At 36.3% G+C, this 72,089-nt stretch overlaps 1 long non-coding RNA gene across 2 annotated transcripts; it reads right to left on the reverse strand.

Annotated features, from left to right (window-relative positions):
• Positions 1–11,169: 11,169 nt before the first annotated feature.
• Positions 11,170–57,335, reverse strand: LOC111932570 (uncharacterized). 2 transcript variants are annotated; one of them, XR_015284561.1, is made up of 6 exons: positions 52,117–52,347; positions 51,482–51,563; positions 31,676–31,839; positions 20,589–20,694; positions 18,706–19,288; positions 11,170–11,560 (listed from the first exon to the last, which is right to left on the reverse strand). It is a non-coding gene; the product is annotated as an uncharacterized LOC111932570 (long non-coding RNA). The 2 variants fall into 2 exon arrangements; XR_015284560.1 differs by lacking the exons at positions 11,170–11,560; positions 18,706–19,288; positions 20,589–20,694; positions 31,676–31,839 and having other exon boundaries at positions 49,645–51,563; positions 52,117–57,335.
• Between the last annotated feature and the right edge of the window lie 14,754 nt (positions 57,336–72,089).

Below are 72,089 nucleotides of genomic sequence, written 5' to 3' on the forward strand. Positions count from 1 at the left end.
TTATTTTTCATTTTATGGCGTTATTTCTTTTTTCAGAGAGGAAGCCTAAGCAGTCCACAAAAAATCTGTCTACAAATGTGTGCCTAAGCTACTGTAGGCCCATAGCTCAAAATACAGATAGATTGCCTGATAGACTACAGATGATGCTGGGATGATCCATATGTGTCTCACGCCATATGTCAGCTTCTCTTCTTAGTGTGTGCTAGGGCATGGATCTGTGAGACATTAAGTCCTCAGAAAACTTTTATCGGATTATGGTGTAATGGCCATGCTACCCTGCCTTCACAGATGAAAGAGGAAAAGATAAAACACAAGCTTTAAATTATTTTGTTTCTCCACCGACTACAAAGAAAGCTCAAGGATACCTAGACCAGATATGGTTATCTACAATCAATCAGGTGAAATCTATTCTGGATGCCTAAATTAGCAGCCCTGGCTTCATTGGCCACCTATAGAGACAGCTATGGCAAGGTATTTATTTCATATAGGACAATAAAAAGCAAATTCAGACCAGGGTGTTCTGTACCATTTAATTCTCCATTCACTTTGCAGAAAGACTCATAAACTTCAGTCTACATCTCGCAAATCCAAATTGGGTCATAAAGGCAGACTTGCCTTCTTCACCCTCCCAGAAAATCAGAGAGTAACAGCTAAGTTAATCTGACATTGATTTAGAACAACTTTTATGAGTATAAGGACTATAAAAATTCATGGACTATCCCCAATGCTAGATCAAACCTTCATTTGTTTATCCAAATCCTAAAAACATGCAGAGATCGAGATTCCTCAACTTGGGTGGGAAATCTGGTCTCATGTTGCACTGCAGTTGTAGTCAGTATGAGAGCTATTAATGATCTCAAACTGATTTACAGTATTTGAAAATGAGAGGTCTGAGGTATGAATTACTCACATAAATAGGGAAAAAAAAGTCATTAGGTCAGTTGAGGCAATAATAACTACATGGTATTTTTAGAACACCTCTGCTTTGATGAAACAAGGTGATAGTAATTATGCAGATAAAAAATATATTTATTTACAATATGCATGCTCCATAAAGCATTGAAATATACTTCAAATTCTAATGCTAGTGCAAGATATTATTCCATGTATTTCTATTCCATTTCCAAGTATTTGAACATTTGTTGTTGTTCTTGAGAAACTAATTACTCAGTTTAATAAGTCTCAACAACAGGACAGTTTCTGACCTTCAAATTATTTTTTCTTTTATTATTTAGGCCGTGCTTCTGAAGCTCTGTAGTTCATATTAATTGTATCTTTTGTTTCTCTTTCACAGATTTCTCATAATTTTGAATGCCACAAGAGGTCAAATTCCAGGTTGATAAGCCTGATTAAATTGATTACACTAGATTTTTCTTAACAGTAACTGGGAGTAAAATTTTTTCTATTGTTTCACGACAGGGGGAAATGTATTTATTTTTTAGTTTATTTTTTCAATAAAAGAGCATTTGGTATTTGGAAGAACCCATAAGCAAATAGCTAAATGCTTAGGCATTTTGCCTCTAACTTATACACTTAAACACATTTGTCTTGGGTGTACTAAAACCAAAAACCATTTCCCATGCATGCCATCGTAGGAAATAAAATGTAGAATAGTTTTATAGCTGTGTGGACTAAGGATGTATCGTAAGTCAGAAGCAGCAGCTGCTCGCTTTGCTAGCCAAACCATTTAAACAGCATTTGCTCATCAGTTTAATTGTTCTTAGCATGTTCCAAACACAGTGACAGAAAACAATAAGTGTATTGGCTGACAAAATCCTGGGTTTAGATCTAATCACAGTCTTCTGCCAAATTTAAATGTTTATATCAAGTTCTGGTTTTGGCTTTTCTACTCAAGAACAGAATACAGTTCACAGAATACAGTTCAAAACAAAATACTTACAAGGGTATTATTGAAATTGAGAAAGTTATATATATGGTTATCTTTCAAGGACTAAAGGGTTTTGTAGGTTTCTTTGACTTTCTAACTGCAAAGACTAATTTTTATTAAATGGTCATTTTTATAGAGATCAGTCTAGTGGAAATAGTAGAGTTTCATAACATCTTCTGTGTCCATTTTGGTTAATGATCCAAAAATGTTCTTAAGCATTAATGGCCCTCTCACTGTAGTCAACAACAAATAGACTCATCATGGATGTTAATTGTAATAAGATTCACTGAGTAAAGCTTCTGGGACTAAAGACTTCTCTCAAAAAGGGAGAACAAAGAATGAGGAAAGCCTCAGGTTTTGAGTGGAAATATTCCCTGTAGTTGGTGTGACTCCCATCTCTAATCACAAGCAAGCAGTAGTATACCAAGAAAAATATCAACAGCAGAAAAAAATGGAAAATAATCACATGATAAAGTGAAAGAGGATCACAAGATGTTAAGAGTCAAACCCCTGGCAGGACACATGCCCTGTTGTATAAAGCAGCTTTAAGGACCCTCACTACAGACATTTTTCCCTCTTCCATCTCCTGAGAGCATCAAAAAGTAACCTGAACGCAAAGAACAGCTTAAATTATTTGGGTTGTATTATCTGTTTAATTGGTCTCTTGCAAAAACTGTATGTAATGTTTATAATATTGAAAAATATTGTTTATTTTAAAATAAAAAACAGAATATAAGGCATATTTAATTATTATTTAAGACACCATGATCTTTGTGATTAGAACTTTGAACTGTTTTTTCGTCCTGAATTCTTAGTCTTGGTATTTACTGCTTTATGAAATTTTATATTCACTGAAGAGAGGTTACATGCAGCACAACTTCGAGCAAAGACATTTGCCTATCTTTTTTGTTAAGCCTCAAATGTAGTGATCAAGAAAGACCTGTGCATATCTCATCTGATCCCCAGTAAAATATATCATTTCAAACAGTAATTCCTAGTTTCAGTAGAGTTGCAATTGAACTGTGTCTTCTCTTTAGAAAAAGTCATAGCCCCTACAATTACATTTAGTAGTTGCCAAATACAAAAATATACTTTTTCACTTAAGAAAAAAAAAAAAAAAAAAGGGTGCAGATAGTTTATTTTAATTTATCAGCTTTGTCACTGAAAGAATTAAAATCAGGACTCTGAAATTTGGAAGCAATAGCTCTTTCGTTAAATCCCTTAGGAAATTATGAGAAACTTACTCCAATTTCACAGGAGTATACAATTTTTAAAATGCATGCAATACCCTCATTCTAGCTCTATTTCCCCAAGGCAACACATAAAGCAAAGCAGTAAAGTGCTCCTTCTGCAGACTAAGAGTACATGTAGCTGGAGAGCATAACAGTTCAAGGGAAATCTGTTTCTTAACAGTTTTGGAAATATAAAACCTAAATGCAATTTTTGTGTTGGCATCAAATTGTAGAGATAATTCTCAGCTAATAAACAAGAAGTAGAAAAACACAGCTGAAAATGCTGTGTGAATCATGCCTCCCTCACCAGTACAATTGCCCAACATTAGAGGTCCTACAAGAGATTCAGCTTATTAGGCATAAACACCTATTCATCTTCATTAAAGACATGTTGAGAGGAATTAAACTGCAGCTGAAGGTCATCATTCTGTTTATTTGTTTGTAAGCAGTTCTTAGATATTACCATCAACTTCTGCAGCTCAAGGAGTTGTCACGTTATCACAGAGAGTTCACGGACCAGTCCTTAGAACCTATGGTGTTAACAATTTGTCATAAATTGTGACTAAAAAATGCACTGCAGGCTAAGTATTCTATACATAACAGTGAGCAGATGCCAGTAAAAATGGGCTAAATAAAGATCTGAATGCACAAATACCTGCATTTACTCTGTTGAGTTGTACTTCAGTGGGAACATGGAGTAAGTACTTCTTCTCTATAAATAAAATGCTTTTGGAATCAGACTATTAGTTTTGTAGTTAATGGGCATTACTTCTAAAAGGCACCTAATAAAAGTAGCACTGCTCAGACATATGCCACTAAATTAGCTTAGTTAACTGGCTCACCCTCTTCAATTACATTGAAAGAAATCTATACTTCTAGAGAGAAAATATAGTTGCTGATTAAAATCCCATTCCACAAAGCATTGCAGCAAGTGATTAGTCTGAAACACCTGCTTAATTTCCACTGAAGTTAAGGAAACTTTTGTATGCATTCTAGGGCTTTCCTGCACAGCTGAGAAGTGATATAATCAAAATATGTACCATATACCAGATAAAAAAAACCATGTTATATATAAAAGGTCTGATTTACAAGACCTTTACTTACTCCTTCTTACATGTGCTTCAGTTTAGTAACAGAAGGCTGAAGGGGGAAAAAACTTAGTTACAGGTGTCCAGTACAAGAAAAATATAGATGTTTTTCTAAGATACAGTGTTGTTATAATGTATACTTTGTTAAAGTTCACAAACAGTCGTTATGCACTACAGTTATACACAAAACTTTGATTTTCACTCCCTTATACAGTGCTAAGACAGATTAAACATTCTTCACTGTCATTCCTGTCATTAATTTACTATTAATTTGTTCTGTAGGGGCCATTTTCTAAGATTAACAAGCAATATCAAAGTATTTTAAAAGTGGCTAAACTGTGACTGGTATTCCAGTCATTAGAAATCATTATCAAGAAAGAATTATAAAGAATCATCTATTTCAGGGCATAAATCCACATTCCATGGATGGATGGATGGATAGATAAAACCGCCAGAATACAATAAAGTTACCCACATATGTTCTGATCCACATGCAAATCTATATGAACTAAACTTTAATAAAAGTTTGGAAACCAATCACATAACTTCAATGTCAGTGACTTCAAAGAATGAGAGTCATCCTTTCCTCAGTAACTCTTATGTACTTTTCCTCTCTATTTTATTTTTCTTGTTTTGTGGCATGAGTTCCGGGTATGAGCAAAGATAATAGTTCTATGTACGTTTTCCCAGACCATGCAACTTTAATTAGAAGCTTTTAAGAGCTGCTATCAAGAAAAGGAAAAAGAAACTGACCATCTTAATGTACAGAGCATGAAGTCATTTAACATGAAATAGATAAGACATAGAGAAAAAATTTTAAGCTATTTCTGCTTCAGGCTTCTCAGTGGGGAGGGAATACAGAGCTAAAAAGTTAGGTGGCTTTATTTATAAACCCATTAAAATCACAAAAATAACTCTCCAAGTGTCTCATAAGCTATCTCATAAAATTATTACTCTGAAGATCTGGTTTAGTTTGCTTTCAATGAAGAGATTTTCATCTCATTGAAACCAGTGTAACATGACATAGTAGGAACCCACATCTTAATAAAATTGTGATTTTTGATACTTGAGTAATGTGTGAAAATATAGAAATATTAAATAGAATATCCCATACATAGGATACATAGAAAGATATATTTTCTTTATAAAATAAAGGGTCACAGACAACAACAGAATAAACTAAACACACATTAGGAAAGAGAAAATCCATAAAGAACATGTTTATTCCATGATCATGTCATCATCATATAAAAGCTGACTCTCTGGATTCTAGTGTTTCTCCAGAAGTATTTATGAGAACAGATTTAGGAAACTCAGTATTACACTGAATGGAGTACAACTCTTCATATGTATGCTATTATTTCCTAAGAAAACAGTAAGAAATAGCATAGAATTCATGAAGCCTTGCAAAAGAGAGACAAAAATAAAGCAGGTTGGTGTAAAAATAAGGCAAATCAGGGAATCTAGAAAAAAATCTAGGTAAATGTAATCTTTGAGGGAGTTGATTTTCACTGCTGCTTTGTTCAGAAGACATTTTAACCCTCTCCTCAGATTTAAGAGAAAAAAATCCTTTATCTTCCATCATATTTTCTGACTTGTGTGTTCTGAACCTACTGTTTTAGCTACTCCCTTTTAGAAGCTAGCTACCCTCTTAACTGGCCTTGAATAGAAACTAGAGGACAGATGTCTCTGTCCTATTTCTGTGTGCCCAACATCAAAAAATCATTATCAAATTTATCTCTTTTAAAGTATCATATCTTTCTCTCACTATCTTTCTACTGTCAGGCCTAGACATCCTGTCCTGGAAGCAGATTTAAGTGTGGTATTGAGTAAGCTAAATACAGATGGCAAATAACCTCCCTGCAATCATCTGGAATTCTATGAGTACGTTGAAACAAATGAGAAAGAGAGAGCAGGAAGCAAGTTCACAAATTGAGCCCCTGGCAGTCCACTTGCTGTATCTGTTTAGACTGCTCCAGTTAGCACACTCTACAACAATGCCTGAACAGAGGTCTGAAAGATTATTTTGGGCACTACCCCAAAAACCAGAACTGATCTGCACAATTTGGCTACTTTCACTCTAAATAGTCCATTACCTCCTGGGGCTTTTTCCCCCCAAGGATTTTGGCTTTTCTCTCATGTAACTTCCAGGGTTTATCATGCTGTGAAAACACTCCTCTGCCTGGCTGAAGTTCAGACACCAAATTGTTTCAGACACATTCAGCTGAAAAATCACAGAAACTGGTAACCATACAATAGAGCCAAGGAGTTACAGCATAAGGCCCAGGGGGTTGAGTGTGATGCAGCGTGGATGAAGCTGCTGTGCTTAGGATAGCCAGCCCTTGGCACAATAAGTGCCAAATGGTCTCCAACAGGTGCCTTTAGAGAGGAACAAACATAATCACCCCACAGTTTTCTTTAGTTACCAGTATAGTCATAGTCCATGTCTCCAGATAGAAATGCATTTTTAGTTTATGAAATCTATCGAATGAACCAGCAACAGATTTCTAAGAATTAATGGAAAAGTGAGCAGCTTTTAAGCTTTTTTTTTTTTTTAAGGCTGAAGACAATTAACAACCCAGAAACATGAAAAGCAGGAGATTCAGATGCCATTGCTATGCCAATTCCAGTAAGCTGAATGTGCCTGGGACAGTTCTGTGTCACAGATGCAAAGCAGTATGAAATGATCTTTGACCTGTTCCAGCATGTTTTACCTCACTAGACAGGATGGTGGCATGCAAACTGCTATCTCAGAAAGTTCTGTGGCATGTGTCAACCCATCATAGATGTTGAGAAAATTAGCACAGGACCAGTCTGAGTGGGTTATTGAGACCTGGGTTCCAAAGAGATCAAGAATCACCTCCTCCAAAGTCAAGAATGGTTCAAGAATGGTTCACCTCAGAGAGCAGAAGCTAAAGCTAGAGTGCACAAGGAGATGCTGACAAAACTAATGTGGAAATACAAGGAGAATACATACAAGGGAGGGAAGAAGGGACCTTGGAGAAAGGTAGTGACACTTTGGAAGCATGCCAGATTGCAGATAAGAAAGAAAAACCCACCTGGACTTTATCAGGCAAGGATTGTGAAGGGCAACAAAAAAGGCCTCTACGGATATATCAAAAACAAAAGAAAAAAAGTAGGTTAGGACATAGGGTGGTGAAAGATGTGGAAATAGATGAGGTAGTCAATGCTATCCTTATACCAGTCTTTAGTGTTATTCACCAGCCTTTGTGAGACTCAGCCCCCTGCAACGGAAAAAATCCTTGATGGAGTAGGATCAGACATGTGGCATGTTTGAAAAATCGGACATGAAAAAGTCCATTATTACAGAGGAAAGAAACATTATTACAAAGGAAATTTCTGCTCCTTTAAGAGCATTTAGTCAAGGACATTTTCACTGTAAACAAAAGGGATAAGAAAAGGAGGAAGACATAAACAACAACAAACAGGGACACACTCCTAAGTGAAAAATGACTGGGAAGACAGTGATAACAACTAAACCTAGTCAGTCATAATAATTGATGAGGACATGTGGGAGTGTTTGAATGTTTATTCCAGTAAGGTTAGCTCGTTGATGATCTTGCCAATTGGAAAACAAAGTGAAAATAAAGAAAGCAGAAACAAAATACACCAAACACAAATGTGGCAAAACATATATAGAGACAAGGAAAAGAAGCAAACCTCCCAGTCACACTAACTGATGACCTATCTGGAAATTACAGACCCTACTTCCAGAAAGATCAACCTGAATATTGCAACTGATAAGACTGTAAACCAGGGGAGACCCAGGCTGGACAGGTTGTGAGCATCAGCTGAGGCACATGTTGTGATATGTAGGGAAAAGAGGATCAGAAAGGAACTAAAGGGAGGTCAACAAAAAGTACTATGAAAGGTGCTGTGTGTGTGAAATGAGCCTTATGCTCAGTGTGTTCGGTTTTACTAAATCCTTTCTTTACAATCTCTCAGTGTAATCTGTGGTTTTCAAGGCTGATCTCATAACCTTCAAACTGAATGATATATGGATAGTGAGGTACACTGACAAACAGCTCTTGTGCTGCAACCAACAGATCACGATCATCACTGTGAAGTCCCCAAGAGGCAAGTACTGTATTCCAAGGGTTGACACTGATTCCAATAACACAGTGCACTCTCAGCAAATTTGCTGATCATATAAAACTGGGAGGGGTGTTTGGCAACCATAGGGTTGTACTGGAGAACAGGGTGGAAGAACTAATGCTGTTAAACAAAGGCAAAGCCAAAGTATGGAACCTGGGGATGAATAACCCTGCACCAACATCTGGTGACCAACTGCAAAGTAGCTCTGCAGAAATGGTCCTGGCAGTCAAGGTGGACGAACCGTCAATGACACAGTGGTGTACCTTGCAGTGAAGAAGGCCAACAGCATTCCAGGCTGCCTTAGGAGAAATTTTCTCAGCAGGTTGAGACAGGTAATGCATCCTCTCTGCTCAGCACTGATGAGATGAATCTGGAGTGCTATGACCAGTTCTAGAGTCCTTAGAACAAGAGAGATACAGAATTAATGGGACAAATTCAGCAAATAGACACAAAAAGGGGACACAAAGATTCTCTAATGGGCTGGAGTATCGGACATAGAAGACAGGCTGAGGGAGCTACGGTTGCTCAGTTTCAAAAAAGGCACATTCAAGAGGTTCTTATCAAAGTGTACAAACATCTGATGGGGGCAGGGGGTAAAGAAGACAGAGACTCTTCCTCAAGGTATGAAGTGATAAGAGAAGAGGAAATGGATACAAATTAAAAGACAAGCAATTCCACTTGAATATAACCTATTTTTGTTGTTTTTTCTGACAGTGGTCAAACACTGGAACACATTGCCCAGAGAAGTTGTGTGTCACAGTATATTGGGAACAGCGAGAAGCACAACACGGACTCTCTTGTGAGTTGAACAGGAGAGCAAGGTTTATCACCCCAAATCTTCTTTTATAGACAGATACGTGAAAGTACAGAAAAGTAAAACTCTTATTGGTTAGTGAACTAACACATCACCATCATTGGTCAGTGGGGTTCACCACACCTCGGCCTTCTCTTTCAAGAAAACAAGGAACAGACAAACAGCACCTACAAGGCTGTCTTCTATCTCTGAGGATTGTTTTAATTCCTCCTTATGATTTCCCAGGCCCCTTTCTCAGGTGAGTCTCACAAAGTTATGTGGCCTGCTTTTCCACAGGCACTGTGCTCCCTGCTTGCTGCTTGCATTTAGCATTCATAGTTGTGGAGTCTCCATAGGATGTTAAAAGTATGACTGGCCAAGTAACAAGCTTACTTGGGCTGGCCTTGCTCTGAGAAGGGGATAGGACTAGATGACCTCAAGAGGTGCCTTTCAAGCTCATCTGTTCCACAATTCTGTGACTCTTTGCAAACATTTCTTGAGTTACTAGAATGGATAAAGCCAATATGACTGACTATTCATAGCAGCAACATAAAAAGTCATTCCACTTTTCCAAATAGTTAAAAAACTAGACAGGTTTTTTTAAATATTAAATTACTCATTAATGAAGATTAATCACTCTGTTGTGATTTTTTGTGAATGAAACTGTTAATGGAAGAAGACAGTCATTACCAAAAATAATTAATTCAGCATGTGTAGTTCATTATTTCTTTTTTAATCTTAATCTAGCAAATAAGAAAGAAAACATGAAATCAACACCAAGTGATCCCATCCTAATAGTCTTTATATTTTACAGCTTTTCTTGCTTTTAAATTGGCTGCAGATTTCTCATATATATTTTTCAATATGTACTCTGAATCATTCTGAAAGTTATTCCTGTTCCACTTAGTTTATGCAAACAATACATAGCATGTTTTAAGAATAATAACTTATAGCCTTCTGCTCAGGAAATAGAATAAGAAAAAAGGAAAGGGAAAGAAAAAGGCGTTTATACTTTGAAGGGTAGAATATAGATTTAAATTGTTTGTGAAATGTTCTAAAAATCAGCTGAAAACTTTAGTTTCCAATATGGGCAATGATATTGAATTTAGTATCAAAGAGAAGATGAGAGTAGAAAATTAAAAGATTCACTTCTGAAATGACAGTAAAATCAAGCAACTTAATGCAGTCAGGGATGAAACATTGTCTCCTGAAGAAAACTGCAAATGAAATTGCAGTTGTAATGGCAACATTTTTCAATAAATGCATCAAGTTACAGATATTTCTAGGTAATCAAGGAACAGCAGACACAGCTCATAAAATGATGGACAGTTACTGGACAGTAACAAAGCAGGCCTTAAAGGTACGCAAAGCTTTAGAAGGTATTTGGAAGGGAAGAATAATTAGAGACATGAAGGAAAATGCTAAATGGGGTAGATGATACAAGGCATAGATTGTGAGCTATAAATCCTTCTTTGGCACATACTTTTCAAGTAGTGAAATGTAGTAGATGAAACATGTCTGGATTTCAGTGAAGCAGATGACATGTTGCCACAGGAGAAATTACTCATTGAACTTGAGAAGACAGCAATTCACAGGTAGAATTGAAAGTTGAAAAATTAGGGTTACTACAGCAAAAAAATAAATTTATTTAGTATTTTAATATTAATATAATATTAATATTATAGATAGTATATCTATAGTATCTATAGGGAGGGGAGGGGAGGGGAGGGGAGGGGAGGGGAGGGGAGGGGAGGGGAGGGGAGGGGAGGGGAGGGGAGGGGAGGGGAGGGGAGGGGAGGGGAGGGGAGGGGAGGGGAGGGGAGGGGAGGGGAAGAAACCAAAACAAGATAAAACTTTAGAAATGCATATTAAAGCGAGAAGAAAAAATCAACAGATGGGGGAAAAGCAGTGCAAACAAAAATGTCAAATACGATCTAAAAAGTGTTCATGTGAGGACAGATATGAAATAAGACACTCATTAACCTTTGTGTAAAATACCCCACACAGTTTTGTTCATCTGTGCTTAAGAAAGATTAGCTCAGATTTCATGTCTGTAAAAGAATTTTTATTAAGAAGACTTTGGGAATAGTAATACATCTTACTACTATATGATTAGAAGACAAAAGAGCATGGCTTGCTTATTACAGAAAAAATGAAGAAAAGGAGGTATTGCTCTGTAAGTCTGTTAGAGAAAATATCAGCTAAGGATTCATGTAGGATGTTCAGAAAGCCAAGAATACATTTATCTCAGTGTTGAAAAAATTGAAAAAAATCTCTCACATACTGGAATTGGAATTCAAAACCAGTTTTCAAATTAAAAGCAGACTTTCAGCTTCTTTTAAGCAATCATATAAACTCTGTGAACCGCATTGGATTAAATGGTTGCCTGTGAAGAACTCCACTGGATTCAAAAATGCTGGAGGTAACTTCGAACTCTACGTTCCTGTAAGAGATAAAAGAAACTTTCAAGCTGAGCATCATAAGCCATTATATACCTGATAATATCATCAGCAGCTCTTTCTTCAGCCCTTTTCAACACCATCAAATCTTCACAGACTAGAAGCAAGATTAAAACTTTCTAAATATCAGGTAAAGAATAAAGTGTTTACTGCACCAGTTTTACAGTCATGCACACTGACAGACTTTAAGGCCATGTCGACATCTTACACAATAAAGATAACTCTGCTAATTGTGTGGGTAGGAAGAAACAGTCTAATATGGACTTTCTGAACTGTAATTGGCTCAACTGGAAAAGGTAAAAAAAGCAGCTGGTATCCATCCATCAGAGAGGGTTTTTTTTGTTTTGTTTTTTGTTTTTTTGGTTTTTTGTTTTTTCTTAATTTGGAGCATGAAAATCTATTCATTGTTGTAGTGTCTTATGGACCATAACCATTTCCAGTAACAGAATCCACATAACTGAAATCTCCACTGTTGCTTGTGAAAGATTAATGTCAGTAAGCAAATTCTATACTTTTAAGTAGCTTAGCATCTTAGCTATTCACTAAGTGGAAGGCAGTGTGACTGCTATAAATTGAGGACAAATAAATTTGTAAACACTGGCTAGGACATATTCATCTAGCACTTTCTCAGATTGGGGCATCTCTTGGAATCCTTTGAAACTAGGGCATGGATTGTGAGAAGTCACTGAAACCCCACCTCTTTCTGTGATTAAAGGTAAAAAATAGACAGTGCAACTTTGGTGTCACCAGCTCAGTGGGAGGGGGTTTATACCTTTTAACTAGACACTCTTCAATTTTCAAGAAGGTTAGAAACTCCTGTGGCTGAGGTCATGAAGCAACTGCCTTCCATAACCACAATGACAATTATAACCACTAAATTTTGGAGAAAATTATGTTTCAAATTTTTAGTCAAATTTGACTACTGAAGGAAGATCCCTGTTAGCATTTTGAAGGAAAAGCTGACAAAAGAGCTTAAGGAATGTTCAAAGGATAGAGGGATATGTTTGAAGTCTGTTACTTTCACATTCTGTGTCATTTTACAATGATCATGCTGATTCTAAGAACAGGATTAATGAGAAGAGTTTTTAGAAGACTATATTCATAATAGCAACGTTTTATAGCCATTGCAGTACAGTTAATATTTTGAGTGACTGATTCTTATGAGAGATATCTGAAGCATATCAAATGAGTCATGACATACAACTGTCTCTCTGTAAATTTAGAGGGCACACTTTAAGTGCACAAACATAGCATCACAAAGTAATTTGGATTGGAAGGAGCTTGTGTGGGATATCTGTCTCAACACAGTTCAGATTGCTCAGTTTGAATGGAATTTGGAATATCTCCACTGGTGGAGACTCCATAACTGCTCTGGACAGCTATTTCCAGTGTTTGATTGTCCTCATGCTGAACACTGTTTTCCTAATACAGAATCAGAACTTCCCTCAGTAAATTGTACTTGGGTCTTTCGTCTATCACTGTGCACATCCCAAAAGAATCTGGCTATATATTCTTCACATCTTTCCATAAGGTAGTTGAAGGCAGCAGTAAGATATCCTCTGTCTTCCAGAATAAGCCCAGTCCTCACAGTCACTACCTCTGCACTATGCTCTCCAACTCCCAATCATCTTGGTGGCCTTTCATTGGATTTACTCCAATACATCAGTGTTTTTTCTTTAGGATGTTGAAGGTGTATGCAGAACAGACATATGGGAGAAGGTATCTACAGGGGCAGGCCTGTGTCTGAGTGTAAAATCCTAAGTATCAAAAACTGATACATGACCTAAATAAGCAAGTGAATTGCACCACAAAAGTTAAAAATAATTAATTTCTATGCTGGAAACTTGTTTCTCAAGAAGCTAGTTAATTTGATAATTTCCTGGGCTTTTAGTGGTATGCTTTTTCCAGATTACATTCTGCACACCATTTCACCAAGTCAGGCAAGTCTAACTTCTCAAAAGTCCACATTTCTTTTTTAACAATGTAGTCCATTGCTGTGGTCCATAAATCTTCTGTATGAAAGCCAAGCACAAAATATTCAAAGGAACACATTTCATTTGTTCACAGCATAAAGTATTCTTCATTCAACATAGTCTAATTAACTTCTCATCCAGATATCCAAATTCTCTAATATGAAAAGTCTGTCACTAGAAGAAAGGTCTAAGCTGATTTCCTAAGGAGGTTATTGACTTTTTCTTAAAGATAAGCTATCAGCTGGGTAGTAAAGTCCACTATCTTATAACCTGAATTGTTTCAGTGATGATATAGATTGTTTTCACTTAAAGTAATAAAAACAATAAAAAGAAACAAGAAACAGAAAAAAATGGAAGTGCACGAGTGAGATGCATCTTCAAGTAACACTTTTGCTCATAATTTAGTAATCTTAAGGCCAATACCAAGGTTTTTCACTCAGATAATACTGCCATGGACTTCAAATTCAAATTCAATTTCTTACTTAGATCTCTCTTCAATCTCTTTGAATACTCTCTGTTTGCTCATTCACAGTGTTGGCACAAGTAGCTCCACCAAATAAGTCCTTTGGATAAAAGACCTTGTAGCAATGCAGCATACCCTTCTTTAATAAATGGGGTTCTATAGAAGCTAAATGTGTTATAAAGAAAGTTTTTATATGTGATATAATCATAAATCAGGAATGTGCTTTACCGATTACTCTTGCATTTTGTAATCATGTTTGTTGCAAAGCTTTTTTCCAAACTTACAGACGTAGCTATATGGTTTTCTCTCTGGCAATTTAGAGAAATTCTGAACTGTAATTATTTTCCTTAATAAATGTGTTTTAACATATTGTTACAGATTCTAGAAGCATCTAACAAGATGTCCTGAAAAACAGTGCTGAAGCAGCTATTATGGTTATAAAAACTTTTGAGTCAATAGTGATTGAGTCCAAATTAAAGTAATAAAGTAATAAAACTCTGCATCTGAAAAGAATCTTATCTGATTCCTAAGGTATCTGCAAATGTATCAAATTTTAAGATATGGTTATTACAGTAATTTACACTTCTCTGGGCAAAAATGTGCTGGGAATTGATGAGACAGTCTACCACTATTTCTCTCTTCTTATTTAATTTTAAAAGTGTCAATGATTTTTAAGTTTTCCTTCTCTTTTGAATTGCTCTTCAGCAAAAACTGACCAAGGGCTAAAGGTAAAAGGTACTTAAATCAGGAAAGCAAATGAATCTGCTGTGTCTGTTAAATTTCTTTCCTCGTTCTCAATTATTTAACCAAAATGTGCAGTAAACAAAATCATGCATCTGGGGATAGGATTATCTGGTATAAAGTAAAAGAATGACAGGATTTGCAGACTTTCTAAATTAAATTGTGTGATTCATGGATTTTCTAAGGGTCTGAATTACTTTCAAATGAGGCAGACACTTTATGCTTTCTAATCCTTCTTAGGAAATAAACAAGAAAAATACGCTGATGTAACTTTTTCTAACATTACAGTCACACAAGTGCTTTTCAAAAACATGCACCAATCACTTTATTTCTTATTTTTTTAATTGCAGACTTTTAAATAGATTTGGGAGTTTTTGGTTTTGGGTTTTGTTTGGGTTGGTTTTTTTTTCACTCAGTCAAAAATTTCTGAAAGGATTTAAAATAACCTCCCTTCTTCTGTCTGGTACTAGACCTTGAAGACTACTTGGAACAATCCTCAGCTATTCATACTTAAGGGTTCTCAGACACAAAAATAAATGTCATTATTTGAGTGCTTATTTGGTGAGGATGATCTTACAGGAACGGGAAGGAGGCACTGAAGTTAATCCTTATGATTTTATTAATTGAAATATTATTTATTTATAGGAGATTAATTTATTTTTATTTCTTAACTTTTGTTTTAATATATGAGAAATGAACCTTAACTGCAAAACTGTGCACAAACAGGCTTGAAGTATTTAATTTGAAGCATGGATATTTTTCAAGTATGGGAATTTTTCAAGAGTAAAGGAGACAGGGAGGTTGTATGGTTGTGTGAGCAAAATCCTGTCCCTTACATTCAGTCTGTACCTGTGAATGCTGTGAGACCAGCAGCCAGGCTCTAAAAGACTGGTGCTCTAGTCACACAATCACATCAGTCAGATCAGCTCAGAACTGAGTTATATTAACAAGGATACTTTCCTGTGTTTTCTTTCACCTATTGTCAAAATGTCCTTCCAGCAGAGTAAAGCACTGTCAGGATGATCTGAGGTGAAGAAAAACAGAAATAGAATGTTTGCATTCTAACTCTGAGAAAAGTAAATTGTTAGTAGCTGCAGGGAATTAGGTATTTTCTTTCCAAACAGCATATATTTTCTATTATACAAACATACAGTGGGAGTAGGGGGAGAAAAAACACTAAAATAAAACACAGTGTCTATTACAAGGAGTGGAAGAAAAAGGTAACACATAAGTGCACATGTTATATAAGATCAGAGTCACCATATAAGAACTCAGAATTTCTCTCTTTCCTCTTCCTTTTATTCCCAGTTTTTCCATCCCAGTACATCTATACACATCAGGGTCAGGGTCTTTCAAGTTTTTCATCAAACTCTACACAACTTGATCAGAGACAGGGTTTTATGTAAGATTTATATGGACAGAAAGATAGTGAACTAACATATGACAATAATCCAGACTGCTTCATTGTATTGACTATATAAAGCAGGGTATAATTGCTGAAACCCCAGAAAGAAATTAAGCATTATGAAAAAATATAAAACCAATTATTGAACAGAAGGGTTTACCTTCACCAAATGCAAGGAAAATATTATTCTCCTTTGAAGAAACAAATGCATTATCCTTTACATAAATAAATGTCTGCAATATATTTCAGGCCTGAGTTTTTGTTCATGATATGCTTCAATATTATATGCTTCATATGCTACCACAGTTACAGACATGCTGGTTTTATTTTTCTTCCTTTGACCTTCCAATGAGATACTGACAAGAAGAAAATAATTTTTCCTATTTACCCGATTTTAGCTGAGAAATAGACCCATTTAAGAAGGTAACTTGCTGTGACTGTGATGCATCATCAACTTACTGTAACCTTAGGCATGCTTCTTGTGTCCTTAAGCTCACCTTCCTTAAACTGAGAGAATGGGGACAGAATAAAATGTCTTTAGGAGACCAGAGTTGCAGAAAATAACTGCAAAGGATTAACACTTTTCATTTCTTTAGACAAATGCATAGATCTGAAAATCCCACTGCTCTTTGTTCTGCGTCTTTGAACAGAAGAGTATGAATTATTTTTCTGTCTTCTTATTTCAGTTTAAAACTGTTAACACACTGTTAACATGTTTTTATTGTTTTTAAGTCATAAGATGTCAAGCATTCCTGTTTTCCTGAGGATCAGCAGCCAAAGATTATTTTTCTACAAAATGGAATACCATTTCATAAAAGTTTTAAAAATAAATTAACTTTATACATAGACTCTATAATAAAGCAAAGAGAGCAAATAGCTTTGATGATAAGATTATTTGTTGGTTCTAAGAAAACCCTTTGTTTAGTCTTAGAAGAAAGAAAATTCTTTGGTTTTTTAACAGGTTTATCAAATTTCACAGAAGTGTTTTCATGTGTTTATTTTAAAAATTTATTTTAAAAAAATTGTTTTCCCGTCTTCTATTTCTCTACAAGTAAATCTAAATGTAAAGGAAGAAGATTTAAATACAATGAAGCTGTATTTAGAGTTAACCGTAAAGAAAGAGCCTAGGTATCCTATATGCCTTCTTTGTGACAGAGGGTGGAGAAAAACATGAGAGGCAGAAGTAAAACTGCTACCACTTTAGCTTCCATTCAAACCAACACTGTTTACAGGACCTTCTATCATTACCATTTTAGCTTTCATATTTTTATCTGCTTGTTGACAATTAATAGGTGAGTTTGTGCGTTGGCCCTCGAGGTTTCATTTCCCTGGAAATGGTAATAAAAAAAGACTCCAGCAGGCATTGAAAAAAAAATATTTACATGTCCTTTTTTCAATCAAAATTTCATATGCAGCAAAAGTGGAATCAATTACAGCTATGTAGAAAAGAAAGAAAATTGACATTTAGTCCCAGGGACTTCCAGAAAATAATTCATGAAACATTTATTACATCTTTCTCATTCTAGTAACTGTAGAAAGTTAGCAACAGAGCTTTAGAGAGTAACTGTGTGTCCATGTCTTCAACACAAAATGCTACAATCAGACCTTGGCGTCACAGTAAAACTACAGGGTTTCAGGAAGCAGGGGTGAACATGCAATCTATAACGTTTTTTGGATATATTCATAGACTTTATTTAATCTGACTCATCTAGGAATTCTATTCATGTATAAGGGTGATAAGCATAAGGGTTCTTCATAGCAAAGGAAGGGAACTAAGGATCTTCAGATGATAAAAAGTAACACCCTACTTCCCCAATACCAATTCTTTCTCCTAGTCACCAAACTAGACCTGAAAACTTTGCATTCCTTTCTCAATTTTGAAAAGCATAGCTTTTCAGCTTTCAGTCACAGTCCAAGTACTTTTTCAGTCCAAAGTTTTCCTTTTGAACTAGTAACTTAAACAACCATGATTAGTTTCTAAGATAGAAAACTGAAAATTATTTTACTTAAGGTCCATCTTCAGCCACTGCTGAGGTAACCTGCACTAACTGCCACTCCAGGTCTCCTCAGCTTGCAGAAAATCAAGAAAAAACACCTAAGAGTTTTTTAACTCTGTAAGAGTTAGCTCTGTACACAGCTGAGAATATGCTGTACATATCTGTGCTTCGTTCACCCTGTCATGCATAAACACATATCACTAGCTTGACATTTACTCAAATTGTACCTCCTGAGGAAAACAAAAATTGAGAAATATGAAGAGCTACATATATCCTGTCTGTGAGGATCTTACCAGTGTCAAACCCCTTTAGTTCCTGAAGACTAATTAGACAATATCCACTGCTTTTTATGGATGTTCAGTTTGCTCATGTATTTCCTGACCTGGACAAAAGAATACCCACCCTAGTCTCCAGTCTTGATAGTAAAGACTTTGGCAAAGGCAGCATTCAAATATTCAGCCTTTTCCATGCCCTGGAGCTGTGTAACCAGGTTCCCCATGACATTTTCCATAGACATTTTATTTTTCTTTTATGTCTTCCGTGTACTTACAGAAGTCCTGCCTTTGGCATCCCTGGACAGAAGCTATTCCATTTGGGCTTCAGCTTTCCTAACTTTAAGCCTGGATGTTCATTCCATGTTTCTATATTTCTCCCAGGTTATTCATCCTTGCTTCCAGTCTCTGTGTTTCTATTTTGTGTTTGAGTTTGGCAGGAACCATTTTTTCTTGATGTCTTATTCATTATGAATGAGCTCTCTTTACCTTGTAGGAGGTGATCTTTGAATATTAACCAGCTTTCTTGAGTCTCTACTTCATTCCAGGACCTCATCACATGGAATCTTTCAATGTATGAAAGGTATGCTTTCAGAAAGATGCAGCCTTTTCATTGCTAGTAAAAGTAGCCTCTATTCTTTTTCTATTTCTGTGTTTTCCTCGGGTATTAGTATTTACTTGACCAAGGGAAAATTATCACAAAAATGTTCTTCTAGCTTCTGTAAAAGAAAAAAAATATCTCTCTTTGCTGTGTTCTTCTGAGACAACATCTTTGACTGAGTTCAAATACCACAGAAACTGGAATCCATTAGACTCCAGAGCATTGCCAAAAAATATATGTTGGACTACTGTAGCAGCCACCTGTGAATAGAGTTGAGCAGCTGTCAAAAAAGAGAGTTGCTCCTAAAAGGCAATCTTATGTCAGAGACACAAATCTAGAAGTCTGAAGAAAACTGGGGAATTACCAAAAACAAAATTCTCTTACAAATGTGTTATGAAACACTTTTTCAAGCTCAGGTGAGAAACAGTGAAAATACATTTAATCAGTGTAATTGACTACAAATTAAAGGAAAGGCTGCCAGTGTAGAGCAAGCAGCTGCAGTGAATCCATGAAAAGAAAGTCAAATGATGACTTACAGGTTACTGCGTGATTCATAAAAGTTATTTATAACACCCGTTTTTCATTAAAGCAAAACACCAGAAAAAGATAGCCTTAACTAACCTTATAATAAATTCAGGTAAAAATGGCTGTGCCAAAAAAACCCACCAGGTTTATTGAGCACATTGGCCCAATTTTTAAAGGGTGTGGTGATGTAGGATTTTAATCACTGTGCTCTATGCTTTAATAAAATTAGCAAATAAGACATATATTTACAGTAGTTCAGCAATTTTGAAAGTTAAAGTCTGTAAGCCATAACTGAATACTGTTAATATATTGTCAATAGTAACAATATAAGTCTATCTTTCAAAATTAACTGGCAGGTAATTTAGTGACATTTACCAACAGTGGTTACCTAAATTTAAGTCAGTTAAAAATTTTCTCTCACACAGAAGAGACAATATACCCTGCATCACAAATTGTAATTCATATTCCTTGAAACTATCCAAAAACTGTTATCTAAAACACTTTGTTGAACCCTAGGATTAGTTTTATTATCCCAGTTATGTATTATTCTTTATTAAGCATAAACAGTAAATACAAAAGGGAAAGCCAAGAGGAAAAATCTTACTTCATGATAACAATTGTGTTCTTTTCATTTTAAGGTAAAATCAGAGAGAAAATTAGCCATTCTCTCTGATACTTATTAATAGATATATTACATGTATTACTAGAACCTACCTGATCAGATAGAAAAAGAATCTTATTGTTTTGTGCTGTTTTTATGGTTGTTTGTTTCCATGTACACTTAAGAGGGAAGGTTAAATTCAAAAGAGGTTTTCTTTATGTAAAATTGTACACGACTGCTTTTGAGGCTTTTGATACGCTTTTCTCTTGAGACACTTGTGGGAGCCTAGGCTCTGTAACCAGAAGCTGAAAAGAGGTCCCACCAGAGGCCAGAATATACTAGGACACGGTGAGAAGGCTGACCCAAAGTCAGTGAACTCAGTGTGACTTAAACTAAGAGCTCCCCTGAATGGATCACTGAGGAGAAAGCCTCACCTGAAATCTTGGCTCTTGCTTACCACATTTCTTCCCCAGGACATTTTCTCACTTTGCCTTTTCCAGGTCTGCCCACATCACAGGTTGAGGTGATGGATCCTTGTGACTGTACTTTCACAAGAAGAAAGGAATATAAGGAATATAATATCATATCATATCATATCATATCATATCATATCATAATAGAAAGGAATATAATATTATTTATGCTGCCTTTAAGGAATCATAGAATAGTTTAGGTTGGAAGCGACCTTAAAGATAATCCAGTTTCAACCCCAAGCCCAAATTATCTTTTTTACTTGAGGCTGTCAAACTCTTATACCGCAACCTTGTCCATAAGCAGTAAGGAACTCAAGCCACAGTGGGCCATGAAGAGACCAGAAGGAAGAATTATCCCACTAGTACCAACAGAGTGAGGAGGATATCCTACCTGGAAAAGAAATTTTGAAATGCATTCAGTTAAGAAATCTCAGTAACACACATCATAACATTCTGAAACACAGAGATTAAAGACACCAGGGCTCGGCTAAGAAGATATTTCTGCCACACTTCCAGCATGTCATGAGCAGAGGATGAAGGACTTGCTGCAGACTTTGGGCTGACAGCATTTACAGTACAGGTAATTGATATGTTGGAGTGGAAACCTGCAACATTAATGAATGCATCCTAAACAAACATTTTTTTTCCTTCGTGGGGTTGCTCTTTCCAGTGCAAAGGGCTTCTACTCTGAGAATAGCAAGAGCAGCAGTCTCAGTCTGTCCAGCAATAGCTTCTTCCCATTGTCTAGGAGAGCTTTTAACTTTCTGTGTACTTGTTCCTTGAGAGGAAAAGAGGCATATCCCTGCAGCTCTGAGTAACTGCACTGACTTTCTGAAGGACCTTTATGCCTGATGCTTCTTGGTTGTTTCTTCATTTTCACCTGGTCAAGCAAAAATGTTTTCCTTCTTCTCTCATGGTAAAAATAAGTCAGAATTCTCACTGATTATTTTCACAATAAAATATATTCCAGTTAATGTGAATACACTCAGACAGGGAGGGATAATATACTTGGACAAGATACCAATTTAATCTAATGGTAATGATTATTGTTTAATTGGGATAAGTTAGTGTAAATTCCACCCAACAGTCAGCTGGTGCCAAAGAATTGCATAGTGCTCAATTAAGTGTTTAATCAAAACAGATTCCCTATATTATGTCAATTAATAAAAATTAGGTATAGCCGATTAATAATAAAATAATAACCAGAAAAGTATAGAATTTATGGCACAAAGTTTTCCAAAGTACTGAATGAATGAATACTGTATAATTTGTAAGGCAGAAGTTACCATCACAAATTATAGGAAGAGAAACACAGATCAAATAAGAATCTGCTGATATACACTGAAGTGATGACAGTGTAAAGATGGAAATGCACAAGAGTTTTGTTTACCAGATACAAGTATCCTTTACACAACATGGGCTCTGCAAAGGAACGTGCTGTGAATGGTTTGGGTTACAAGGAACCCTTAAAGGCCCTCTCATTCAACTCCTCTGCAATGTACAGGGACACCTTCCACTGCTTCAGACTTCTCAGGACCCTGCCCAACATGACCTGGAATGTTCCCAGGGATGAATCATCTACCACCTCTCCGGGCAACCTGTTCCGCTGTTTCTCCACCTTCACTATAAAAAAATTTCTTCCTTATATTTAGTCTGAATATACCCTCTTTTAGTTTCTACCTCTTGTCCAATCACACATTCCCTGTCTATCTCATAAGCCCCCTTTAAGTATTGAAAGGTCACAGTAAGGTCTCCCTGAAGTCTTCTCTTCTTCAGGCTGAAGAGCTCCCACTCTCTCATCCTTTCCCAGAGGAGAGAACAGAGACTTCACAGCCTCACCATGCACCCATAAGAGGTCAGGAGAAAGAGGAGGGTATAAGTACAGTTAACTGTTTTGTATATAACTGTTATATACTGTATAAATTATCTGTTCTTGTTGGTTTCACTGCTTTTAAAAATTGTCTTATACAAGAGCTACCTAGATGCAAGTGTATTCACATTTAGGGGAATGAAGCCAAACCTATGTCCATTAATGCCTCTTTTCCTTGGTCACAGGCCCTGACTGGAATGGCACAGAACACATAAGAAGCAGCTGTGGTGCTTCAGAAAGAACTTTTTAGTTCCCTCCTGCCATCAAAAATGGAGATGTGGGGGGGAAGAAAGAGATGAATGAACATATCAATGTTTTCAGGAAAATGAGACTTGCTGCTTCTGCTACTTCAGTCATAACGAGGCTGGCCTTACAGGATTTCAGTTATAAGAAAACCCCTGTCAATACAAACACAGTTCTTAGATTGCTCCGCTATTCAGCTTTTCCACACAGCAATTTTACTTTTGCTGTGCCTAAAGACAATTTAGTCTAGGCAGTTGGCTAAACTGGAGAAGTTGAAAATGGGATTTACTCTCCTTCCACATCAATGCAGGCTGGCCTGAGGCTGTTTTCAAAGGTATTATGCACATTTCCTCTGTGTGGTAATCTTGTTAGCTTTCAGATAATGAGAATCACACTCTACACTGCACCTTTCTCCAACATAATACAGTTGTATGACAGGACATAATAAGTGATTTCTGTGATGAGGACCTCTGATGCGAGACAATTGGCCCAAGTATCATGTAGTTTTAACAAGCTACTGCAAGGTATTCAGAAACAACATTTCAGCTAAAACATCTATCTTCATTTTTATCTCGGACCATTATCAATGCTGCTGCAGGTATAAATTCATCCTGCTCTACAGACATTTATACTAGTTTCTTCATTGCAGTGGCTTTGCTCCATCAAAGCTTTAATAGCATACTTTATATTTTTTCTCCTCTCTTTGTCTCTTTTTTCTTGAAGAGATTTCTTGTTATCAAATTGATGTAAAAATACTTGTCATCAAATTTTTCAAAGAACTACATACTATCTAAAATTCATCCTGACACAGAATCATCTTATACTTCTGGATTTGAGATGGATGGTGGGAGGGGGTAGAAAGGAAAGGAAAACAAAATGAAAGAAAACAACCAAACAAAAAAATCCAAGTGAGCCACTAACTAGTGAAATGTAATGAGTGAAATTCAGATTTCTGAAGATTCACCAAAAATGACACTACATCTAATATTTCTGTATGCATTGATTTTCTGGGTTTTGTTTTAGTTTTAGATTTAAACAGTGAACTCCACTGCAGCTAATACATAATAAATCAATGTCATCTATAATGACATATGTATGCTGGCAAACAGGAATACAGCCAAGCAAGCTCTTTTACTCCTACCCTTTTTAGTAAAACACTCTATGTAATTCTTTTGCAGAAGTGAGGTGTATTTTTTATTTTCAGAGATTGCTAGCTCTTCAATTTGTGATTATTTTAACAAGATCGATTGATTGTAAGGAAATTTAAGCATTACTTTCTGAAGGACTCTTGTAAAACCCTTCTACTGATACAAAAATGAGCTCATGTTAATGGTTTTATTAGTCATTTCTGTCAAATCAAATACCTTCTGCTATGGAACAACAATGCCCTTTAAAGACTTAGAAATACTTTACTGCTTTCAGTTTTCATTACTGCAGTGAATTTTCCAACAGAATTAATTCAAAACTTGATCTAAATGCATTTCACTAACTAGTTAGATTATGAACTTATTGATTTGCATAGCAATCCTAAAGCTTGTTCTTCAGCCTTTTTACAGAAAATAAAAATAAGCAAAGAAAACCAATCTCAACAACATTTTGTCCTTGACAAAAGTCATACTTGGAACTATGGAGAGATTATGATCCTATGGCAAGGGTTATAGGTCAGAGTAAAATTCTATTAAAAACCCCTTCAATATATAGTGTTGAGGAGTGTTCATCATCATAGTTTCTGAGAAATGTCTTTGTTAAATGACAAACAATTCCAGTGTATTTGTTCTTTTATACTCTTCTTGTGCTGAAGAATTGTATGCAGTTTTAGAGCTCTTAAATCCTGTAAACCATACCTTGCTATATGCTTGTTATGGATAGTGAATCTAAAAGGGTGTTTAAAGTAGGAGGTGTGCAGTATTGGCCCTCCACACCATCATAAAGTGGTTTGGATTGGAAGAGACCATAAAAATCATCTAGTTCCAAGCCCCCTGCCACACCTTCCACTAGACCAGATTTCTCAAAGCCCCATCTAATCTGGTCTTGACCACCTAGACAGATGAGACATCAAGCACATCTGCCAAATCCCAGGAATGAAACAGGAACAATCTGATCTTCAGTCTTACACTTTCCCAACTGCTCTTGTTCAGGTCTTAAAATGCTTCTCATCATCCTGAGGTGCAGCCTCTGGACAGACAAGGAAAATTGCTTTTTTTTAGAAAATCACAACTGCAATGAGTCTTTTGAGCAGAGAATTTTTTTATCATTTAGTTACTTCTGTGCACTGCTTTCAGTTTCTAGTAAGCCTCCTGTTAAGGAAGGAGATTCAGCCTGATGCTTGAGAGAGGACAAGAGGATAGGAAGACTTTTCTGATATAATAGCCATTGTTGTTAAGGAGGTGTACTGTAGTCCTCCCTAAGTGCTAAGAGTTTCATGGCAATATATACTATACAGTTATATAGCTTGAAAAGTGACAAACCACCAATAACTGAGACTAACTATGATAGGACAGAGTCCTCTAGCCAGCCAGAAATGACAGGAGCCATTGCTTACAGATACAGTTATGTCAGTGGAGACTCTAGCTTTGCTTATCTGTTAGAAAAGTAGACTGGTTGAGAATGTGCACCTTCTAAGTAAGAGTGCTGCACCAGAGGTAAAAACTTAAGTTTTTTCTTTGTCCTACAATAGAACTTTTGCATTGCTCAGACTTGAATTCTGAAAATCTGTTTTTTATCTTTGAACTGCCTATGGCCTGTCTGCAGTGTAATAAATCAATGTGATGCCGGGTAGGGTAGGAAGAAACTGTCTAGTACTTGTAAGTCTAGATGCAAGTTATAGGCACTGGTAAACCAGGAAATTGACTAGAATCTTTCCAGGTTCTCATGACTACTTTGTCGTTGACAGAAATAATGCTAAAATTTATATAAAGTATATAATATATATAAATATATATAAATATATAAAATATATAATAAAAATTTTATTTAGCTAAAAAATGCTAAAAATGCTTTGACAGAAATCAGATAAAGTGAAGCTGAATGCATAAATCTATCATGCAACATCACAGTCTGACTTTTTCTGCTTCTCCCTTCTAGGAGAAGAATCAACATGTAGTAACTGCTACCCTGGCCTGGAAATGGTAGTGTAGATGCTAAATATAGGTGAAAAGAGAACTGACCTTCATGGCACTCAAAGAAAAGGGTTCAAATGTCTAAGAGTAGGTTTCTTCTCACTTTAGGGAAGAAGCACTTTAGATGCTACTGTGTTGCATCTAATACATTTACTTCAGATTATGCAAATTGATTAAGTGCTCTTGTAGCTCATTTGGCATGGTCAATGTCAGATTATGTACAGTGCATCCCAATAAAGTTTTTTATTGTATGGTTCTGACAAGAGCCTTGCTCCTGGTGGCCACTATAAATTTTAAGAGCACTGCATAATAGAATAAGCAAACCTATTGCAGCTGATGACCCAACTTCAAAATAAATTCACATTTCTACCTGTTTTTCTTCTCTGCATCTATTATCACTCTTTCAATTCTCATCCTCATTTTTCTTTTAAAAAGAAACACAAGGCTTTTGCAGTTTCTTGACACTACCTCCATTTGTCCCCAAACAGCTGGATTTACAGAATACATTTGAACAAACTAAAGCTGTATACTTAAGCAACCTCCAATGAATTTCTAGTTTGCATATTGTGATGATAAATTAAGAGCTTATCTCTTGTCCTCCAATATCCGGGATAAGGTTAGTTAAATGTTTAAATTTTACTGTGATTACCTCAAAGCATATTTTTGTTTACCTTTGGAGTGTTTATGGAATGAAATAGCCTCACTTGTTTTATGGTTTGGTTTAGTTCCAGTTTTTTTTCCAGACAAAAGAGGTTTGGCTTTTTTTTTCTTGTGGCTTTTATTTTGAGGTTTTTGGGGGTTTTTGGTTTGGTGGTTTTGGGTTTTTTTTCTTTCTTTTGGTATTTGAACACATTGAACAGTTTATGGGTCTAGGTTACCTCTATTCTATGGAGGGAATAGTCTTTTCTGGAGGGATTCTTGCCATCCAAACTGCACAGCAGTAGAATGCTACAACAGCAAGTAACTCTTTTTAGTGAGTTTGCACTTGCCAAAACATGCCATCAGGTCTGCATCCCATTCAGAATTTACCTGCTAACCTCTTCAAGAGAAGGAAAAGACAGCTGTACCTTCTCCCAGGCTCCACTTCTTTTTAACAGCACAACTAAGATGCTTGCTTATTTCACTGTCCTCAGCAGACCAAGGAAAGTCCATCAGCAAGGTTCCTGTCCAGGCTAATTCTCTTTCTTTTTCCAGGAGAACACAAGCAGGCAGTAAGTCTATTATTAGGACTTGCTTTCCACAACACAGGGAATCCAAATTTTCTAGAGACATGATTCAGAGCAGTGTCCACAATATATGGTATGACCTCTGACTCTCTGGTAATTCACCAGTGAATTGTGTACAATTTCTCCGCATCCCCTCTTCAACTGGAGACTGTGGGACCTAAAACCAGACACAATATTTCATCTTCAGCCTCACCAATGTAAATGCCAGAGAGGTGATACCTTTGCTAGCTATTCTACATGGTGCCCTCCTTTTTGAAATGAGTGTGATGTTGGTTCACATTTGACTTGCCATCCAACATACTCCTCCAGTACTTTTCAGGCTGCTGAGAGCCCTTTCCTAGCCTCCATTAGTGTGTAAGGTTGTTACACCTGAAAGACAGATCTCTTCTCCTTTCCTCATTGGAATTTGTGAAGCCTCTAGTGGTTCAAGATTATCAATCTCACTCTGAACAGCAACTCTACCAATCCCACTGCCAGTCACTCTCCCTGTATTAGTCTGATCCAAAAACTCACCAAGGATGCATGTTGTGTCCTCATCCACAAATGTGGAGGAAGATACTAAAAAGTACAGGCCCCAGTAGGATACTCCATTGTCATCTAACATCTGGGTCTTATGTCTTATCTTACCCTTTAAGCTCAGGGGTCTATCTAAATTCTGCTCCACCTAACAGACCATATTGCCTTAGCTTCCAAATAAGGAAACTGAGATTTAGTGTTAAAAAAACTTATTAATATTTCACAGAATATTGTGTATAAGCCTCTCCAGCCACAACCTACTCTAGACTACATTTGGTTCAGCACAAATTATTGTACTATAGAGAGACCAGTGTATACAGTTATAAACCAATAGCTGGACAAAAACATCAGGCATCACTCAATTCTTCCCAAGAATCTAGGAGTCATCTTCTGAAACAAATCGCTAAACAACAGTTTACTAAAGATAGAGTTTCCACTATGGTGAGAGCATCCATGCAAGCACTGCATTTTCATAGAACTGCAGAAAACTTGAGCCTGGAGGGCACCTCTGCATATCATGAAATTCAAACTTCCCTCTCAAAGAAAGGATGGTTGTCAAACATTAGAACAGACTGACCAGGGAAGTGGTGTAGTCACCATTCCTGGTGAAGAAATGGATGGACATGGCCCTTAAGTCTATGGTTTTGTCTGGTCAAAGGTTGAACTCAATGATCTTGGAGGTCTTTTCTACCTTTAATCGTTTTATGATTCTGTGAAATTGCTCGAAGTTTTGTCCAGCTGGGTTTTGAGTATCTGAAAGGATGGAGACTGCACACTCTTCATTCAGTATTCAAACACCTCCAGAGTTTAAAAAAAAAAATTAGAGTTTTGGGGAATTTTAGGCTTAAATGTAATTTCCTGTATTTTAATTTATGCCAATTGCCTGCTGTGTTTTCACTAGGCATTGGTGAGGACAGCCTACCTCCACTTACTTTAGTCCGCACCTCAGGAGATATTTATACACACTGATATGACCCTCCTGATCATTTTCTTCTCTGGGATGAACAGTCCAGTCTCTCTGTCAGCTTCTCTCTTAGGAAAGATGTTCCAAAACTTGGTTCTCCAATGAGGCTGTACTCCAGCAAGTCCATGTCTCTTCTGTACTGGTGATTGCAGAACTGGACCCAGCACTCCAGATTTGTCTCATCGGTATATTGTAGTTGATAGTTTGAAATGTATCTTCCCATCTTTTAGTTGTGATTTCCCCCCTCCCCAACTTCTCTTTCTCCTAATTGTTTACCTGGCGTCAGGTTACCATGGTTACTGAAGTTTCTCTCCTCAGCCCCACGGCGAGAGGCCGGATAGAGTAAAGAGAGGACCCCGCTGGCATTTCCAGCTGCTTGAAGTTTCTTTAGCCCAGGAAACCCTTGTTTCCAACACAGAAGTTTGTAACTCTGTTTTTCCTGTCCCAGAATGCCTCTGAGCTATGGAAGCTGGGAGGGCATGCTTACCTTCCCTTTCTTTCCCCCCTGTGCTGCCAGGAAACCAAGCCCCCCCTCTCTCCCCCTCTGCCCCTCTGTGGAGAATACTCCTACACCTTTGTGGGCATTTGAAGAAGTTGGTGTCTGATATTTCTTATCTTGGTGTGTGTAACCTTGATTTGTAGAAAGTTTGTAAGATGTACTAACTGAGAAAAATAATTGGTTCTCTCTCTGATGTTCCCTCCCTCCGAGAAACCCTGTTAAAAGAGACCCTCAGACCCCAAATCCTTTGTCTCTCGTCCTTTGGATTCCCCTTCACAGAAATAAACTGTGGAATGCAAACCAGAGAGAGAGTCCCCCCCTGATTTCTTTACTCGCTCTATAGACTTGAATTCTTGAAGAAAATCAGTGAATCTCACAAACATATGCTGGCTCAAAACTCGAGTGAAGAGAAACCTCATCACTGAGCTAGCCGGGTCACACTCGAGAAGATCAAGTCATCAGTACTGAACAGAGAGGAAGAATCCAATCCCTCAACATGCTGTAACACTCTTCTTACACAGGAAGCTGTTGGACTAATTTACCACAAGATCACATTCTGTGTTGTGTTCATTTTTTTGTCCATCAAGGCCTTCCGTTTTTTTTCTGACAGGAGAAGAAAAAGGAGTTAAAGCTCTAATTTTTCAAGGTAATAAAACAGCAATATTTTCAGAAAGTGTTTTCTTTGGAATCTTTTATTTTTGAATGGTAAAATGTAACATCAAACACTTGATTATCTTCAACTACTTAGGCCACACTGATGGAGTATATTGCCTCTGTTTACTCCTAAACTCTGTCCAAACAATCTAAAAACCTCTTTTCAACAGCAAACTTCTTTCCCTCCCACTCTTGCAAGAAAAAGCACTGGTTTTATTTTGCTATGTCTGCAAAATACCTGTACCCATCTTCACTGGCCTACTGTAAGCCTCACTATTGCTTTCTTCCCTCACTTTTAGCAAATAATCCTCCTTTTCCTTATGAAACTCTGTCCACTTCCTTCTGGCCTCAGTCAAACACTAAGTTGTGAAATAGCTGCAGTTCAACAGAACCACTATGAAATCTTCACACTGATGCAGGCATGCTTTGCTGAGCCTCCAAAGTACAGCTCTTTTTAAGTTAATACATGGCTGGTGGAGAATTCATTTCAGGGAGCTTGACACCCCCTCAGAGGATAAGGAACGGTTGCCTACATATGTTCATAGTTGCAGCCTCAGGGCAAATAAAGTACCAAGAGATCCCATAATCTAAGTAAAATATGTCATTTCAGATCATGCCCTGGAAGCTGTAGAAAAGACCACACAGACCATCTCCAGAATTCCAAGCTACCTCATGAACAGCCTTGGTGTGCAGACAAAATGAAATCAGCATCTGCTTGGAAATGGAATGTTATGAACATTTGGCCAAGATTTATTTCCTCTCCTCAGCCCAAAGATAAATTTTTGTTTCTCATGGGGATGCTTGCATTGGATTATTTTTCTTGCAAGCTAAAATCTTGGTCCAGGACAACTGCATGGAAAATAGCTCTGGGCAGAAAAGTATCTACTGGCACAGAAGTTACTTTAAGTCTAGGAAAAATAACAAGACTCTAAGGCTATCTTAAGTATTGGCAGTAACTGTAAGCTATAATCAGCAGGATAAAAAGGAGAAGAGGAGAAAGGAAGGCTAGTAAGTTCAGTAAATATTTAAGTAATCTTGTTGAAGATTGACTACCTGCACAGTTCCATGTTTAACTCCTTAATGTACAGTTAAGAAACATATGTTGAAATCTAGGTGTAGTATTTAATATTCTTCTACTGTTTTCTGATTCAAGATGAAAAATTCACCCAGAATTTGCAGCTGCCTTCTTCAGCAGTGCTGGCCCAGGACCCATGTGCTGTTCCCCAGTCCAGTGCCTGGAGACCTTGGGTCAAGCTGAAGGAGATAGATGCTGCTTTCCCATTTTTAGGGTCAGACAGAAGTAAAGTTGAGCACATGTTCCAGACAAACACACTGAGCAGGGGACACACACAGGACACTGACACAACTTCAGACAAAGTGCTGCTCCTGCATCCTTCACATTCAGGACTCAGACCAGACACAGACACAAAGAGACATGTGGTCAGAAGCAGGGCTCAGATGGACAAACTCAGCAACAGGCCCCATTTTACATGTCAGCCCCTTTTCTATCCCTTTCTTCCTATTTCTTTCTTCTTCCTCCATGCTCTCCTTTCCTCTGCACATGGCCTCATCAGTTGGCATTGTCTCATTGAACCCCTTCCAATGTTCTGGACATTTGTATTTGCATCACTAGCCACTGCAAAATCCTGAATTGCCTTGCAGTTTTTTGATATTCCATTAATTAGTGCGACAGACAAGTTTGTTTCTGGTTGTTCTGTGGTCTTTGTTAGTGCTAATTAATAATGTTTTATAACTGTGTTTCTTTCCCTTTTTTCCTTATCTTCCCAAGTGAGAAAATAAACATCCTCGCATTCCACATATCCTTTTTAATCAGTGTATCTGACCAGGGTTGTTCTTACCAAGACCTCCCTTATCCCATGTTTGTCTCTGTATGATCTTGTCCATGCCTTCTCTGATCAGATAGCATTAAAGGAGCAGACATTCTCCTCCCACATACCTTTACAGGCTTCTTTCCATCCTTGATGAATGAAGAATGACACCTGTAGATGGTTCTTCTGTTCCTCAAGTAGAAGTCTCAGAAACTGGTTGCTGGCCTTTGGGGATATGTGTCTCTTTCCATTACCTTTTAAAGGATGAGGATGACTGGATCATATGCAACACCTAAAGGGAATCCCTCCCCCAGGAAAGGAAAGTTAATTGGGAAAAGCTACAGAAAATGGCAAATTATAAGAAAAGTGACTCATTTAAGAAAAAATACAGTCTACTATGTATTGGAGTAGATGTTGCCTTATATATTATTATTGGATATAAAAACAAGTAAAGAGCAAGGTATTTGTAAAATACTGAAATCCCTGTCATATTGAACCTTAGTTACTTTTTGTGATGTACTGCAAAAAAGGTTCTGTTTTCATGCTTTTGTGAAGTGCATTGCAAAATGTTATTGTATTTTTATTGCATGACTTGTGTTTGAGGATTTTATTAGTATGCTGTCTGGCTCGTTACATCAACACATATTTTTGTTTTCATAATTTCAGACTTCATGACTATTTCTTTGATTGCTTAGTTGGAAGGATTAAAATCATAAAATTCATTACTTCAAGGATTTCTATTTATGGAGATTCGTATAGTCTAGAAACTAAAGGTGTTTGGGGGTTTTCATTCTTGTGTTTATTCTTCTGATCTGTGAGCTTAGGGATGATTAATGAGCTACAAACATAAAATGTCCTTTAAAAGTAATATTTTGCAAACAATATTAAGACACTTTAAAAAACCCCCCCAACACAAAAACTCACATAGAACCAAGCTGTAAATAAATATTATAGCAAATAAAAGTGTCAGTTCCTCATAAAAACACTTTTAGTACATGTACTTGAAATGTGCAAAATCCTCATATTAATGGTGGGTGAGTCATTATGGTTCAAATAATATATGCATCCAGAAATTGATATAGAGTTACAGAAGTTCTATGACCTGTTTTATATTCAGATAGTTCAAGCAAATCATAAAAGTATCTTTTGGACTTACAGACAAAATGGAGATGCCAACATGTAGTGAGGTTGAAATCTCCTAACAGCTACTCTCCAGAGTTTTCATATATTTCCTGATTTATATCATCTTATTTCTACTCAGAAAATTTTACAAGTGTGCTCTAAGTCTTTGAGCTGCTGCTTAGTTTTACTGTATTTGTACTGCTAGGCAAGAAAAGAGACTTTATACTGACACAGAACTTCATTTCAGTGACACATCTCTATTGACTTGAGTTTAATATCTACAGATGTAGCATGATTTGAATAAATTTCCACCAAAATTTACTGGATTTATTTTTAAGTCTCATCTGTTAGTTAGCCTGCCTTTATTTCCCTTTTCTTTATCCAAGTCTTTGGTATAAGTACAATTGTGTCACAAACAATAGTATTTATGATCAGATTGCTTGCTCTTTGGGATGCCACCAGATAGATCCTGTAGCCAGTGTAGCTGCAGACTAAATAGAACAAATATTTGATTGTCTAAAATAGTAAACTGTGGATATTAGACCTCTAATTATTTAATGAGAAACCCCTAAATGATAAAATTTAAAATGTTAAAATGTCTTTTCCCTGCTTCATTTTATGGATATTGCATGGATGACATAAAACTTCAGTCAGAGCGTGACTCTACAGTTCGGTGTGTTTCAGTGTTTTATCTGGCTTGTCACTTTTTTTTGTCTCTGCTTGAGAACAGTAGCCATAGGACTTCCACATGAATATATATAAACCATAACATTGATTTTACCAGGAGCTTCACTAATTTTTTTTTTATAATATTGGCACAGGATTATACCTGGGGAAAGTATGCAAAGACCTGGACTTGAATGTGGGCCCTTCAATATTACAGCACGAGTTGAAGCAGGAAATCTCACATTCTCTAATGAATCTGATCAGAAACCTAAACTAAGGTTATAGACTTTGTGTTTTACTGCTGAAAGCATCTGCACTGAAGGAGCTTGTTAATGATAAAATCTTTATGTATTTTGTGTAATGCATTACTGTAAACCACTAAAATTTAGAGGGCAAATACAGAGGGAAAGAGGAAAGAAAGGAATAAACCCACTTCCTTTTTATTAATATTTTTACTTTCGGTGACGAATGCCACTATTGAGGCCAACAAAAAAATCAACCATATTCTTTGGATTTTAAATGAAGCACTTAAGATAACTCTAGCAGCCATCAGGATCATATTCTGATGTCAGATGGCTTAATTCATAATCAGTTGGCTGTATTATAGATTTCATCATGCCTCTGCAAAATATTACATTTCACAGAAGGTACTCTGTTCTATCAGAGCTATTATTTTGCTCTGATGGTCTCATTATTCCTGCCAACAGGCAAAGTTTAGAAGTTTAGTCCACACTGAAGTGTAAATTATGAAAGTTTCCTTACCTGGCAACAAATAGAATCCATTTGTGCTCAAATCAATTTGTAGCAGTACAGAAAAAGAAATTAATTTCTAGATAAAATGAAGACTTGCCTCAGTCATTTACATTTATATCAAGACTAATAAACCTTGAAAGTGGCCAGGTATTTTTTTATTGATTCCTGTAAAAAGAATTACTATTTTCAATTGTTTATCAAAAAATGTGGTTTTTTATATATGTACATAAAGATAGATACATTAAAGTGCACACAAATACAAGTGGTGCAAGATGTTATGACGTACATGGGGAGATTTACATGCGTGTATTTTCTTTTCTATGAACTACATATTCAGTACATATATGGTACATTATTTTATATATTATCAAAACAGATATATTTTCAGCCATAGACAAAAGAAAAGTTTTTTTTAAAGTACTAACATCAAGATGGAATATTTTAAGCCAGGAGCTGTAACCTTCTAAATTAACAATGAGGGTACCTGCCATCTGCCTGACTATACGCAAATAGTGTCCAGAATTTAGAATTTCTGGCAAGGTACCAACATTTAAAGTTTGGAATCTCTGCTGAAAACAGCGGTGAACATCTGGGGATGAGAACTATTCATGTATGTCCTCCAGCATGCACGGGTGCAACTGAGAATAAGCGGGTTGCCAGTCTCATAAGATAGCTGTTACATCCAAGTCAAAGCAAAATTATAAACCAGCCTGCTTTGCAAGACACCATGGCACAATTAGTATTCAGCGAGCCTTCTACCCAAGACATCAACTTTTCAGACAGCAGAGGTTAAACAGAAAAACTTATCTCAGTCTTCCAGGCTCATGTATCTTCTATAAACTGATTTACCTAGTGATAGCTGTAATTAAATAAATGAAATTCCCATATCCCAGATGCTCTACATAACATGCTTAAATTATTGTTGAGCCTCTTCATTCTTAACTCCTTAGAATATCTCAATTTCCAGTGTTCTGGTCATCATATTCTGCTCTTTTTGAACACCGTAAAATGAGGAATTATCCAGACTGGACATGTTCAGATGAAAGACTGTTTCTGCAGATGAAAAGTGTAAATCCTAAAAGTTTAATGCATCTATAGCTTCTACATTTGCAAAATCTAATTTAGGATATTGAAAAAGTTATAAAACTAAATCCATAACTGAACTAAAATTAAAAAAAACACAAACAAACAGCTCCTTCCAAATCATAGCATAACTTATCAGAAAACACGTCAAAAAAAGTCTAATATATGCCTCAAACTTGTAGTTCTGTTTGATAAATATAACTTAAAGTTCAGATCTAATGAAATTGTGTATAATTCTGCTTCTTTCTACTCACTGGTCTAGCAATACTGCTCTAAGGTTTTGTTCAATATGCTTATTAAATGAGCAGCTGTCAAGGAAGAAGAAAATACATATTATGATTCAGCCTACTGGTTTTCTTTCCACCAGATTGCATTACTTTAGAAGACAAGGCACATTGTTGACAATCACAAACCTGTCCTCATCATTTAATTGATGGGAGGCATCACAGTCAGGAAAAGATGCAATGAAAACTCTTCTTTAAATTCATTTAAATGAATGGATGCATTTCCATCAATGTGATCCAGACCTTTCAAGAGCCAGGATGAGTGCAGGCATTTCAGAAGACCTTGTCAGTCCTTCCTCATCTTTACGGTGACTGTCTGGTTGTGTTGCCTTTGAAGTTAATAAGAGAGAACAGATACTTTTCCAACAATGTGATGAATCCAAAACCAAATGGCCATGACTTTTCTTCTTAGTAGGGTAGAAATAAAGATAGCCACAGGAGTTTCCAAAAATACTTCTCTCCAAATTTGTTCCCAACAGGACAAGAGGAGAATACAGACAAAAAGGCAACACTGGCTTCTCTTTAAATTATAGGCTACTTATCTTTCATTTTGCCTATGCAAACTCTTTACATATAGTGGATGCTTTTAGGGAAAATCAAACACTATATTTTATGCTTAAAAGCTTTATGCACTGTCTAAATTGTTATTTCATTTGCCTCTTAAGCACCATTAAAAACACACTTCAAAATATCCTCCTTTTGAGCTGCAAGAAATGAAATTTTCAAATAGCACTGCTTAATTGACATCTGCAGTTATTTGCCTCCATTAATTATTTATTTAAATGGTTTTGGTGAATGTTTGCACATGTAGCTTTCAAATCTATTTTAATTGACAATAAATTAAGTTCATTTTTTCTGGATCAAGTGTGTTTTGCCCATGAATGTAGTCAGTGTGAGTGATGTCCATGTCTTTATATTGACCCATGAGCTTTTAATCTTATTTTCTCCCCCTGCCTTGTTGAGGAGGCAGAGAGAGAGAACAGATGAGTTCTGGCAGGTAGCTAAGGTCACTACACCACAGAACTCAACAGCATTAAACATTTAAAGTTTCAAAACTGAAAAATATACAAAATTCCACAGTGGTCAAAGAAAAAAAAAGAAATATCTTTCAAGCTAAACTGAGGAAACTATCAAAGTTTCCATCATTATGGTATTTTATTATTTTCTTGTAGAATGACAGCAATAAGGCAAATGATAGTAGTCATGTAGTCAAATGTCAGTAGTCAAATGGTAGTCAAATTTGTTGGGGAAAAAATAACTATATCCAGCCTATAAAAAAAATCATAAAATCACTGCAAACTGTGTGAAATTGTATTTCTTACATGCTTCAGAAGAGAAAGGCTGAATTGTAGGAGTGTTAATTAGAATGTGCTATATATATATACATATATATGATTTAGGGAACTATCAAATGCAAACTAGCATATTCTGAAAGAAAGTTTCATATTTTTTCATATTATCTCCTATTATTCATATTATTATTTATTCTGTCTCCATTGTGAACAATCTTCTATGCAGTATTCTTTCCATACATTCCTTTTTCTTGTATCCCTTCACTCAGAACTAGCATTTGTATGAATCAAAACCCAAAGATGCTGTCTTCAGAAAACAATTTACTCCTTAATACAAAAGAATGTATGAGTATTTAAAAAAAAGCTAACACCACACATAAGCAAAAAGGCAATATTAGGTGTGTAGATGGATCTGAAAGTAAATGAACTGTTAGATTATTTACTGCTATATAGGCCAGGTACATCCAAAACTTGAATATCCTCTGCATGTTTTAGCAAATAATCCCCAACTAAGTGAAAATAAATTCCTTCCTTAAAATTAGTCCATCGTGTGTTAATTAAATCCAACAGGGGAGAAAAAAAAGAAAATAACAACTCTGCACTTTTTGCTGCCTTCTCAGAAGAATATTTCATGAAATGCTATTCAGTCTTTTCCTGTAAGGCACTGCTCTATAAATATGAATAATATTCAGAAAACTGTTAGTAATTAAATAAAATTTTAGATTTAATACCAGTTTATGTGGTGATGGTTGTATCTTTAATTCCAGCCTTCTTACTTAGGTTTGAGCCTACTGCTCACTGAACAGAAGACTGGCATTGCTTGGGGAGATGCAAAAATTAAACTACCCAAAAGCTCTAAAGTGGCTGTGTAAACACATAAAATTAATAAGACTTTGATCCATACTACAAAAATTTATATTGATTATTAATACTTTTGATGTGGCTGATGTTTGTCTCATCTTAATCAAATCAAAAGATCTAGAATACTTATTTCAACCTAACCAAGTTCACTTGCATCAGTAGTTTGATCCTTATTACACAGCTATATATGTTACACAATTTTAGAAATATGAATATTAAACAGTATCATGAGAATATCTTAAATGTGATGACCAAAATGAAAAAATAAATAAATATATCATCAAAAGTTTCATATCTGAACTCTTGCCTCTTTTTCCTAAGACAACCATCAGTGCTACTTCAAGAATATAAGTAGTAATAATAACATCTCATTCAAGGTCTGTGTCTAGCTTTAAAATTAAGTCACTAAAGACAAATATTTTTATATTCTCACCAAAGGAGAAAAAGCCACACCCGAAAAACTACACTTCATCAATATTTTCTTTTACCAGCCATACACCAGGGACTACCCAAAGCATGATTGAAACAACAAGCTGGCCTCTTAGACTTTGCAAAGTTTGATTGAAGTGTGAAAGTGAGCAAGAATAGAAAAGTCATTCATCCACCTCCCTACCTACTTCAGAAGACAGTAATATAATAGCCCAGAAATAAATCAAACATCCCAGCAGACAATGAGCTTCAAGAATTATTGACCATTCCTGAAAAACATGCCGAAGAAGTTGGATTGTAACAACCTCACATGCATGTTCCTGAACACAAATATTCCTTCCTATCAGCAGAGGTAAGAAAATAGACACCTGCTCTCAGCATCTAGTAAATGTTTGGTTGAGTACCAAAAGGTCTGTCTGAAATGTACAAATCCTGTTTAATCAATTTCAGCATTAATGGTCCACAAATAGTGGGAAAACTCCAAAACAGAATGTTGGGATGTTGATGATTCAATATCTCTTAAATATTTAGCAATGAGCAAATTTATATTGTCTACATTTCTCCCGGGATTAAAGGTTTTATTTATGTACTGCAATAAAGCTCAGAATGTCCCTGAGTCCTGCTGGAAGGAGAACACCACCACAGGATATAGCTGCAGACTTAACTGGGCTGGTGTCCAAGGTGTCCATTATACCTGCAGTTTAGATAACAACATCTGGACAGATAGTTACCTAAATTTCACTGTCTAAAACACTAAACTGAATCCAGCCCTCTGGATTCATGTTAGCTGCCTAAACATAGGTGCCCAGTGCCATTGGATACATTTCTGATGCACCAAGCCATAGAAATATTTCCATACCAATGGCACACAGGATGCAGGAACTACTGGTAACCCACACTCTTACAGAATGGGTGGAATGCCTTACATCTAAGGGAGCGCTGCACATTCCCATTCAGGAACTGAGTTCTACAGCTTTTCTATATAAGATGAAGTGTCCCAGCTCTCAGATATTCCCTGACTTAACCTGCTCAATCATTTTCTAAAGGATAGTGTAGCACTTCTCTTTTTTACAAGGCTTTTTTTAGCAAACAAGTATGACACACACATCTCTTCTACAGTCCTGAGCTATATTTACCCAGACAAGAATTATCCTTTCCCCTTCCTTTCCCAGTGCCAACTCCATTGTTGACAACAGTGCCAGCCTGTGTAATAAAAGGTAGGTGCTCTGTCTTTCTGCTACCCATCTGGGAAGACCAGTCTGTAGACTGTACAACACACCAAGGTAAAACAATGTTATCAGGCTTGCATAGTCAGCCTATCAATGCTCTCCATTTTCTGCTGAGTTGAGACACACTCAGCAGAAACCCTCCTGGGGGCTAGGGTGAAATCTTCATTTAATCTCCACTGCAAGTGCATGACCCAGAGTAGGGGTGGGCATGAGGAAAACCATAGAGTCTGCTCCAAATGTTCTGCCTTCTTTGCAAATAGAACCCTGCCAAAGGCAAATGTTCAAAGGTCTGTGAGAGTTAATCATAGTGCCCATGATCTCCCCATAGTGACGTGTCTTGAATGTATTAAATAATTACAAAGACAAGGGTATTAAACCAGCAAATCCACTTGAGGATTTTTTGATGAAATATCATCTTCCTGCTTAACATTGGTGAAAGGGTTAATAGAATACAAAATAGAGAATAAAACAGCGTTATGTCCATGTATCAATCTGGCATGCTCTTGTTTCACGAATAAGATGTACATTCCTGATGCTGCCCCATCTCATGCAAGGTAGATTAGATTTTTTAAGGTGTCAAAAAGTGCATTAAGTAAAATCAGAGGACTTGAACAGTTTCTGTACAAAGAAATGTTAGTGAGGTTTAAATACCTTGAAGAGAAACACTTTCATCAATGATACAGCAAAAGTGATGAAGAAGCTACTCTACTGAATTTTCATAGTATGAAGATCAGGGGGATCACTGCTGAAATTTCAGACAGAAGCTTTAAATCCAAAATGTCATGCTTCTTACCTGAGTTGTTATGATATAAATTGCAGAAGTTTTGCTACAAAAACTGTGGATTTTGAAAGTTAATGTGAGATTTCAAAGTAGGAATAGACTAGAATATGCATGAAGGAAGGTGATGGGCATAACCTCTAGTTGAGGAATTCTCTGGATAAAAGACTGCCAGCATCTATAAAATTGCCTTATTCATGTGCTCCCTCCTAAATATCTAACAATCATTGTCAGATGCAGGATTTAAGGCTAGAGGAATCTAACAGAGCAATTCTTATATACTTGTATAAATATAGTGAAAGTTAGTGAAAGGAAAATGTGGCAAAACACTAACAAAGAAAATAGTATTTTTATGTATTTTTATCTTTTTTTTTACTGTTATTTTTCTCAAAAGAAGGAAAATCAAAAGCTTTCTTCAATAAGCACTCAGGTGTGTCTCTTAGGTAAAAATATTGAAACTTCTAAGCCTTAGCAAAAAAATAATAAAGATTTGTGCCATTGAAAGAGGTCTTTCATAGCAGAGCTTGAGGGTACCTCACTAAATTTTAAATCATGAATTTTAGGCAAGATTATTTCCTAGCACACTTACCTCCATAAAAGAAAACACTGGTTTGTTTTACCCATAATCTGAAGAAGGGAGTAGAATTTCATCTGTAGTTTAGCCCTCTCATGAATCAAGTGACTTTTTTTTGGTTGACTAGTTTTTGTTGTTGTTTTTGCTTGTGCTTTGAATTTATCACCAAGTTCAGGCTATTATTCCATTGGCTGGATAAACTTCCACCACGACAAATGAGATGAGGTAGTTTACCTTTTGGATATAGGCCAATCTATTGAGATTTTTTTATACATAAATAAGCTAACATCCAACTCCTGCTAATCACACAGGTCCAAGATTCTGTACTGAATTCTGCATGTATTGAGATATTTTCCCTAAACAGTAGCCATCAACACAGCTAAAGATTACAAATTCAGTACTTTAGAGAATATAAAACATGTTTAAAAGCATGAATTTAAAAAAAGATAAACAAATTTTTAAAAAGTAATTACTGTAGAATGAAAAGAGGATTTCTAATAGCCAGCTTGCCTATAGGAATAAAATATGCATCAGCATCCAAGTATTTCTTAGTGAATTATTTAATCAACTAATTGAAGAGTCATGACAAAGACAGATATTTGATCCTATAGTTCATGGTTCATAATTTCTTGCTCTCCCCCTGGTGTCCCTCGCACAATACTTCATGCATAGTGCCATGGTTCTTCAAGATATTGCTCAGGGCATTACAAAATTTGTATATCAAGTCTAGACTTCTGGCATGAGTTAAAATTGACTTCTGTAGTTGCTACAAGAATGAATGAAAGCAAATAACTAACTGCAGTCAAACATACCAATGCAGGCAATATGCTACTTAATTAGCTTTGGAAAAATCCTATCTGCTTATTAAGATGAACAAATCACTCTGCAATTGGGATGAAAGGACAACATTGAGAATACCAAATAGGATTTTAAGGTTTGTGTGTCATTTGTATTTGTGGATTTACATATATCTTTATTAAAAGGCAAATGGTATTTCCAAGGTGTTCAAAGGTATTTCTAGTTATAAAAAAGAGAACTACTGAGGAAAAAAAAAATCCAAGCAGAAAACAAAACCATAGCTTCATACAGAAATAAAAACATGGGGGAAAAAGAAAGGGCAAAAGTGAATAAAATGTGAAAATCAGCAAAATAACAATATGAATTGAATGTACCACAGAGCTTTATCTGTGACCCATGTAATTCTACTATCTCTTGAAGGTAGAGACTCCCATCTCAGAGTGTAATAACTCAGCTGTTGGTCATGCCTCATATAAATAATGTAGATGTCATGGCTGTATACACAGAGCTGTGTGCCCCAGGCTCCTCTTAAAGTAAATGTGAAGTCATATCTGAAGCTTATATCTTCAAATCGTGGTGTCTAAAATAAGTCAAATGATTCAAACCAGAAAGAATGTGGGATATTTATCTTGTGTCTTTCAAGATGAAGTTCCAGTATTGTATTGCAGAAATTTTTACAACTGCTCTGGGCCCTTCTTCCAGGACCTTACCATCCTTGCAGTAAAGAATTTATTCCATTTTATGTCTTGATTGTTGTTTTATTTAAATCAGCTGAAGACATGTACACACACCCAGTCCAAAAAGCATCAGAAATGTAGAGTTCCATCTCTCTCTTCCCTCACACTAGATTTTAATGGATTAGTTGAGGAAATCAGTATCAGCATGGACAGAAATAATTTGCTGTATACTCAGTGTTAGTTAACATATCATATTGCTGAATCATGGTTCAACAACAGGAAATTGGTTTGGGTTTGCATAAAAACGTTGTAAAAAACAGCAGAAGGAACAGAGAAGAGGGTTTTGTAATCATTCAAGGTTTGGAAACACTTGATTCAAATGACACAAGACTTTTGTATTATCATCTAATTCTTGCGAATGGCAGATGAATAAGCCCATGATGTTAGAAAGAGGAAGAAAGATTACACCTCTTCATTTTTAGAGAAAATTAAAATGCCTCCACAGCAACAAAAGCTATACTTGGTTTAGTTATTTGTATCTTCTGCAGAGAAAAATACAAAATCAGCATAATACAGGTGGAACCCAAGGCAAAAAAAAAGATTCTTTGTTTGGAACACAGAAAGAAAATTATAAATAATGCTTTACATTTTGTCCCTTTCTCCTTGGCCTTTTCTTCTGTCATGTTTGGGACACAGTTAAAATTTGGGTGTTTTTATTTTTCCAAATTTTTTCCAAAGTTCAAATGTATTTTTTGTTCTGATGTTCCACCATATCTTGAAAATTATTTTTCTAGTATTTGCCCCAGACGTGAATACCTTTAATAGTACTTTAGAAGCTAATTCTCCACAATTCCTAAAGTGGAAATACCTTGCCAAATAAGATATACATTAATTATAAAATGAGCAGCTGTCAAGGAAGAAAGAAATACATATTATGATTCAGCCTACTGGTTTTCTTTCCACCAGATTGCATTACTTTTGAAGACAAGGCACATTGTTGACAATCACAAACCTGTCCTCATCATTTAATTGATGGGAGGCATCACAATCAGGAAAAGATGCAATGAAAACTCTTCCTTAAATTCATTTAAATGAGTGGATGTATTTCCACTGATGTGTTTTGGCTTGGGTTGGCTTTGTAGCTGCCTGTAAACAATCCAGACCTTTCAAGAGCCAGGATGAGTGCAGGCATTTCAGAAGTTCTTGTCAGTCCTTCCTCATCTTTACAGTAACAGTCTGGTTGTGTTGCTTTTGAAGTTAATAAGAGAGAACAGATACTTTTCTAACAATGTGATGAATCCAAAACCAAATGGCCATGACTTTTCTTCTTAGTAGGTTAGAAATAAAGATAGCCACAGGAGTTTCCAAAAATACTTCTCCAAATTTGTTGCCAGCAGAAGAGAAGGAAAATACAGACAAAAAAAATGTGAGTATACTATTGTTTTTAGTTAAAGAATTAAGCAAAATTAATTATAAAGCAATTTTTAAAAATACACAGTTTTTTTACATTCTTTCAAAACATTTGTTATTTTATTCTGGCTCAGCCCTTCTCTGGAACCCTTTTAGAACTTACATATGCTCTGCCCCTCTCTGCTTTATTTTGCCCCTGGGATAAATAGCTTTCCTTCATCCTTAGCTGCTGAAGAAGACTAAAGCAGATCAAACAACTTACTTGCTTTCTTTTTTTTATAACTTTCTAGCCTCTCTGCCTGGTGAATCCCTGATCAGCCCTACAAGCTGTTCTCTGATCCTTTCCAAATGACTTTATTGCCAAGGTGACAAAACAATTCTCCTCTGTGGGATTTAACTTATTGTCAGAGCAATTACGTTTAAGTGATACATTTTAAGCCAGTAATACTTCTGTTAGCCCTGGATCAGAACCCTTTATGAATTTTAGTTAAGGTTCAGGCTAAACTACTGAAGGAAAGCAATGATTGTCTTTGCAGTAAAAATAAAGTTTGCAATTTGTCAGGCAGTAGCAGAACACAGTCTCAAAAATGAAATCTGCTCACTGTGCAGATAATGTCCTCAAACTGTTGGACTAAATGAGTAAAAGCATATTATTAAGGTGAGAGGTTTATTTTCAGTCATTGTTTCAGCATAAGGTCTTGGGCAAATACCATGTTGGAGAAGAAAATGAAGGGAAGATTATGGCTACCAGCTGAGAAGGGAGCAATGCAAGAAACACAGGATTGATTCTTTCTGATGGAAACAGTTCTTGTTTCACTAGACACTCACTCCTTTTGCTAAAAAAAGAATGATTCTATAGCAACTACAGATTGAAGAAACAGGTAAAATCTTATAAAGTGCTGCTAAAAATCTCAGAGACATGACATGATGTAAGTATCATTAATATTCACTATTCATTTTGGTCCAGGGGATAATGAATAAAATCCCAGGGCTTGGGGGGGCCTCTACTTCTCCCATTAACAGAGTGCACAGGGAGCACTTTGGGAGAGAAGCCCAGGGAACTTCAGGGACAGAAAAAGTTTCCATAATATCTTTCTATAAGGAAGCATGGGCTGCATTCTCAGCCATTATTCAGTTGCAGTATGAAAATATCCTGGAGGGCACTCATTGAATTTGGGCCATGTATATTGTGCAGAAGTTATACTCCCTGAATTTTCTTTCTTTCTTTTTCCTCATTTTTTTTATTTCCTTTTTTTTTTCCTTTTTTTTTTTTTTTTTTAATTCCTTCAAACCTCCTGTTTGTCTCCTAGAAAAATCAGAAGCTCCAGTTTCATGTTTTAGTAACAAACATAGTTAGGCTTCAGTTCTACCCATTTGTTGTGATTTGATCCTAGCTTACAAGTAAACCACACAGAACCACTTGCTCACTTATGCATCCAGGGGATGGGTCAGAGAATGGGAAGGGTAAAAGTGGAAAACTCATGCATTGAGACAAAATCAGTTCAAAATGAGTTCTGTGCACACAAGCAGAACAAAACAAAGAATTCATTCCCCATTTCCCATTGGCAGGAGAGTGTTTGGCCATCTCCAGGAAAACAGGGCTCAATCATGTAGAATTGTGATTTGGAAAGAAAAATGCCATCACTCTGAGTGTTCCCCCATTTCCTCCTTCTTCCCACAGCTTTATGGATGCTAGCTTTGGAGCAGGCTGCAGGCCCATGGCCTCTCAGTCCTGCCTGAGAAGCTAGCCTGAGAAAAATCATAGGAGGATTTCAAAACAATCCTTAGAGACAGAAAACAACTGCCAGGTGCTGTTTGTCTGTCCTCTTGTTTTCCTTGCAGGAGGGAGTCAGGGGGATGGTGAGCCCCCCTGACCAATGATGGTGATGTAGCACTTTGCTAACCAATAAGAGTTTCCCTTCTGTACTTTCCACGTATCTGTCTATAAGACAGGCCTGAAGTAATAAACCAGAGAATTCTCGTGTTGTGACTCCCTTGAGAGTCCATGTCGTTCTTTATAGCCGTTCCCAATCGGAACGACACAGCTTTATATCAGCTGACATGATGCCATATGGAACACCTCTGTGGTCAGTCATGGGCAGCTGCCCCAGCTGTGTTCCCTCCAGCTTCCTTACAATGGAGCAAGAGGCAGAAAAGGGTTGACTCTGTAAGAACTGTTCAGCAGCAGGAAAAATGTCCCTGAATTATCAACACTGTTTTCAGCATAAATCCAAATCATAGCCCTACACCAGGTAGCATGAAGAAAATTAACACTACCCTAGCCAAAAACAACACACTTTTGAACACTCAGCAGTTTTTTGTCCCTCCCAAAAAATATTTTTTGTCTTTCCTGTGAGGGAGTAATTTCACACTTCAGTGAAAATGTGCCTTCAATCTCTGATTTTTATTTGTTTATAGACTATGATTCATTTTCCCCTGTCTCGTTTCTTTGGGTTTTTTCCCCACTATCTAGCTGTAGCATACATCAGTCTTCTTCCCACTCAGATTTTTGGAGATGAAAGTCTCTTATGTACTTATGTGGTATCTAAAAAGAAAGTCTTACTCATAGCTGAGTCCATTGGCACTTCTGTGACTCAAATAATCATTATAATACATGTAAAGGCAAAAGAGAAATTTAGACAATCTTTCTTTACCTCAAAAACAAAATAAGGCCATAAGTGCTGCCATCATTCTTCCCCACGTGTGCATGGGGAAGTTTCATTAGGTCATGTCCTAAGGCATAAATTGGTATAAAAGGGAAATGTTACATCTATGGGTTTATGTTACATTATCTGCCCAAGTAAACCTTTCATTGCTTCTGAGAGTGCTAAAAGAATTGTAAAACTCTGTTTGCTACCATGCTGTTTGAGAGTTCTCTTATGGCTGCTTTTCTATTCTATTTCCATTTGCTGTCTTAACAAAACCACAATTTTGATATGTGGAAAAAAGGAAATAAAAAAAACTATGTAAGATTAAATTTGTATCTTTATAGGAACTAGAAGTCTCTTGTTCATTTAATTGAAGATTATTTCACAGACCATCTAATGAATACAGTAAATTCATTTTTCTGTGATGAGTGATACGTATTCATTTTTGAAATGCAACCTAGGCCCTTTTCCCTTTCCATTTCAAGGACATTTTAGACATCTGTAGGACTCAACCTTTTATCGTAATTTCATGCTGGGAAGGTACAAAAGATTGTCTGAACCAATAAAAGACTATTCAGGATAATAGACAAAACTTTAATAACTCAATGATAAATCTTATTTTAAAAGACAGATGATTTGACCTGAGTGTGTTAACTCCTTAGCATGATGTGTGATTTAGTTAATATGCTCCATAGGAGCTAGTGATCTCCTCCCCACGCAACAATCTTCTTTTATAAACCTTCAGTAAGATATACTTGAAAGGACTGCAAATTTATCAGCACTCTGTAAAGACTTCTGGAAAAGAATTGCACTGTCTTGCTGTCCAGCTACTTCCCAAATGGAAGATATCTAAAATGGATGAGCAGTACTTTGTAAATTAAACATGATGTGAGTGTAGTAGTGCAGAACCCACAAAAGCTTACCAGCCTGATTTCTTTCTCAAAACTAAACAGTGATATATTAGATCCCACAGATTAAATACTAATAGTTCAAAGCACCTTTCATTTCAGAAAAAAATATTCTACAGTTGTCAGAATGTATGATTTTACATCTCCATCTGAATCAGGTCAATGATGTTACACTCAGAGCCATGAAAGTTTTCTAGAAGAATCACTGGTCTCCTCAGAAGAACCTGTTCTTGTGTTAAGGTGTTAAATAGTCACATGCATTTTCTAGATGGTCAAGAATCTATTAATAATAAGAGTCTATTAATTTACTGAAATAGCAAATGACTCAGGCATACAGCAGTACAAGATGAGAGAACACAATAAATGTATACCATTGCCATCTATGTGCTAAGGTAGTGATTTATAGTGCTGCAGAAAGAAGAGTAAATTTACTACCATTCTGTATACTGACTGCTTTTGGCATCTCCACAGAGCTGCAGTAGCTGGCATCAGTCTGAAAAGCAGGAGCAAAGTTAATTCTGTGTGTATCCACATGCCCAGAGGAAGGGCTGATTGTGTGATTTTCAGGAGAAGTAAATACCTATCTGTTCTGATTGCATAAACTACACTTTCCTCCTAAAAGCCAAAGACAGCTGAGTTTAAGTTTTATCAGAGCTTTCAAATGATGCATTTAGTGGGGCTGTGGGGTTTTATTTCCTCTGGAAGCAATTTATTTGCAATCAAAACAAAATATCCTTTATAAATGAGAGTGATTACAAACCCCAAAGGTTTGCCTCTATTCTATTAGATGATACAGAGAAGAAGACGAGATTTTAAAAAGTTATGACATCAATATGTTTATGATCTATTATTTTATCTAATGCAATCTAAGGTTTGCACAGTATTCAGGAAGTAATCAAAGGAGATAAATGGGGATGCAATGGATAAGAAAATAAGATGACAAAGCCAACAGAGCTTTGCAGAAAAATGCAAGGCACTAGCCAATGCCTAGAAAAGCAATGAGTAGCAGAAGAAATTTCATCAATGACTAATGAAGGTTAATCACCCAAGTCACCTTTTAATGCTTTCTTTTTGTGATTTTAAAGCAAATCCAATGCTTTTGAGGGATACTGCTGTCACATTGAGAAAAATTAATGAACTGTAAATAGTGACTGAGCACATACCAAACTTTTCCACTTCAAATTTAATTGCATTTCCTTTATATTTTATGCATTATTGTGATGATTTATATGTCAAAGATTTAAGCACATTTAGTGTAGTCAGTTTCTCTGCTACCAAAATTCTGCTTTAATTACATTTCTGTTCATCTTTCACACATTCACCTTCAATTCCTCTATGCATATTTTTAATGTGTGATGACAGTAACTTCTAAAAGATGTAGAGAGTTAAAAGTTCATTAGCAGGAGTAATCTCAGTAAAACCAGGACCCAACATTTACAGCAGAACTTTGAAGAACTTCCACAGAGTCACAGCATCTTCATAGGCTTCACAGGAGTCCTTGGTGTTTCTTGCAGTGAAGAGTTTTGTAGGGCACTACATAGAAATGCCTTCACTTGCCCATCAAACATCTTACAGGGGAAAATACAGACAATTAAATTTGAGTTGTGAAGGACCCTGGGCTGAAGCAACCAAAACCCCAAGAACATGATGTCATGGGGTCACTGAACATCAATTTAACAATATTTCAAATAATATGTTTAGGAAAGTTTTAGTGTCTATTAGGGTGACTAGGCACTCCTCTAACATAGTCAAGCAAATAGATGCATTTATTTTTCTTTATTACTTTCCATTCTAAAAGGGTGTTACAACTTCAGCCAATTTTAGGAAGACTTCATATTAATAACTATAAAAAAATACTTTTAAAATTATTTTGTTAAACTACAAAAAGTTATTCAATAGTTTTTTTCTTTTAAATAACTGAACATTTCTATTAGAGTTCAACTGTAGGCATGATCAAATATAATATTTTTTGGAATTTTATCTTCCAACCAATAGTATTTCCTTGAAAATAGATTTCAAGAGAAAAGAAATATGATCTGAATGCTATATGAAAAATAATTATCAACCAACTACTAACTTATAAATCAGGTTCCTTAATATCCTTATACTGAATATCTATATTTTTGTCATTTTGCCACAGGTTGTACTATACTTAATTATCTCTGTAAAGAAGACAGATGGTCTGTGTTTTATGAGCTCTCAGCCTTCTTCCTCCTTGATTGACCATGCATGCCAATATTCACAAATTACAAAACTTATACTCTCATTTTCTTTAATTAGCCTCAAGCAAAAATATATCATGGATTTGGATCCTTTCTTCTTCTTTCTTTTTTTCTTTTTTTTTTTTTTTTTCTCTTCTCATACAACATCAAATTGCTTTTAAAAAATTTTGAGATCTCAAGCAGACTTCAATTTTTATAAGAAGTCCCTGGAAATTCTTTCCGGCTGCTATGTCTATAGTATCAATATTATAAGAGGCAATACTTTTGTTGCCAATGCACTTCACTTACTGCTCTTTTACTGCAATAATTACTGATATTTACTGTAGTCAAAAAAACAATCAGTGCTCAAGGAACTTCTAGTAGTTCCCTTTAGAAAATACTCTTTAATACATATTCTTTTTTAATACTTCCATGACTATCAAAATAGATTTTCCATTGGACATGCTCCATCACATTGCACTGAATGCAAGGTCCTGCATCATGAAAACACAGATAAGTGTAAGCAACTCTAACTTCAATGTGATTTAAATATGTGCCTGAAGCTACAGAGATTAAAAGATTTCAGTGTAACATACTTTAAGATAAATGACTGCTGTCTAATCAAGTCCTGTGTGAGTTATCCCCTTTAAGTCTTAAAAATCTGTACCTTAACTTTTAATACTGTATGGCTTTTGTTTTCTGCTTTCCTGTGAGAGGTGCAGCTGTTTGATATGTGGGTCCAGGAGGAATGGTAAACAGACAGCAAAGATCTGAGATATGAATACTGGGGAGTTTTTTGCTGTATCATACATAGCAAAATAATAGCTGCCATGTTCATTCTTTTATAATAATTAGGACTAAATTAACAAGCAATAATGGTATGGTTGTTGTGAATAATGGCAGGATTTTAAATGAAGGACCTTTAGGTTTTTAATTTGTCAATTTAACTTTCACACAAAACAAACAATTTGCAAAAAGAAACCTATTGCATTTTTACATTGTTTGAACAAGTTACTCTATATTTCCAGTACACCATCCATGATTACCCCATTTGCCTTTGTACAGTATTGTTTATTCTTTTAGTACAAGTAAACTGCTTTTCCTTCTTCACTGAGTGTGATCTACCCTCTTGACTATGTGTCCATTCTTCCTCACATACAGTGAAGGCTATGCCTACCCATGGCTCTTTCTCGGGCTTCTGCTGTTCTTGGCCTCTGTTTCTGCTCTGTCTTCAGGCTGTGGCAGTGCTTGGGAAATTTGTGTTATATAAATGAGAACTAAATCCTTTCACAGGTAGAGAAGATTCTTTCTCTTCATGCTAACAGCTTCTGAAAGTAATTTTTCTCCCACTGGTCTGAATTACTTTCTATTTGTTAATGTAAGACAGAGGAATGCCAACACACCTGAAACACTTTCTCATTATCTCCAGTCTTTTCATACATGTAGTAACCACACTGAATTAACCTGACTCAAATCTTACATGTCTCCCCAATACCTTCATGAAGCTGAGATAGCCTTTATACTCACCCTCAATCTATTCTGCTATTTCTTGGATAAACAGAAAATAAAAACCATAATTGAGAATACTTTGGCAATAGGAAACCCATTATGTTTGCTCCACTGAAATCCTAACTATTCCAAGTGATTTTTAATCTCCAATTCTTTGTCATGATAATGCATTGTGATTCCATAGGAGTCATTTGCTTTATTTTGTGAGTATGTGCTCGGGGAGTCTATAATCCACACATCATTGACACAGTAAACTCTAATTCATTCTGTAATTTGAGCTACTGTTATCTGTTTGGTCAATAGTTGCTGTATTTGAAAAAAAAAGTCAAGATATAATCCCCTTAATTTATATATACGTATATGCATAGCAGGTATGTATATTTGAAATTGTTTTAAATAATGACTAGCATTTTTTTTTTCTTTAAGCCAAATTTTATTCAAACAATTCAATACTAATTCCAAATTACAGACTACTTCTATCTGCAGATTATTTTAAGGATTGACTAACCCAAGAACTTGTATAAAACAACCAAAGTAATATGTTCATTGGAGTCAATATAATTAGCAGTGATACATGGAAATGACTGATATCATGAGGACATGTTTTGTGGCATGTAAACTGAAAGTAGCCTCTGCTCAAGTCTAACATGATTTCAAAAACACCTAGTGACAAACACTTTCCCAGTATCAAAAAAGAAATATAATCTTTTACCTTATTTAACTCTTCATGGTTTTTCTCCAGTTTTTGGACATAAATATGTCTTCTGTAGCCACCTGGATCTCATGTGTCCTCTCTAAAAGCGCATAATTTTATTAGATCCAGAATCAATGTATTTAAAAAGTAAAAAGAATCACCATTTTTTTCAAATTTCTTTGTTTCTAACAGATCTACTAATCACATAGTTCTTTAGGTCTACTTTTTCCCCGCCCTTTCAAGACTACCCTACAAAAAGGTAGTCCCTAACACCCAATTTGTTATTTTCCATGAATTAAACATAGGTTAACACTATTAATTTCAGTCACTGTCTTAATGATTATATCACCTCCTTAATAAAGAATTACAGTCCCTTTCTATGACACTGTGACACACATGTCATACCACATAAAATGGTTATTGCTAAGCATTGTTAGACCCAGTCTTCTAATTGTGAAGCTGCACTAAAGTGAATCCATGATTGCCCATGTCACAAGCAACAAAGAGCTCCAGGAGGCCACAGTGTGAAGAGGGTTTCAAATACCTCCCTCCTCTGATTAGCACAGGAGGAAATGCACAAAATGCCTAATGTAATATTAGTTTGCATGTTGGGATAAGGGGGAAGAAATCACACTGTCATAGGGTGACTTTACCTTTAAGATAGCTTTGGGAGCTAGGGAAGTTGAAGCTGCTGGTGACTGATGGGAGTCTTTTCTCCTGACCAATTACTGATCATTTCTGAGAATTGGCGGCAGTTTTAACCATTCAGAAGTGAAATCAACTTGTGAACACCACCTTAAGATGTAAAGCCAGGGCTCTCTTGTTCTCTTTGGTTTCTGGCTTCTGAAGAGGTAACAAGGCTCTGTCTTGGCCTTCCCCCCCACCTCCAGGCCGGACAAGGCCGCAGAGGGAGGAGGGGGGACAAACGGAGCCGGCCAGCCTGACTTGGTTTGCAGTTTCTGCTGCTGAACTGAAACCTGACACCATGAACATCTGCAGCTTTCCAAGACTTTAACTCTTTTACTACCTGGATGAGATTTACAGATTACTCCTAGAGAGAGAGAGAGAGAGAGAGAGAGAGAGAGAGAGAGAGAGAATCAGCATAAAAAAGACATCATAAAACCATCAAAGACTGTGAAGAAAAGAGTTAAGTTTTAGATGGGGAAGAGAGAATAAGGACATGCTTTATAAGCTGAAATATTTTTCTGTTAAAGCTATGGAGATGGACAGTAGTGTTCTGAAAAAAACTCCTTTAATTCATGACAGAGTATATTGGGAGGAATGGAGTGTTCAAATTGTGGATTTTGAGTAAACAGTGGAGTAATTGTGATACAGTGAGGTGCTAGAACAGAGTGAGGAAAAGTAATAGTTGAAGATTTAGGGCCATTGTAGAGGCAAAGAGGAAACTTCTGTTTCCAGAGAAGCTCACAGAGACAGATGAAGAGAACTTTTACCTTTGAAATAACTCATCCTTAAAATGACATCCCTAGACTCACGGCTCATACACACCTCAGAGTGATGTGAAATGGGAGGAGTGACCTGATGACAGATTTCCGGGCAGCTGGCATCAGAGAAATAGAAACTATAACAGAAATAGTTTTCTCATGAGAAACTCCATAGATTAGCAGAAGAAGACTTCTATTTCTCTACACAGGCTGATGAAAAGACTCTAGCAGGCATTGGGACTGTTTTAAACACCAAAGTTCCAAAGTTTTTTGTCTCTATGTTGTCATGTGAACAAGGGAATGATTGGGTAGTGTGGGATAAAGGGGTTTTCTGGAGATTTATTCTGGTGTTCTTATTCTTGTAGTTTTGTTAATAAACTTTCTTTATTCCTTTTAAGTTTTAAGCCTGTTCTGCTCTTGTTCTAATCCATATCTCACAGCAAGAAATAAGTAAGTTTTCTAGTAACTTTTTAGTTACTCCTTTAAAACCACGGCACACACCCATTGAGTTCGGGGGTGTAAGTTCTACTGAATAAGACAGAGGAGCTGAAAATAGTGGAAGTCAATGTGTCTGTAAGGGACAGGTGTGGATCCTTTGAGCAGAAGTTCAAAAGTCCCCTGCCCTTCTATCTTGAAGAAAGGACAAACCAATGGCAACACTCTTGCAGTGAAGCAGATGTAAAGATGTAACTGGAGAAAAAGGTTATCGCCTTCAAAATGCATTCAGTATAGTAAGGGCTTAACTGTATTGGGCAAGAACAGCACAGGTCTTTGGATGGCTTCAGCTCCATCGGACTGCCAGGAGCAGTGTAGATAACCACTGAGGTGGCAGGAACTACTCACCCTCTACACTTTGACTCCTTCTTGCTGAGTGTCAACATTCATTGCTTGCTTACACATTACTCCATCAGGCAGGAACCACCAAATTAAAAAGTATTGACAATGTGCATACCTACTCCACAGCCCACAGTTTTGTAAGGCAAATTTCCAGCTCATATGTCCACCTTTCCTACAAGCCCTGGTTTTCATGTACAGACACCTGAATAATATGCCAGATGAATGTCAGCTCCAACCCAAAAGAATAGTTTCTTCTAAGGAGATCCCAAAACGCACCAGATGCATTTGTCTGCACATCACCTTGTACAGTTTGAGGGACAGGAAACAAACCACTGGGGTTGTTTTCCCAAGAAGAAAAGAAAACTAGAGAATGAAAGCCAGAATTACTCAGCTTTCCTGTTATGGATGTTCATTTCCATATATTTACTATTTGTATAATAGTTCTACAGCATTACTGTACCCTTTTCCTTCTCAAGTAAGGAATTTAAAGATGATATCAGGCAGATCATGTTCACATTACATAAGAAAACAAAAGCTTCTTTTCAGTACACCAATTATATTTTTAGTTTTTATTCTGTTCCTGAAGTCTAAGAGTTTTGATTCTTGTGTTAGAAGTCCAGTGTTGCTAGATATCTTGGAATTAGTAGTTAACCTCTTTAGAAGTTAAAGACTCCCTCTCTTTAGAGGGAGAAAAAAGATTATTTCAGTGGTTTTAGTACATTTAACTGTAAAGTATTTGTGATGAAATAGATTAGTGTTCTTTTGTGTCTACTTTTACAGCTGAAATCTCTCAGGGTGTTTCCATGCTAAGTGTGATCTTTTGTAATGCATGACCTTTCCCAGCTTAACCTCATATCACTTTCCTTATAGCTACTAAAAATACAATTTGGGTTTTTTTAAGGCAAATGTAAATTTAAATTTTCACCCTAGAAGACAGGAATGAAATCTATTTTCTAAGTACAGTGCTTAATTTCTCATTAGACAAAAACTGATTAAGTTCCAGCATCTGCTGATTTAAAGCTTGTAAATGAAAACCTGTGTGGCTTTTTTCTCCTCAGACTAAATAGAATTATTGTGGACTGGATAATTAACTATGGCTATTGTGTCTGAAACTGAAATATCTGCCTGCAGCTGCAGCTGAAAACATTTTGTCTAAAATAGATTGATTCCAGGGTTAATTATCTTGAATTCCAAACAAAACTAAATTAAATCTGGGTTTGCAGTATTTTTAAATGTGTAAATTTTTTTTATTTTTTTTTTTTTAATTTCTATAATACACAGGCTCTGCATCAAATAATTCCAGAGAGAAAGGTGCAATACTTCTTCAGTGAAGTGTCAGGGTGGCCATTTCAAGTGACAAAATGACACAGAATTTTATGGTTGCTGTTCAGTGACTTAGACAAAAAAGTAATTACAAGAGTTTCTTAAAGAGAGTTACTCAAACAGAAGGCAGTCTTCATATCACTGTGCTGTGACTTTCCAGTCCTTGTCAGAGCTGATATCTGTGAACCACATTCTACTTCACGATGAGGTACATTATAGCTGATGTACCGGTCACAACCTCATAAAAACATGTTACTTGGACAGCTGCATTGTGAAGAAAGGAATTGTTATTATGAATTGTAGCTTAGAAAGAGTGTCTTGGGGAAAATAGAGTATTTAAAAAAGGGGTAGAGTTGCTGTGGTTATATGCTGCACCACTAAATGAGAGACATAAACACTAACACATTTACACTGCTTAGGGCTAGCTTCCTTTAAGGCAAATTTCATCTGGAGATGGCTAGTGAAAGCAGGCCAACACTCATCTGTGGAGTGGGGCAACACCAAGGGAGATAGACCAAATCCGAGTCCTGTGTCAAAGCCTGCCCTTGCACATCTGTTTAGCAGTATAGAGGTATGTCTACTACTGCCAGTGGAGGTAAATTCAAAGAGGACAAAACCACAAGGTCTGACCAAATTTAAGCAGGAGATAGCTGAGGAATTACCAAAATTACTGTATTTGTGGACATGCAGTAAGAAACCATGCATATCATTTTACTCTTCCTTCAGCTTTGCTCCTTACATAGAGCATCACAAGGAGACCCACGATTCCCCTACACTGAACTAGACTAATTGTACCTACAGAATAATGACTAGGCTGAAAGGAGCCAGAGAAACTTAGTATGTATTAATTTAGAGTGGTCTTTCAGATACAGCTAAATACACTTCTATGGAAGGGAGATCTTGGTTTTATTTTGTAAAGAAATAACAAGTAATGCTGTAGTAAGAAAGAGTTTAGTAAATACAAATCTATAGAAACATTGTGTATTGACAATGTAAATAATTTTAAAAGAGGCTAGCATTTTATTAGCTAAATTTAAAAATAACATTAATGACTACTCTCTTGGTTTTGATGGCCATTTTTATTATAGACATTTTTAGACTTCCTTTTTAATAGAATTCAGAACAGAAAACCCCCTGTGTTTAGGCATCCATGTATAGGTTTTTACCTGAGGCTTAAATGTAAAAATATTCATTACAATCAATGGACATCTGGAATTTTTATCAAGGATCCAAAGCAACACCTCCAGCACCAGTGAAAAGCCATCCTGGCTGGCCTCTGGCTGCTATTCCCTAAGGGTAAGAGACCCCTCTGCCTCTCTTGTCACATTCACCAGTTTAATACAAATGCTTGGACATCTCTTAAATGACATTAAGGTCTCAAATTATGTCAGTGTAGCATCAGGTGTGACTTGATGTGCCTTTGTGTGACTTGAATCATCCCAGTGACAACTGAAGCCATACCTGGCTGAGAAGCATCGAGGAGTCTGGATCAAGGAGTCTGGACATGCATCTTAGGGCATCTTGTAACACAGGTCACCTATGTTTAGACCAAATAAGTCCCACATTTAAATCTTCTAGCTGCAGGCAACTAAATCAAGTCTCTTGTCAACACAGTTGATGGAGCCTGCATGGGACTGCCAACACATAGGTATCTAGTGCTGTTTAATGCATCCTGAGGCATCCCCACTGTCCACACTGTCCACACTGTCTCTTGACAGTGTCTCTTGACTGCCCCAAGGTATGTCTGCAGCTGTAAGATGATGCCTCAGAATGTCGATGATGTCCCAGATGTCCCATGTTGAGATGAAGAATGAGGGATTGGACCACCATGCTTTGAGATGATTTATTGCTCAAGTAGCCAGATAAGATGTTAGTCTGAAGGCATGAGTTTGAGGAGCAGCAAGTCAGCCATAGCTCAAGGTAGTCATGGGTTTCTTCTTCACACAGCAATATATAACATTTTGGTCCAATAGGCAGTTGACATGAAACTTGTTCCTACTTATTAACCTATCACCTTTGCTTAATGTGGCTGCACTGCCTCTGTCTCTTAGCCACTAAGCTGACAGGTCACATACTCATACACCACCTCTATTACAGTTTCTAGATCTCTAGTTTACTCTGTAGGTCAGATTATTACAGTTCAAATTTCACACTATTTTAACTACCTAATATAATTTCTTACTTACTCAAAACATATTCTTACTTATAACTATAGAGACATAAGTTTATAATTTCTCTACCCAATGTCTGTGTACCTTCATCATTACATTAACCCAAGCTCTTTCTAAGGCTACAGATTGAAGCCTTCAGCATCTGTGGAAGTTTCTATTTTTCCATTTCCCACAACACCAGATCCCTATGTTTAACCAAGTGAATAGAGCCCCAAAGAGCTATTACTCTCCCCCTCCTTAAAACAGATATCTGGTGACTGGAAAGCTGAGTCGTTAGCTAGAACACATTAATTGAACTGGGCGTGGTTGAGCTTCAGTGGCCAAGGAAAGAGTCATCTTGTGCTACCTGCAATATCCAGCAGTACTCATGGCATATGCATGGGACCAGCCTGTTTGACCCAGCTAAACATATATATATTTGCATATGGACAGCTGTATCTAGGTGTCCCAAGCTGCAAACTCGATCCTGCTCTGTATAATACTTAATATTGAACATTTCCTTAATATATGAAGTATCAAATTGAATAATTTGAATCACAATATTAATGAATTTGAATTATACACAAATGTTTATCTTGTCTTCCATTACACAAACAGGTGGAGAAATCTTAATATAATTAAAATTGCTCCAGATCTCAATTAAATTTTAAATCACTTTCTTTTGTAAGAGACCCTTTTTTGGTTTTTTTGCTGTACACAGCTGCACTTTATGATTGCAATCAATTACATTCTTTCTAAAGTCATTCCTAAATCATTATTGGATGAACTTCAAAAATCAGCCTTGCAACGGCACATAGCGTGAATGAGCAGTAATTCAAGTGAAACTGTGCTTTAAAGACTGACTTTTAAAATATGTGTGCAAAACAACAAAGTGACAGTATTAATTCAGCTTTGAATTGTGGTATTGCAATATGCTGGTATCAGGCATGCAGCATTGTGAAAAAAATATGCTAGATAGTAAAATAAATCTTTATTTAAGTTTTTGTCACTTCAAAAATTTGTCACTTCAAAAAGTTGTTTCTACAACTTGCATCATGGTTATTCAGAGTTTTTTTTACATTTTATCATTCAGTGGGTAGAATTAAAGTCGTATTACAAAGCTGGAATTTGCTGTCTGAGAAAAATATAATTTTTCTTTAAAACCCACATATTTTGCACTCCAATAGTTACATAATACATCAACAATAAATTTTAAAAAAGGAATTAGCTTCAGCAAGGAATTTTTTCCCATTGCTTTATAGATACCAACATAAATAAATGACTTTGCATGAGCTTCTCACATTTCAAAAAAACCTGTTAACAACGTTAGTATATCTTCACTGCATTAAATCTCGAAAGAGACACCAGTGAGGGTGAGCATTCAGTACAAAACTCTGTGTGTTTGAAATAATACTAAAGATCCTTAACAGGCATTAGATAATTTTACAGAAAAACAATGGGGTTTTAGTAATAAACTTCATTAGTATGAAGGAGAATATATACACTTGGTTTCCATGAGTGTATTCCTACCACTCTCTTGTCTTTGAAATCTAGATAAACATAAAAAACTAAAGTTAATATTTTCTCTGACATTTTGAAAACTGTGACAAAATATTTCTTCACCTCTTCTTGCTATCAAAGCTGCTAAAGAAATAAAAACCATGTATTTTCAACAGCATACATGCAATTAAACATTCTTCAAAATATTTCAATATATGTTGCAAGGAAGTGTCTTAGTTTTCTTTGCTGGGCACAGCAATCTTCCTTCACAATCAGTTACAGGGTAAATTTACTTTTGGCAAGATTGTGCAAGCAGTACTTTCAATGTATTTTAACATGATTTGCCCTTGCTTCTGTGAAGAGAATATTTACATTAAGTATTTCTATCAAATTCGGGAGTTCCATTTTTATTAACCCACATTTCTGAGATTTGTCAGATCCAGTAAGAATCTGATTATCATTTTCCTAAAAGTTCTTTCCTTGGCATCATTATCCTAACAATATTTTCAATAGTAAGATAGAGAGTACAGATTCTTTTTCATTTATAAGAAAATCTTATGGCTACCTCATTCCATTACTTTCATGTAAAGCAATATAAAGAAGAATGTGAATTCATAGAACTCAGAATGCAAATGAGAAGCCAAAATAATGTGCTTAACATTTTCTAAGTTTTTGTCTGACCTTTTACTAATCATTCTCTATCATTTGTTAGATTTCATTAGATTTAGCATCAGACACAAAATGTTTTATTAATGACATATCCAGGTGCTATTTTTGAGCTATTTAAGCAATTTTTTTATAGGTTGCCTGAATATTCAACAAAATATGTAGTGCGCAAGAGCTTTGAATTCACAAGGAAGTTACTGAAATTCATGTGCAGAGAGCCACATGCCTTGTTTCTGAAGCAGTGGGAAAGCCATTTCTTTTTCCATTATATTTCCAGATAATTCTCAGTATTTGATATTATGTTTGTCCTTTTATCCACCAATGAATTTCCAAGGAAAGGCTTCCTCACCATCTGGCATTCTTTCCCCATATCTCTGAGGAGAATGGCAATGTTTGCAGTCTCTCATCTTCTGATTTTGCCTCCCTAACCTGCAACCATTTATTGGTATGAAATAATAGTGCTTCTGGGGATGATGAAATGGAACAGGAACCCCAGATGAGGAATGGCTAATGAATATGGCTCAGAAAATGTCTTAGAAACAAAATAAATGATCTGTGAGGCAGAAAAATGAGGCTTCCATTGGCCTTTTTCTCTTTTTTTCTTTTCTTTTTTCTTCTTTTTTATTTTAAATCTTCTGGGGAAGATCATTCTCTGCTTCTGATTTATAACTCCCTGCTTTCATTGGTACATCTCTGTGGCAGAATTAGAATAGTGTGAAAGAGCCTTGTAAATTAAAAACCTTGAGTTCAACATACTGATAAATACTGCAATAAAGTTAATGCTTGTTCCATTTCTGATTCTACCGTAGAAAACTATAATTATCTTTATTGGTCTTAACATTTCTGGTTTTCATCATTCAACTTATTTTGTTTACATCAAAAAACAGAACTAGCATCATTACCAGAAAAGCAGCTTGCAAGTATTTGCATTTGCATAAATAATAGTTGGGTCTTTCAGTATCAAAAATTGAGGATTATAAAACAACCTGTCACCGAAATGGTCCTGCTAAATTACTGACCCTTCCAATCATTAATCACCTTGATATTAAAACAGGAAACCCTTTAGAAAGAGAGATATTTCACACCTCTCAGGGTGATTGTTTCAAGATTACATTACTCTAATGCACCTCATACTTTTATGAGCATGAAAAATATGATAAAAAAGATAGGCATTTCATTTCCAAATGAGCCTTCCTAATGTACCACATTCCTCAAAAAGAAGAAAGAGTTCAAAGTGTTGTATGAAAGGCAAAAGAGTGTGACTGGAAAAATCAGTCAGGTAGGATGTAATGACCTGAGCAAAAAAGGAGAGAATAAAAGGCATAATATGGAGGAAACATCTAGAATAAAACCTGATAAGAGCAAAGATGGCAGTCAGTTCCAGCTCTAGCAGCAGTAAGAAATCTTCAGCTTAACATCTAATTAAAGTAAATTTAAACAGTACAATGAATGCTCTGCCATGAAGACATACCTGAGCTGCCAAATTCGTTTGTTTAATGGAAGCAATACTGTTGAATTACCTTCACTCAAGCTAATAAACCTCATTACTCCATAGAAGTTGTTTGTCCTAGTGAAAGACTACAAAAATGCAGCTCAATATAAGGCAATGCACACGCTTCTCTCAAAACAGATAGAGCAACAGAACAAGAAAAAAGGTGTGAATGAGACAACAGAGGCCAAGGCATTGTTATTTCTTTTGATAGAAGTAACAGTTTAAGATGGTTTTGGAAAATACAGGCCCAGTAATAACCTGTGCAGAGGATAAGAGGGGTTTTAGTACTGCAGGTGCACTAGGAAGTGCCTCATTTTACTGTGTAGTAGCAGTCATGGTCAAAACTTTATTTTCTTAGCTGTTCTCTCACACTGAACTCACTGTTTAGTGGGAGTTTTCTAGCATTCCTAATTGACCTAATGTTATTTCTCTTAGTAAAGGCAGCTTGGCATGGAATTTCTTTATCTCAGCCATTCCAAAGTCATTAGTAATTTAATTCTCCATCTCATTTATTAATGAACCTACTTTAGGCTGGTACTGATTTTCTTGTGATACATTTACATGAGCATATCTCATTCTCCTGCCACAACTTCATTAAGGATGAGATAGTGCAGTTTGATTACAGACAGTAATAAGGGGTATTTTTAAGCTTACAGCCACTTTGTAAGTTAAGTTTATACTGTCAGTAAAGCACAGGTCTGTTCAAATTCAGACTTCATTGCTCACAACTGAGAGCTAGCTCAGTCTCAGGCTTTGACTATATTCAAGAACACCTTGAAAGGAAAGTTTCAGACACCTCATGTTATAATCAACCACTGTGCTTTTCCTTCAATGTTTTGGACATGTTGAGAATGCAGGAGCTCAGTCCAGCAACTGGTATTTCCAAAGAATATTGTTATTTAGTGATATTAATTTAGTTAGTATCTATAATACTTCTGTATAATATTCCTGTACAGCTAACTTGTTTTTTATAGGCCAGTGAATTCCAGACAGTTGGTATTTTCAAAGAGTGAAGGAGATAACCATCATTTCATTGAGATTCAAGGGCTGGGATCTTACCTGAGTCTACAAAAGTCCTACTCTCTCTGCTGCTGTTTAAATACATAAACCTCTATCTTAACACCTTTTCCTCTATGACCATATTTATTACTACAGGAATGATCCGACCACCACAGCTTTTAGCAGTTCCTCTACAGGTTGGCCTGAAATTCAAGCACCCATTCAGGACAGGATCCAAACTACTTCTATTCCAGTTAGGCCTCTTCCAAGGCATTCCTTCCTGACCTTCCTTAAACAAGACTCTGCCTTTGAAATTATCTTCTTTTTTTCTGACAGGTCTGGAACATAATATGGTATGATATAATATTTTTATTAAGTCTTTGATACTTACTCTTCTAGAAATTGATGGAATTATTTGTAGTCTTACTAGTGCTTCAGAAAAAAAAATATGAAAAACCCTTTAGGAGCCCTGTAAAAATATTACATAGGAAAAAATATTAAGTTGGAATATATTTCTGTGTGTCTTCTTGCCTAATCTCCCACTCACAGCAGGACTGCTGCCAGCACAAGTCAGCCATGGTTTTGTCTTGTCTTTTGTCTTATCAATAGTCCCTCTGGTATTTTCTCCCAGATCAGAAATTCTTTTCTGTCTTACCATTAAAATCAGATAGGAATAGGAGCCATCAACCATTTAAACCCTGATCTTCTGCTGGCATATAAATTATGGTGCACTTTTCATTGCAGTAATACTTTATATTTTCACAGCACTTCCAGGGTCACAGTACAAAACTTTCAGGAAACACCCCTAACAAGGTCAATACGGAAAATAAGCCAGTTCCCATAAAAGTTTAGTTATCCAAAAGTTATGTATCAAAGTACCATAAGTTATATATCTGTAACTTACAGGCAATTCACCCTTCCAGTGGAATTTGCTTAGGCTCTCTGTACAAAAGAGGCAGACACCACAGAGAAAGATCTAAAGGAGTCAGTACTCTCTGAAGTGAGCAAACGACAATCAGCATGCTCAGCATGCAGTACCCTGAAGTCAGAAATGACTCAAGGCTTAATCAGAGTAGAAAGGTGCCTAAGGCACCTGTCTGCTTGAGAGGCAAGGGAAAAGGATTTGCAGGCACAGCCAAGCTGCCTGCACGTTTGGTCCCACTGTGTCTGCGTACTTCGTTACTCCTGTGTTCCACTGGAGAAAGGGGATGGTGACTCTGGTCATCTCTTATCACATGAGAGACACTTGGAAAGAGTAAGCAAGATCCTGACTTTCAAGCACCTTGGCTGTTTTTGTTTTGTTTCTTAGTGGCTAGTCTACGTGACTTTTTGGCTGTTAGTTCTACAGACCTGTGAGATTTTAATCCCACCTTATGATTTAAGAAATGTTTTTCCAAAAATCAATCTATAAAACATCACATCAGCATTTCTTCTATGTTTACACATAAGTATGCTTCCATTATATTACTTATAGTTCAGCCAGAACTGTGTCTTTGGCTTGATACAGGTAAATATATATATATATTTATATATGAGAAAATATTATGTGTATGGAATTTTGGTCTGAAATGTATAAAAATTCAGTGTTTTTTTTAAGAAATCAATGCATTCAACTTGCACAAGGTGGGAAAATGTAATATTTTTAGAGAATAATGCAGAACCAAATACACTCACTGCTCAACAACAGGGCCATGTAAAGTTCTATTCAATCAGTATCAATCTCTAGCTTTTCTTCATGAGGAGGTGATTACAGTGAAAGAATATAAGCTTCTTATCCTAATGAACAAAATTATGTCACACCACATGAATCCCTGCTAAGTCCCTTTAAATGAACACAAAATCTCACCTTACCTGTGGTATCCTTAATTACACACAGCTATTTCTGGCTCCAAATTAGCAACAACAGCAAAAATCCACACCTACAAGCTGCTCATAAGACCTTCATAAATCACTCAGCTGACAACAATTAAACCTGATTAAAAACATTGTAGAAAAGCTCTCGGGTTCCACTATGAACCCTGATTTTTAAGTCTCTGTGACTCAATTTTTTTTTATATATAAATGTAATTTACATAATGGCAAAAGCTGGAGTCAAGTTTGTTGTTTTTGGTTTTTTTTTAATGAAATACAATATTTTTATAAAGATCTTGGATTTTTGTCTTTCTTTAATTTCATAGGAATAGTCAAAAATCAGGGAATGAGAATGTGGTTTGTATCAAGGGAATTCTTCTACTCTCCCCCAAATACTTTGATTTTAGTGAGACTGAAAGAAGTCATTATATATCGTAAGTCAAGTGTTAAAGATTCAAACCTGGAAAAGGCATATAGATCTTTTACGGCTAGCTTTAAAAACTGACTGTTGTCACAGCTTGTATGAAGAAAGACTGGTGCTCAGATTCATTGGACAAGCCACTTATCATCTGTCTTCATGAGAGGAAGAAACAGTCCTGTAAAAGAGCAATCTGGAAAAAGACTGCTGAGAGTCAGCAGGAGTTTCTGAACAAAGGTATGTGCCTTTTACAGACTCACAGAATCACAGAATAAACTAGGTTGGAAAAGATCTTTCAGATCATCTAGTCCAATGTATGACCTAACACCACCTCATCAACTAAACCATGGCACTGAGTGACATGTCCAGTCTTTTTTAAAATGCCTCCAGGGACAGTGACTCCAACACCTCCCTGAGCAGATGATTCCAATGCCCAATCACTCTGTCAATGAAGAATTTTACTTAATGTCTAGTCTAAGTGTACCCTGGCACAGCTTAAGGATTTGTCCTCTTGTTCTGTACTCACCTCTTGGTCAAAGCTGGGACACAGTGCAGGTCATTAGGAGACCAGTGCAACCCGATGTCAGCTGAGACTTCAGAAGTACACAGATGGCACTTTCCATGGAGAATGCCTAAATATCTTCACAGAAAACTTAGCAAAATAAACTCTTTTCCCTTAAAATGGGGGAGGTAATACCACATGCTATTAGAAATCCAGTAGCAAGACTTCCTGCTCAGTGAACAGAAGGCCAGACTTGTTTGGAGAGCTCAGACATTACAAAGTATTTTCCTTTCATATCTGCTGGACCCAGGCTGAGAACAGAGAGTTGGCAGGAACATCGGTTCCTCCCCTTATATTTATTACATGTGTGCTCACAAAGGGTTATTTGGGATCACTGAATGTGAGCCTGTGTAAATGGGTGGGAGGAAAAGTACCTCTGGAGAATTGTTCTCAAAAACACTCCCAGCTCAACATGAACAACAGCACTGAGGGTTGGCATAGGGATTGAAGCATCAAATTGAGGGTCCAGATGTAATATCACCACTGAACATAATCAGTCTGAGCCTCTCCCCATACAGAAATTATACAAGGCTCCAACCTGTTGTGAAACCAAGCCACCAAGCAAGAAATTATGCTTACAAACTCAAGTTTAGTGAAAGCAACAGACTCTGAACCATCACCCAGGTGTTTGAGAGAAAGAATCTGAGGCACAGCCGCACCATAAAATCAGCCTTACAGGCTAGGAAGTAATACACAGTTTAGAGGTATCTATATATTTCATGAGGACTACTTAACCAGGTGCATAAAATTCCAGTTTGAGTCAGTTGTATAAACTACATTGACAGGATTAAGTGTAAAACCACAGTGGCTTCAAATATGAAAATCAAAGAGCAGTTGATTTCATTTGGTACACAAAGAGATGATTTATAAAATGAAGAGACAAAATTTTCCCAAACAAAATTTCATACTCTAACATCGGTGGAAAAAGAGAATCAAAATGCAATTCAGGCTGTGGGCTTCAGAGCTGCTGTTGAGGCTACAGTACTAAGCATTCAGACCATGTCACACAGATCAGTATGCTCAAATTGGTACCTGGGGACAACCCAAGAAACATAAAAAAGTGTAAACATGTTTTGCAAACAAGTCTTCCAGCATACAGCCCAAACTGAACCTAATTTTATAAAAGTGGAAATCTTACAGTTGTTTAAAGGTAAATTATCTTCTGAGATGAGTTATTTTTTCACAGAGGACAGCTAATTTACTGAGATTTGACCTCCTGCCCCTTTACTGACATGTACTGAATGTGAGTCTAGCCCAAGGGTAATGAATTGTGTTTGAATGAGAGATGTTTTACACCAAATTGTGACAAGGGTAATAGCATGTCACTAAGACTACAACAAATGTCAGGGAAAGGCTGAAATTATAATGGCTTTAGAGTAATCATTATTTTCTGGTGGAAAAACTGCAACAGATTAATTCACCACGTATCTAGTGTGAATGTGGTACAGCTTGATGTAATGTGAGCACAAGCAATGTGTCATTGTTCCCTAGTCTTAACACATAAATTCCAAATTGAAGTAGCAAGTTACATGTCAACTAGTAGTATATTACATTTTTTGAAGGACCACACAAAAATTAATTTTGCATTAGGTCTTTTCATCTTGTTATGAATAAAAAGAACATGACACTTATTATATATAGAAATCTTTACAAATTCCTGGCATATAGAATGAATGCTGAATCAAACCAAGGAATTCACATGATTAGAATAGAAATTGAACTTCTTTCACTTTTTTTTTTTTTTAAAGGCAGTGATGCAGGAGAGAAAATTATTTCTAATTAAGTGTGATTTTTACTTCAATGAAACCAAATTAGGTTATATTCCTGATGGTTGTTCTGTTTTTTCCTCAAGTCACCATGGCTCAATAATGTAAGAAACAGAAATAAACGCCTTTTAATATTTTTTGTTTGTTTGTTTAATACCTAGAATTTGAGTCCAGCAAGAGAGTAAGAAAGCTAATAAATTAATACATTAAAAAATAATAGTAAAAAAGTAAATAAAATAGATTATCAAACTGTGAGGAGAAAGCTAAACTGATACCTCCTAGAGCTGTGGTGCCAAAATATTTTTCAATACTCTCCACAATGCATTTATACATCTAATTAAAGCAATTGTATGCATAAGTTGCTATGGTTTTTGTTTTCTATTGAAAATATAAAAATAATTATAAGGCTTTTAAACTACCCAAGATGCTTCTGGAACACTTTCACTAAAGCTGATATTTCTCTGGCAGCTGGCATATCACTTTTCTGTCCTGGCACCCACATCTTAGTCCTAACTGGACTGGATCTTACCCTGGCACTTTTCCTTCCTGTACAATATGGAATAATAAAGATAAGCTTCAGAACACAGAAAACTTGTATTTATATGCTAGTCCTATCCTATATCAACTGCATACCCTTAAAGGCCTTTAAACCCCAGAGTAACTCATTTGGGAGAGTTTGTAGGATCAAAGACTAACAGCCTGCATTTTTTTCAAAAGACATGCGGGTCCATGACATCAAAACCAGAGATGTTAAATGCTAAACTTGCATTTTTTGTAACAACTATTGCATAGGTACTCCATACCAGTCCAAGCAGCAGTTACAGAAGATAAAGGCTAGAACCCCATTAAAACCTCACTTCTAGCAAGAGACAGAAAGATATGATAATCTGGGGGAAAAAAGTTCCTTTACTGACCTGGAGAAAACCTGCAATCAAGATTTCCTGGTTTAAAGACCATTATCAGCATCAGCTGGCTAGCAGGTGAATTGAAATTAAAATTTTTCAACACCAGTTGGAAACTCAGCACCATGCAGCCACTCACTCAAACACCCATCAGTGGGATGAGAGAGAGAACAGAACAAGTAAAATTAGAACAAAAATGTATCTGCAATGTTACTGCTAGATGGATGGAGAGTGAACACAACTACACAAAATAAGAACAAACCATAGTTAGCTGGCATTTAATTTTTGAACCATTTGAAAACTTACATAAACTCACTTTTGGAACAAAAGGAAACCCCAAATCATAATTAAGCTAAGTTTTCCAGTTAGATTGCAGAGTTGTAAGAATTACAGTCAGAATTAATACTGTGAGATGTGAAACAACCAGAAAAAAATTTATAGAGACTAAAAAAGAAAACTAGTGGACCAACACAAGTTTTATGTCCAGCAGTCAGGTTCTTGGTTTAAATTAGCTAGCTCATCATGGCCTTGTGTGTAGTGCACGTAAAGGTAAGAATTACAATGGTGCTGAGGTAATGGGATAACAATGGCATTAGAATATTGGACAACTCAAAAATCTTGTCTAAAAAGAGACCTCATCTTAGCACAATCATTGCTTACCAGAAAAAACCTTATCTTCTGCTCTGCTCTAGATCTTAAAATGTCTGTAATATGTAACTTCTAAAGCCACCATTTTGATTTACTGGTGGCTTTTGGAGAACCTTTTCTGGACTCGAAGATGATAGTTATTGCAAGCATTTAAAATAATACAGAACCTTGAAAGTGGGAAATGAACATGAAAACAAGAAAAAGTGGGTCTAGAATAACAGCATCAGAATTAAAACAAAAAAGGTTGGGGTTTTTTTTGCTTCTTTTAAATGCCTCACCCAGAATCACAGCTTAATATCAGAATATATTTTCTAGTTAAACATTAATTTATAATTTCATAAAACTCAGAGCTTTCATCATCTAATGACAAACTTCAGCCAGCTAGCCTAGAATAGAATTGGATAAACAAGCTCAAAATGGGCTTTTAATATCCAGGATGAGAAAGAGGACCTCTTCTCTCGATCATGAATATGGATACTTGCTGTGTAACATGGATATAAGCACCTTTGATACTGTCATGCAGTTTGTTTAGACTACTTACAACACAAAACCAGAAAAACTTGATTTGTGATTAATTGCTTCACTTAATCAGTTTACAACCATCGTAACTGGAACAAAATATGAAGAAATCAGACTCAAGTATCTGTCTTAAAATAGTGATGCAATTATAAAATAAAATACAGATAACATATTTTGGTTTTTTACAATCACACACACTCCATCTGAAAGACATCTGAAAGAAAACAAAAGGTTTAAGCTGCTAATTCCGACAACTCTTAGTTAACGGCCAGAGCTAGACAAACCTCTCTTAGTATTCATGAATCCATGCTGACTTACACAAAGCCAAGATTCATCTTTTATTAAAACATAATGTGCAAAATGAACGTTCTTAAATTTTCTTTCAAAAAGCCATCTTTGGCTCTGTTAACTCTATTGAATTCCACTCTATCATTCAGGTCATATCTCATTTCCCAGTCCCAAACATCCATCAAAGACTAAAAGGTTCTGGCCTATTTTACACATTTTTAATTATGTTATAAAGACTGACAAGACACAAAATTCAGTTTGTGAAAATCTAAAGAGAAAAGATTTTAATGTCAGTGTCAGGCACAGTAACATAAATGACATCACAAAACCATTAAAACAGATTAACAACGATTTTTAAAGAAATGAAAGGCATTACATCCCAGCCACAATGAAAATGTGAAAAAAAAAAAAAAATACACAAGGAATATGCTGTACTCCAGTTTAGTAGGAATCTTTTTGGAGCAGCTGTGCAAGTTTCCTTGTTGCTCTGCCTTTTCCTTACTGTTTTAGATTTTACTTTTGCTATTTTACAATTTTGTTATGCCAGCAGTTGACACAATTTAGATGAGAGTATTTACTCACTCTCAAAAATAGATTAATATGATTTTACAGTGCACTGAAATCGTACACAAAAGTCATAAGTTCCTTTAAACTAAGGCAAAGAGAACTTAAAATTGAAAAGAAAATGGCAAAGGATAAGTAATCATATTGCTTATTAATCAAATAAGTAGCCTCAGTGAAACAAAAAGCTTTGTTAAAAGATTGATGACAATAAGCAGGCAATCTATTCTGAATTTATCAGCTTTCTCTGATATTGAGTGGTTCTTAATAACTCTCAGAAAAAACTTAACAAAACAAATCCTAGGGCTAATAAAATAATTTTTCCCTGTGCTATAAACATAAAACGATGCAAACTTAACATTCAACTTAAAAAGAAGTTTTTATTATCATATAAACCCTAATGTAAATTTCACATATACATATAAATTTTAACACCTGAAAATGTTGTATGAATAATAGAGTATTGGTTAAACTTCTAATGCTCCAGTAATAGTCACTGACCATGAATCAATCTTCTTCTCCATGTCATGTGTGTGTGTATCACAAATATTTAATACACCTTGACTCACAAGGATAAGAAACTTAAAGAATTTCCATTTTCTTTGCTACTTAGCAGTATCCAAACACAAAGTTTGCACAGTACTTGGTGTTCTTACATTATCTCATAAATGTCCAGGGAAGGGCTATAAAATCAAGGAAGGGTTTTGTACAAGAATCCTGTGAAGAGTGGCCGAGGGAGCTGGGGTTGTTCAGCCTGGAGAAGAGGGTGGGGGGGACGACGACGACGTTATTGCTCTCTACAGTTACCTGAAAGGAATATTTTTTTTGTCAGACAATTTTTCTAAGTACTCTAATTTCTCTGCTTCTATATACAATGTATCTTTTCCTTAACCTTCCTCCAGTAACCTCCAGTAACTTCAACTGCCTGCCTGGTTTCACAAACTCTACAGTCATCTCAAAGTAACAGGAGAAATATATTTTGTTTCCTGAGATCTGGACCCTACCTCCTAGTCCCTGCTTATACTGCGAACTCCAACTCACCCTGTCTCTTCTTCATCTGCTCTTGACACTTCTCTCCAGTAGACCTCTCTTAGCTAACTTCTGGAAAGGCAGAATATCTCCCTCCAATAGGAAATTTCTATTGAATCACAGATTCAATATTCTATTGAATCATATTGAACTGAAAAATGAAAACACACAACAGTTACATCTTCCTCCTTCCTCCTGTTGAAGTTGGGGTGATGCACACTGAGCATCTGGATGAAATTAAATTAAATGGAAAGGCAGCAAGAGGGTTCTTGTCTGAGTAACCTGGTGACAAGATGTCAACTTTGGAAAGTGCTGAATTAAAGCTTGGTTAGGATTTCCTTACTTATCCTGGTAGGGTGTATTACCCCCTTCTGCTGCATCTCTCCACTGAGCATGAATGAAACACAAATAAATAACCTTTTAAATTTAAGGCCTAAATTTTAGTCGGATGAATTTTAACTTAAGTATCTGTACTAGATAGGCTCATCCAAGGTAGAGGAACTCTTCTGCCTAGTGACAGAGCTTTGGAGGAAGGTGAGTAGGCAGAGCATAAATCAAAGAGAGTGGGAGGCTGACCACTGGAATTTTATCCTGCCTCCCCTAAGACAGGCCCAACAGGCTGCATGATACAGAGGATTCCTTGTCCTTTCTTCTTTTGGCTGGGCACAGAGACTTTAAGGGGTAAGGGGCAATGGTGAAAAGTTTCTGCTGGATGCAGAACTACACTGTGACTGTCCCTCCTTTCCCGTGTCTGGGTATAGTAGGTGCAAGGCTCTGCAAGCGAAACTGAACAATGACCATGACAATATTGATCTAGACCAGAGGTATCACTGAGGTTTAGTTGGTCTATGTCCTGTGTCAAAACTTCTCCCAAAAAGGAAAAAAGACTCCCTTCTGAAGGCCAGATATGCCAAGGGTCACACTGAGGGAACTCTGCTGCTTCCCTGGAAACCAGGATGAAGATAAGAAAAGAAAGTTTGCTACCACATAAGGCACACAAACAATGGTTTGAGGTCCTTCAGTCTGCCATCTCAGTGGAGATAGGGGATGGAGAGCCATGCAGCAACAAAGATGCCAGGGATATTGGTTTGTTAGAAACTATGAAAGTGCCTAAGACTGATCAGACAGAAATTCAGGCTTCTCCCCCAGAAATGTGATGGCATCAATAGCCCAAGAGAAGTGAATCTACACCAATGCACTTAGAATGAGCAAAACAAATTAGAGTAGCTGGAAACTGCTGTGCAGCAGGAAAATACAGTTGTCATCACAGAAACATGGTATTTGACTCACAACTGGAGTGCTGCTGTGGCTACAAAGTGTTCAGAATGGATAAGCAAGGACAAAGAGGCAATGAAGTAACCTTTATGTTTGGGAGCATTTTGACTCTTGAAATTTTATTGATGGTGATGATAAGGTAAAGTGTTTATGTGTAAGAATTGGGTTAAATGCTAAGAAGACATATAATGTTGCATCCCATCCAGGATATAGGTGGGAGAATTGTCATGATCACAATCCCAAAGAACTGTGGTGAATGGAGTTAAATCTAGTTGTCAGCTTGACATTCAATTACACTTTAATCTCCAGTATTTCTACTGCTTCTAACAGTGGTCATATTCTCACTTTATTTTTCTTGGGTCAGCAGTTTGTGTACCAGAAAAGAATAAGGATAC

The sequence above is a fragment of the Cyanistes caeruleus genome, chromosome 3 (genome assembly GCF_971803275.1).
Source record: "Cyanistes caeruleus chromosome 3, bCyaCae1.hap1.1, whole genome shotgun sequence".
Classification (NCBI taxonomy): domain Eukaryota; kingdom Metazoa; phylum Chordata; class Aves; order Passeriformes; family Paridae; genus Cyanistes; species Cyanistes caeruleus.